Here is a 51,937-nt window from a genome sequence, read left to right on the forward strand (position 1 = left end):
ACAGAGCCTTGAATGCTGACTGCGAGCCAGATCTAATCACCCAACATCAGTGCCGACCTAACTAATGCACTTGTGGCTGAATGGAAGCAAGTCCCGGCAGCAATGTTCCTAGTGGAAAGTCTTCCCAGAAGAGTGGAGGCTGTTATAGCAGCAAAGGGAGGACCAACTCTATATTAATGCCCTTGATTTGGGAATTAGATGTTTGACGAGCAGGTGTCCACATACTTTTTGTCATGTAGCGTAAAAAGGAAAAGTCAGCTCACTGTTTTGCTCTTATCGAATTTGATAATTTAATAAAGCTTTGGCGATTAAGATTTATTCCAAGCTGTCTCACCAACCAAACACAGCCTTTTTGGACGGTCTTACTTGATTACATTGAGCAGGACAAAAAGAAAACAGCCTTCATTGAGAGGGGAGGCTATGCTTTCTTTTTAATAAAAGAAAATGGGGAAAAAAACATTAGTGTTTTATGTTTCTAAATATTAAGTATACAGGCACCAAATCACATCTTGTTCCATGCGCATATGGGAAATGTGCGGCACGGCTGGATAGGCTGCGTTTCCGCTGTCAAAATTCATGCCATAACCAACTGTGTTACCGCTAAAACCAGATTTTGGTTGGTCTTAAATAGGTCTGGATAATGCCAGTGGCCAGTTTTTACATGACGACCTAACGTGCGTTTGACACTAGTGCTGCCTTAACGCTAGCCGAAAATAGCGTCTCACATGTTCCGTACAAAGGCATTAGTTTAAGTACTTGAGTCAATGGTATGCTATGTCAATTACAGTACATTTCAAAATGTGTTTGGGCTGTCTTAATACAATTGATGTGTTCTTGAGTGTTTTGTTTTAGTAGATTAGTAGCATGTAATTTAACTTATGTTATGACATTGAAATAAATACCATACGACAAACGACCTTAGATTGGTTTGCAACAAATTGTTTAATAGTCATACTGCAAAAAAGTTTATTCATAGTGTGTTATAATCTTACTGGGATACAGTTTTGTTTAAAAAAAGCAGAAGTTGCTAGACTACATTTGTCATACTTACAGTAGTGAATGCATACATTTTCATACTCCCCACCCCCCCATACTAGTCCCCCGTGAGAATCGAACCCACAACCCTGGCATTGCAACCGCCATGCTCTATCTACCGAGCTTCACAGGACTGCACTGGGACTATAACAACTTATTAACCTTTGGGTATTACAACAGTCACATTCGTTTTGTCAACTCTGCTGTTGACAAAACGTAGTCAAAATGTCTGAAAACATTATCACCTAAATGTCTGACAAACATCTAGTCACAATTAAGTTAAAAACCACAGCAACCGAGAAAAATCAACTTGAACAATAAACACAAGGAGAAAATCATATGACAAAAGTTAATTCTGTAAATAGAAAACCAGCTGTTTGGTCCATTATTGAAGATTAGCAGTAATAAACAGAAGAAATAACCACATTTAAAAATAGACATATAATCCCACAGTGTGTCAAAGCATCTACACTGCCTGACTGCTGTGATAATAAGTATAATTTAGGTCCGGATTTAGGAGACCCCATCAAGGCTCAAGTGCAAACAGTGCACAGTTGGAATAAAGGAGATATTAGTGTGATTCATCGGGATGACAGTGTATTCAGTAGATTTTCAGCACGAGGCCTTACTTTGGTCCCCATTACAGTGCAGTATAGGCCTACAAATCCAGTACTTGCAACTTCAAGTATTAGTTTCAAATATAATTCCCTCCCCCAATAGTTTTATGTGACTGTCCACTCTTGGAAAGTAGGTGTCATCATGAAAATGTTGTTTTAGTACTGGGAGGAAAGTCACTACTTTTTGTTTATCAAATACATTGATATAAATTTAACACATTTATTTGTATTAAAATACAAAAGGTAATAGCTGTATTCATAGTAATAAAATATCAAGGGCAGGAGTGCTTTACAGATTGGAAACAAAGGCTAAGAAGCCATTAGATAATACACATTTGTGTTGGTACTTGATGTGGCTTTGGATAGATAGGCCTACTGTTTGTCATGCTCTCCTCATCAGGTAATGTAATGTGGCCTCTGGGCCAGTGAGGGGCAGTAGAGTGCCAATCCTGGTCTGGGAGGTTGTTTCAGGCTCTGGTCTAGCAGGTCCGCTCATGATCACTGCTCTCAGACAGGTTGTTGCTGGGGGTTTCTTGGGCACTGGCGTGGGCGGCTGAAGACAACACCTCCTCAAAACTCCCTCCACCTCCTTGGCTTCCTACCTTGGTCTGCTCCAAATCCAAAACAACCCCAAATGCATAGGCACGCAAACGCACACACACAAAACAACATTTTAATATAGGCTATTGTCGAGAATCTGTTTGAACTTTCAGCAGGGTTGTTAGAAACACCAGAGATTACGACATCAGGCTCAAATGCGCACATTCAAAGTGGAGCAATTGTTCTCCTGACGGTAGTGTTTAACCTCAATTAGCTGAGCTGTAAAAATAGCTAAAAGTTTTCCTGAGCTAAAGGAAGTGAGGTTTAACAAGAAAGACCTCCATAATGTTTACTCCCTGATATTGAGTTTACTTAGGCCGGGTTTCAATCCGATTGTTTTGTCCGCAATCGTGCCATTTAAAGGTCAATTCAGATTGAGCCGAGACATACAGCGTTTACTGTTAATGTGTTCCTCTGCAAACCCGGGAACATTGGCTTTAATACGCGCATTGCGGACAAAGCACGCTTGGATTGAATCCCGGCCTGACTTCAACATTACGTAAATCTCTGTCACTGCTTTGACAGCAACATGTGTTATATCTCACATTACCTTTATGTTGGAAACGGTGCTTTCAACCTTCTCCTCAAAGGACTTGAAACTGGGAGAGTTCCTAATGGGATGAAAAGCAGTTCAGTTTCATGCAATACTATTACTTTAGTATACAACATGTATGTTTATATCTATCTGAGCCACCATACTGTACCTGTACTTTTGTGTACACTTATTAAAGCTTCCTGTATTTACAAGTGCTCTGCTAAAGCGGTCTGTATTTACAAGTGCTCTCCAAAAGCGGTCTGTATTTACAAGTGCTCTCCTAAAGCGGTCTGTATTTACAAGTGCTCTGCTAAAGCGGTCTGTATTTACAGTGCTCTGCTAAAGCGGTCTGTAATAACAGTGCTCTGCTAACGCTGTCTGTAATAACAGTGCTCTGCTAAAGCTGTCTGTATTTACAGTGCTTTGCTAAAGCGGTCTGTATTTACAGTGCTTTGCTAAAGCGGTCTGTATTTACAGTGCTTTGCTAAAGCGGTCTGTATTTACAGTGCTCTATTAAAGCATTCTGTATTTACAGTGCTCTATTAAAGCATTCTGTATTTACAGTGCTCTATTAAAGCATTCTGTATTTACAGTGCTCTATTAAAGCATTCTGTATTTACAGTGCTCTATTAAAGCATTCTGTATTTACAGTGCTCTATTAAAGCATTCTGTATTTACAGTGCTCTATTAAAGCATTCTGTATTTACAGTGCTCTATTAAAGCATTCTGTATTTACAGTGCTCTATTAAAGCATTCTGTATTTACAGTGCTCTATTAAAGCATTCTGTATTTACAGTGCTCTATTAAAGCATTCTGTATTTACAGTGCTCTATTAAAGCATTCTGTATTTACAGTGCTCTATTAAAGCGTTCTGTATTTACAGTGCTCTATTAAAGCATTCTGTATTTACAGTGCTCTATTAAAGCATTCTGTATTTACAGTGCTCTGCTAAAGCGGTCTGTATTTACAGTGCTCTGCTAAAGCGGTCTGTATTTACAGTGCTCTGCTAAAGCGGTCTGTATTTACAGTGCTCTGCTAAAGCGGTCTGTATTTACAGTGCTCTGCTAGCGGTCTGTATTTACAGTGCTCTGCTAAAGCGGTCTGTATTTACAGTGCTCTGCTAAAGCGGTCTGTATTTACAGTGCTCTGCTAAATTTACAGTGCGGTCTGTATTTACAGTGCTCTGCTAAAGCGGTCTGTATTTACAGTGCTCTGCTAAAGCGGTCTGTATTTACAGTGCTCTGCTAAAGCGGTCTGTATTTACAGTGCTCTGCTAAAGCGGTCTGTATTTACAGTGCTCTGCTAAAGCGGTCTGTATTTACAGTGCTCTGCTAAAGCGGTCTGTATTTACAGTGCTCTGCTAAAGCGGTCTGTATTTACAGTGCTCTGCTAAAGCGGTCTGTATTTACAGTGCTCTGCTAAAGCGGTCTGTATTTACAGTGCTCTGCTAAAGCGGTCTGTATTTACAGTGCTCTGCTAAAGCGGTCTGTATTTACAGTGCTCTGCTAAAGCGGTCTGTATTTACAGTGCTCTGTTAACAAAACACTGGGAGAAGTCCTGTATGCTCATCAGTGTTATAGAAAGGTCACTTTTTCTAGTGTTACGATTCCACACATTTATCTTTGGATAAACAGGTCAGATAGCTAGAAATGCATGAATCTTCTCCTGATGATTGCAGCAGGATATGCCAATGTTACAATGCAAGCCTGCTTCACCTATAAATTCTGAACCAATACCAATTCTACTCACAATGCTTACAAACGCTCAGCCTTAAGACAACGAGAATGGGTGGGTGGCTAAGGACTGGGATCTAGTGGAGGGTTAAGTCTATCACTACACACAAAGTAGGCTACACACAATTACCTCATAACAGGCATGCTCATTGAGTGGCGGATAGAGTAGCTGTCCCAAGAGAGCATGGCCCAGGTAAGAGAGGAGTTAAATCATTAACATGAATTTACAGACAGCAGAAAGCACACACGCAATCACACATGTACGCACTCACACACACACAGCAAGCACTCCCTCTAGTCTACAGTAATTCAGCAGGGCAACTTTCTAGGCATTTCTATAATGTAGATTTATCCATCATCTGATTGCCTTAAAAAAAATATAGAGATATTTTAGAGGAATCTAATGGCTTATATTGTAATATGATACATGTTCTTAGACAACTTTGTCATATCGTATCGATGACTCATTCATGTGTATATGACTAACAAATTCTACAGAGAACTAGCAATGCTACATCCACAGAAGGTACAAAAGAGAAAGACAAATGATCTAAAAACTGTAACTATACTGAGCCGCCCACAAGTAAAACATGCTATGGTCAACAACAGTCAAAGTCATGCATGCCTACTGGTCAGTGTGCTACAGATCTGAAGAGTTCACTATGAGGTTTGCGTGTATACACATTCACACTAGGTTATGATGTGACTGCACTGGAACTAACTGTGTTTCTGACTAATCAAATCAAGGGATCCCTGGAATTGATCCCATTCAGTTGGTAGTCATCTTCTTACCATTAGATCTTAAATCCCACTCATATTTACATAAGCAATGGCCTTTGTCCATCTTCTGACTAGTTTCAGTGCAGTCACTGCTAACACGCATATCTGACTCTAAATCAGAGGTATAATACAACCAATAACACCAAAACACAATTTCTTACCCAAGTGAATTTGATCTTTGGATGCATAGAAAAGGATGAAGAAACAAAGACATTTAAGACATTTGTCTTGACATTATCGAGTGTCCTACCAACACTTTACATTAGGCTACTTCATTTTGGAATCACGACAGAGTTTCATTGAACTTCTATTCAAGAAAAGACTAATTCAAAGATCCAGCGCGGGCACACACTTCAAACACACAGTTAACCAATCATTAAATCATCAAAGCTCTGGTTATCATGCCATATACTGTATATACTGTATCCTTACATTACTGTATACACTATGCATTAGAATGCAAACAACCTACTGTCTGTAAGTGTAAGGGAGTCACTCAAGTAAAGTCCACAGCAAACTTCACCCCCAGGCAACATACTGTACCTTGCTCTCCATGGTTCCTCATAGCTAAATGTTTGGTTTAGCATATTTCAACCAATGCAAGTCAGCCAGGGCACACCTTTTTTACTTCACTGGGTAACATAGTGAACAGGGTTCACGAAAATAACGTGTTCTACTGTATTTTCAATTCACACGAATAGTCCACACAGGGACAAACTCATTTGCATGCACACACACATGCACACTAGGTGGCATACCTTCTGGGATACATTAACTCAAGGCCAAACATGCTGCAATACACAAAGGAATATCTATTTGTCTCTCTGGATCATTGTTCAACGTGATTTTATACATAATGTTGGTTGGTTAATACACTTTTATAAACCTGCGGTGGTGAGTCTTTTGTTATTATCATGCAATAATGATGACGACATTAAAATAACAAAACAAAGACTCTGACACGTCTACAATACACACTAAATGACATGGACAGACATAACAGTAAATCACAGTTTTTCTTTGTCATGGCTAGTCTGAGTATTGTATTACTAGTGAACCCGGGGCCAGCTGTCTATGATATGATAGCTCCCGAGTGGCTGAGTGTGCCCCTGCAAAGCCAGCATACAGGCCAGCAATGGATTTCCATTGTGCCACCCTGCCCAGTCAGAACTCTGGGTCTTCAAGGCAGAGAGTGGTCAGCAGACACCCAGAGGGTTACTGACCCCCCCCCCACTCCAGGCCCGCATCCAATCTGGCCTGCAGAAAGCTGCTTACTCTGGGCTTATGCAACATAAACATGCCCCCTGCAACAGACTGTCTGGGTCAACCCCAACAACAATTAGGAATGGGCACACGACAGACTGGCTGCAGAAAAGTGGAGATGAGGGTGGTCATTCTGACTGGAGGCCACCTTGTATTCTGTCTCAATAGCTGTAGGCTAAAAGATGTAGTCATAGTGTAAGGCTTCAGTTGATTGGATATGAAAGATGTTGATGTTGTTGTGTGGTTGCTATAGGCACCAGTGACACCGTACCTCATATCCCCAAACTTCCTGCTGATGGCTGTTCCCAATGTGGTGAAAGCTGCTGACGTTTTCTGCCCTGCCGTGCTCAACGTCTCCGACGTCTTTTTGTACCTGGACAAATGAAAAGACAAGACAGTGATGATCAAAAACAGACAGGACACCACAGGACAGCCACACCGGTTATCTTCTTGTCCCTTTCCGGAGCACTGTTCACTCCACACACACAGATTAGTTTCATAGTCAGAGCCGGAGCCAGGGTGCAACTGATACTCCAGCTCAGTATCACAATCAGTCAGGGATTCATACATCTATAAAAACAAGATGAGGGGAGCATGGCACAGATAACAAAGACTCAGTGTTTCCCCATGTTTTAACTCCCATTGATGCTGCAAAATCTCTGGGAAACAGAGGAGCGCATCACTTTGATTATTTGTACAGCTTATACCACTGTTAGGGCACTGGCCTACAAAGAGAAGCCATTGATTTTCCTCTTTATTTTCTAGTTCTAAAAGCCTGCTTGTCTGCAGAGTGCCTGGCTTCCAACCTCTCACATCCCCAGCCCCTAGAGCCCGATTACCTCTCAGTGCATTACACACAGACTGCATGGAAACCTAAGAAACTCCTGCACTTCCCTGAGCACCAGCCCATGCCATCACCTTATTGGATTTGAGTCCTTCTATTTCAAGACAAAGAGCTTACTGCATTTGTAAGATGCATTAAGTGCAATGCGTTAATCTGGCTAACGCTTTTGCTGTGGGAGGTAATTCTGAGAAGAATGTGGTCCGCCAGCTCACTTAGGTACTGAGTCTAACTAGTGTGGCGCCTGAAGTGAAAAAGACTAGAGAGAGAGAGGAGAGGGAAAAGAAGAGAGAAGAAGCCCGAGAGAGAAAGAGAAATATTGTCACCTAACATCAACTGATGCCAACAACAAACCACACTGACAATAGATACAGCTCGGCCGTTATGACGGAGTTGCTCACCTCCTTTACACTTGGCCCTGTTGCCTTGGTTTTGCATTGGTGTCGAGACTGGAGATTGAGGAAGTGTGTCGTGGCATTTACACAGTGGAGGCCCATTCTTCTCCTCTCCCTCCAGCCAATGATCTCTCAGCACCACCAGATCTGCTTGACCCTAGCGGTTTGCAGTTCCCCCTCACCATGGTAACGGTGATTGGAGAAGGGTGCTCTGCCCATTTGAGCACCTAGTTAAAGCGTGACTCTGGTAACTGAATAGCTAGGGACATACAAGGCCAGTCTGCAGACGCAGGCAGAGACGGAGGACTGAAATCTAGGCCTATTGTATAGCTGTTCACTGAAAATGGCTATATATACACACAGTACTGACCTATATGAGCCTGAAGCTGCTGCTTGTTTTTACTGGCTTGCCCCCGTGGATAGATGTGTCCTGGGCCAGGCAGCCAGCACTGTGCTGCTTTAGATGTCACATCACCATTAGGCCGCTTGCTCCCTGTCATTATCTGCCTCAATGAGCCCGATCAGACCGGATCCATACATTCATCACCCTGTGACGCCCATAAAGACAATCTCTGGTGACAGGAGCAAAACATCTAGAGGGCGCGAGTGCTATTTCTCGCTTTCCTTCCCAAATGCCAAACGTAGGCACTGTCTCTGAGACAGCCTTTGGATGGCAACAATAGGAGTCTAGTTGAGATTCCCCCTCCCCCTGGCATTATGCACGCCGGCGTGTAACATATTTGATACCTCCCACTCAAGCGTAATTACACACAGCGAACGATGTTGGGTACTCACGCAGTGGAAGTCTGCATGTCATACCAGCTCCTGTTGAAGTTCTGTTTGAGCTCACTGAGTGGTGTTATCCCCAGTTTGGCTTTGAGGTCTGAGTGGTGTTTCTCTTTGGAGGCCAACACTTGCCTCAGGGTGGAGATTTCTTCCTCTAACTGGAGGCATAAACATAGAAAGAGAGAGAAATAAAGACATGAGAGATATAGAGTTAGAGAGTGATGCTAATTTCCCCTCGGGCTTAAGTATTCCAAATGAATTATCCATAAAGCAAATAATGTAACACATGGACAAAATGTGTTATATCCCACTCCTTATCAGCAAATAAAGTATATTTCTTGGATGAAGCTTACTATACTACAAATGGCTATAAAAGGCCATTTCAGCTACATATACGTGTTGGTAATATAACTATAATAATAATTATAATAATATGGTGGTAAATTGAGGGAACTGAAGTACAGAACACTGGCTCTTCCTTAAAACACAGCATAGTGTATTTGGCCTGAGGTCAACACCAGGGGAAACAACAGTGATGAAGAGTAACAACTGTAAACCCAAATCCTAATTGATGCCGACTCATATTATGCAAAAAAGCTCTGCTGCAAGAGCTGCCAAGATTTACATAACTCATAATGCCCTCTACTTCCGCTCCTATTTCCAGTTAATATATCTCTCTCCCATGGTCCAACACAGTTTCCCTATGTGAGAGAGATCAGTGTACCAACTTCTTAACCATCTCTCCCCTCTAAGGTTGAACAGAATGTGTCCATCTCCAAGACAGCGCTTCCTGAATCCAACTCGATCAAAATGCCAAGCTAAACATTGAAAAACAGAGCGGTGAAAAGTGCTGACGAGAGGGACTACCTTAGTGAGTTCACTCAATATTTCCTCCCTCTCCTCATCGGTCACAGTGTTGTAGAGGTCCACTTCTGACACCATTTCTTCATCTACTTCTGTTAGAGGCTCTGGGTCCAGCAAACCTGAGGAGAGATAGACGATTAAACACAAAACAACCCCCAAAAGTCTGAAGTGTTCTTACTTACAGTACCACTCAGTCAAGGGTTATTCTTTATATTGTAGAATAATAGTGAAGAAATCAAAACTATGAAATAACACATATGGAATCATGTAGTAACCATTCTCTCCACCAGCTTCATGAGGTAGTCACCTGGAATGCATTTAAATTAACGGGTGTGCCATGTTAAAAGTTAGTTTGAGGATTTTATTTCCTAATTAATGCATTTGAGCCAATCAGTTGTGCTGTGACAAGGAAGGGGTGGTATACAGAAGATAGGACTATTTGGTAAAAGACCAAGTCAATATTATGTCAAGAACAGCTCAAATAAGCAAAGAGAAACAAACGACAGTCCATCATTACTTGAAGACACCTTTTAAAGTTTCTTCAAGTGTAGTCGCAAAAACCATCAAGCGCTCTGATGAAACTGGCTCTCATGTGGACCACCACAGGAAAGGAAGACCCAGAGTTACCTCTGCTGCAGAGGATAAGTTCATTAGAGTTACCAGCCTCAGACATTGCAGCCCAAATAAATGCTTCAGAGTTCAAGTAACAGACACATCTCAACATCAACTGCTCAGAGGAGACTGTGTGAATCAGGCCTTCATGGTTGAATTCCTGCAAAAAAAACAATACTAAAAGGACACCAATAAGAAGGAGACTTGCTTGGGTCAAGAAACACGAGCAAAGGACATTAGACCGGTGGAAATATGTCCTTTGGTCTGATGAGTCCAAATTTGAGATATTTGGTTCCAACCGCCGTGTATTTGTGAGACGCAGAGTAGGTCAAAGGATGATCTCCGCATGTGTGGTTCCCACCGTGAAGCATGGAGGAGGTGTGATGGTGCTTTGCTGGTGACTGTCTGTGATTTATTTAGAATTCAAGGCACACTTAACCAGCATGGCTACCACAGCATTCTGCAGCGATACACCACCCCATTTGTTTTTTAACAAGACAATGACCCAACACACCTCCAGGCTGGGTAAGGGCTATTTGACCAAGAAGGAGAGTAATGGCGTGCTGCATCAGATGACCTGGCCTCCACAATCACCTGACCTCAACCCAACTGTGATGGTTTGGGATGAGTTGGACCGCAGAGTGAAGGAAAAGCAGCCAACAAGTGCTCAGCATATGTTTGAACTCCTTAAAGACTGTTGGAAAAGCATTCCAGGTGAAGCTGGTTGAAAGAATACCAAGAGTGTGCAAATCTGGCATCAAAGCAAAGGGTGGCTACATTGAAGAATCTCAAATATAAAATATATTTAGATTTGTTTAACCCTTTTTTGGTTATTACATGATTCCATGTGTGTTATTTCATAGTTTTGATGTCTTCACTATTATTCTACAATTTAGAAAATAATAAAAATAAAGAAAAAAAAACCTTGAATGAGTAGGTGTGTCCAAATCTTTGACTGGTACTGTACATATACACTGAGTGTACGAACATTTTCTTAATATAGAGTTGCACCCCCTTTTGCCCCCAGAAAAAAACTCCATTTGTCAGGCATGGTCTCGAAAAGTCTCCACAGGGATGTTGGCCCATGTTGACTCCATTGCTGCCAACAGTTGTGTTAAGTAGACTGGATGTCATTTGGGTGGTGAACCATTCTTAATACACACGGGAAACTTTTAAGTGTGAAAAACCCAGCAGCTCTGCAGTTATTGACACACTCAAAACCGGTGCACCTGGCACCTTCTACAATACCCCATTAAAAGGCACTTAAATATTTTGTCTTGCCCATTCACCCTCTGAATGGCACACATACACAATCCATGTCTCAAAGCTTACAAATCCTTTAACTTGTCTCCTCCCCTTCATCGACACTGATTGAAGTGGATTTACCAGGTGACATCAATAAAGGATTATACCTTCCCCCTGGTCAGTCTGTCATGGAAAGAGGAGGTGTTCCTAATGTTTTGTACACTCACTGTATTAGTGGAGAGACAATCACATAAAGTATGTTTTTGCAAATAACAGAAGAAACTCAGGCACCCATTCAAATAGTCTACCTCGAAGAGATGATTCAGGCTACGGCAAGACATAACCCCCAATCTGTTGCCATCGTAACACGACCACAGTACGGACAGATTTAACCTGAACGCCACCCTCCATCACTGTGACAATGGCAATATTCCCACATGTTTAACAACCACCTTTAGAGACACCGACTGTAATTATCTACACTCGAGCTTCCATTTCCAATCCTCTGTTTATTTTTATGCATGTATAGCTAAGATATATTCTGGGTAGTTTAAAGAAAAGTCATGCTTATCCCCTTCCATAAGACCACCAGTTGTCTGCGAGAGTAACCGTCCTGTATGTTGTCTCTACTTAAAACATTCATTAATCAATGTGTATGACTAAATAGGAGCACAAACCTATTGCTTATTGTTTTTTTTATTACATCGTTTTCTTTTATTGTATGATTTTATATATAAAAAATATATTCAGGGGGAATATCTATTGCTTATGGAACCTAATGGTGATCTAATTACATGACAATATGTGTGTGTGTATGCGTTTGTGTGTGCGTGCGTTTCCAGTTACAATACAAGCTAAAACAGACAAGCAACTTCCTGGTATGTGAAGCACTGAGTGTCTGATCAATATCTGACTGATGAAGTAATGGCCAAAGCCCCGGCATGGTGTACCCTCAGCTGATTAAATCAGCCATTAATAAAGTGAATTCGAACTCAAATTGGGAGTATAGCTTTACCCAATTTCTGCCAAATTTTGTGTAACTTCAAATGTCTGTCCCTACAACCATTATAACCTTATAACTGCATAATATAATATTACAGTAAAGAGACTCTGGCTTTAAAATTCTACACTAGGCTACAGTAATACAACTGGGTGAAATGCTCTGAGCTTATGATACTATTTCAATCACCAGCAACATAAAGCCAGGACATAATAACATATTATAAACTTGGTGGTTCGAGCCCTGAATGCTGATTGGCTAACACCCGTGGTATATTAGACCGTAATAAACAGGTATAACAAAACATTTACACCCCCCCCACCCCCCATTATTGCTTAAATATAACATGACATCTAAACCTAAGAGATGTTACTGAGCAGGGACCAGCGTCCTAAGATGACCGTAGGTAGGGGATGTTTTTGTCAAGACAAAGAGGACAACAAACAAGCAGGAGTCACATCTTTGAGGCCTGGTCTCTCATTACATCAGCAGATGATTGGAGTGGCGTGGCACAGAGCTTGTGATGCAGTTTGGCCACATAACCCAATCACTTTCTCATCAGAAGCCTTTGGAGAGGATCCCTTCGCTTGGAGCCCCACCATGTACACAGTATACATTCTAGCACTCTTCATCACTCTCTTCTCTATTGGCATCTTGCCAGGCCTCAGTGACTCTAATAGTAGACGTATTTTAATAATAATAATGATAATAATAATAATAGCCTGGACTTGTCTTTTCCTACATGCACTGTGTTGATAGCTATTTTATTGAGGAAAAATGTACTTACTACAATTGTGATATGTGGTTGTCTCACCTGGCTATCTTAAGATGAATGGACTAATTGTAAGTCACTCTGGATAGGAGCGTCTGCTAAATGACTCAAATGTAAAAGTTAATTACTCTACGACTTTATCCTATTTCTCTAGAATGGGACAAGTGCAGTTTGAACAACTGTTTCTATGTTTTCACTGTGATGGGTTAAGAGTGCATTGCCTAGCAACTTCCCATGCAGACGAGCAAGCCCAATCATCATCATTGATTGAATCCTTGTGTTGTCCTTAAGACACTTCAATCCTTCAACACCGGGCTGACTCATTTTAAATGAGCAAACAATCCCCGTCTTTACCTTTCGAGGACCACAGACAGTATACACACACTCGTACAAAAGTGATGTTGTTTGTGTTGCCAATGTGAGGTTCCATCCATCAGCATTGTTCCTGGGGCACTGAAAGAGGTCCCTATGATACATTAACATTGGCTCAGGTTCATTAAAAAATCTATATGGTAATCAATATCAAAGAGCATTAACAGGAAACCATGCAGGCTTGACTGGGGCGGCAGGGTAGCCTCGTGGTTAGAGCGTTGGACTAGTAAGGTTGCAAGTTCAAATCCCCGAGCTGACAAGGTACAAATCTGTTGTTCTGCCCCTGAACAGGCAGTTAACCCACTATTCCTAGGCAGTCATTGAAAATAAGAATTTGTTCTTAACTGGCTTGCCTCATTAAATAAAGTTAATTTTTTATTAAGAGTGGGTTGATGGGCTCGTGACTTTCCTTTTTGACAACATGTCACCTGAACATCATATTATTGGTACACCGATGACTCTAAACCTCACCCCGGCCCTGCACCTCCCACGCCTCAGTCTGATTCAATTAACCATCACATACATGGCTGAGAGAGAGAGAGAGACTCTGGCCAAGGAATAAACACAGAACCACACCACAATCAGTAGGGGTTCAGTAACACTACATTAACTCTCAAAAGGACACCCATCCTCGTTTTCTCTCTCTGATTTGGGAATCTATTTCAGATAATCTGAGGCCCAATCCAAATAATGGCATGGTCACATTCCGAGTCCGGGTCAGCTGGTCTGGGTTGTCTGAAGGCATTTGCCGAGTCTCGCCCACGACGTTGTCCTGAAAGTAGGAGCACCGCGGCTCAGTGACTGTGGCGTGACAACTCATCCGCACCCAATTCACACTCATCATACTCAGCAGCACAGGGGCCAGAGCTGGAGAAATACACTCTTTTTCACATGCTAGGTTCTCAAAGGCATCATTGTTTTTACTCTACAACCCTTATCCACAGACACAGTCGTTAGCAGTGACGGCTAGCCTAGGGTTGTTCACACAAAATCAGTCATCTGCGTGGAGACCTGAGAGTAACCTAAATGCGAACTGAGAGGCCTGCCTCGCACACTGTGGCTGCTCTAGCCGTGCTAAAGTCTCTGTCATCCAAGATAAACTTTCTGGCTATAAGTGATGACATCACAGTGGGTGTCTCTCAGAAGAAAAGCAGGTTGTCTTCCATTTTGATGACACATTTACTGATCCTCTCTCGCCTTGTACATAGTAGCACTCATCTCATTATGGACTATCATCACCCCTCCAACTCAACGATGTTCAATGAGTTGACTCATGCAGTAAAATGACCTGCATTCTGTACTGACTGAGGAAGCAAATCCTATAAGCTTAACAAAGTGTGTCAGACTCAGCAGGCAGCAAACACAACTGGAAATGTTACTGGAAATTATCCCCAGTCCCCTTACCAATAACGAGATCGCTCATAACCATGGTAAATAAAATGTAGCATTTAGTAAATAAACAGATTAAGTTATCTGGAAATTAGTTCCCATTTTTGCTTCCATTTTAGGCCGTCATCTTGGCCTGTTACGTCATTTCTGGCCTGGCTGTAGTAATCAGTGGGATTTTCCCCTCGGATTATCCAACTAGATTTACCAAAGTCCTTCACCTCAGCCACGGCAGAATTAAGCAGTGCGATATCTAGCGAAGTCAAAGATCCCATTTCAGATAGTCCTTTGACTGCAACTTCATCAAATGTTTGCTCTCAAACGCATCGTTGGAATAAACACTGTCAGGGGTGTTTTTGTCCAATTTGTGGAGGGGCCAAAAAGTGTGGTGAAAATGAGTCAATCATTCATTCATCCATTCCCTCACAATAAAGAGATATATTTAAAACATGAATCAGGGATACTGTAATACTTCCACATCACGTGAACATTTCTGTGAAGGGCAGTCAGCTAAACAGAGAAGCAAGCATACCTGTCCTGAGATGTCCTTGTCCTCGCTCTTCATTTGGTAGCAGAAACAAGGGGGAAAGATTACATTCCTTTAATGAAATTAGTAATAATTGATAAAAATAGATAGGCCTATGCTACTTTGTCCGGGGAAGTCACAAGTTCTAAAAATATACTCTATGCCTATAACATGTTCATACCAAGAGAAGAAATGCTGTAAAACAAATGTCCCAAAACATTTCTATCACATACGCAGATGAAAAAAAGTTCAAAATCAGAGGCGTTTCATGCTTTGCCTGATGAAGTTGACCGTTGTTAGGCAATTCATTTACAGATCCTTTGAGGTTCTATGCGTACAGGGAACATTTAGTAATTGGAAACACCACAAGACCTAAAACATTCAGCTCAAACACAGCATGCAACTGATTGCAAGAGAACTGGAGGATTCTAAAATGGGAGTCTGTCCATCTACGGAGCCAAGAAACATATCAAGAGGACATTGGCCTATTTTCTGGTTCAATTATGCAGCATCAAGACAAATTAATGGATATAAATCCTAATCATTCTATTTATTGGCACATGCTATTACAATCCTGAAAGTATAAAAAATATGCAATTGATGCTGCACAGGTTTACTGGTCCAACGTGGGCCAGAAATACTACAGCTACTGTAATACTACCAATAACAGGGGAAGTAGTCTAGTCTACAGATCAAAGGCCTGTCACCTTCAGGTTGCAGATGCACCACAAACCCACTGGGCATAACCCACTCATCTGAATATGAGGTCTTACCCCATTCCCCTTCACCATCGCTCAGTACACTAGAGTCGCTCAGTACACTAGAGTACAACTCTGATGACGATGCATTTGATGTCCATTAGGCAATGAATGGGGTGAAATACAAAATAGTGAGTTACACATAAACACAGGAGCGCGCACACACACGCACACACGCACACACGCACACAATTGGTGTATAGTGTAGGTTACAGTGTTCATTCAGGCTGACTGTAACCTGATAACCTGAGGTTGATAAAAAAAACAATGCGTATACCTTGTTTGAACCAGAAAGTTGATTATAATAGCCAGTGTTCAACTGATAATCTAGTGTGCACAAGTTAAGACAGCCATCTTGCTATTTGGATAATAGGGCCAACTACAAAGAAAGGCTCTTCAATGCAGAATATCTATGGTCACAAGATTTCAATTATTTGGTCAGGTGGTCACGGTGGGAAGGGAAAATAAGTGGCCTTGAGCCAGTCATGGTTTGCAAAATATATTTTAACCTAACAGAAGGACAGAGCAATACTACATCCAAATGAACATGATGTTTTATTACCATGTTACACATAGAGCTCGCCACCTTGTAGTCCTAAAACCGGAAAATATGTTAACTCTGGTTCTTTCAGCCATTCCTATGGAGAAAATGAACCGGGGAAAGAATAGGGTTGTGGGATAAATGTAGAAAATAAGGTCTGAGGTTAACACAGGCTTAGGAGATCTTATATGTTTTGTTCTATGATATAACAATATCTGTCAGTTAAAATTATCTTTGTGAATTAGTAAGACTTTATGTGCTTTATTAAATGACATAAATGCTTCAAAAATTTAAAAATAAAAAAAGTGAAGAAAAATGAAGACCATCTCATTGAAAAGAAACGTATAAGATCTCCTAAACCTGTGTTTACCACAGACCTTATTTTCGGCGTTTATCCCAAAACAGCATTCATTTCCCCCATAGGCTTTGTCCAACGAACATTGGCAGGGGGTTTAGTGCCTACAAAAAGATGGCATTACTAATGCTCTCTATTGGACAGAAATGAAACGTTTAACCACGTGCTCCATTAAGTAGATGCGTCATGTGATAACTGGTCGAAAATGGCTACTCTATTGATACAATTTTGTCTTTTGAGGTAGAATTTATTAAAAGTTTACACTTAATTTCACCTACCAAGACTATCATCACATATTAAAGTTAAACTGTTTAATAAGGTTATTTATATATTTTTAAAAATTCCGATTAAGGCTATCAACTATGAATTCAGTAACAACAGTTTTCGTTCATACTGTAAATAACAAATAGGCTAAATACACAATTGAATACATGCAACAACAAAAATCCATAATGTGTAACATATTATTATACATTTTTCAAGAGCTTGAACGCTCACTCACCCTGTTGTCTGGTCTCCATTCGAAGCAGTGTGATGCAGTTGGCTTACTTGAAGTAAATATGAATTGTTCTTCTGAAACAACGCTTTAACGTAGATACAGCAGCTCACTGCTGCACTGTCAGACGCCAATGTTTACGCCAGTTCCTTCACTGTCAATTACGGCACCGCCTCCATTGGCGGGGCTTCCAACATACACCAATGGCGGTGTGCTCAATTACTGAAACAGCGTTGTGACGTCTTCAGAGTTCAAATACTATTTCGTGTCGAACTAGGCACATGATTTAGACTGATGATGCCAAATATGCAATATATTGAACTATATTTCTTGACAGAAAAACTCAAATGTAATCTTAAAATACTGTCAGTTTCATGTACACTTAAATACATGATTGCCCAATGTTTCCGGTGAAGTGAAAGTGTAATATATCCAAGTTACTTATTTAGGCTAGTTTGGGTAGTTTCATTACAGAATGCAACGACGCCACCTGCTGATACTTTGTGATTCTAGGCTTTGAGAATATCTGACCAATTTACACCCTCGTCTGTCAGAGCAGGGTAAATACATCTCCTGTAGTAAATTAGTTACATGAGATGATAGACATGAATTTTGATTAAACAGATTCAACAATTACTTTGCCATTTCCTGGTCGCCAAAATGTTAATAGTTTGCCTAATTTCAGTTTATGTGACAAAACAAGCAAGTGTTGAGAATCATTGTACCATCTAAATCGCTGTGAAATATATTTTCAATGACCAAAAATATTGTATTTTATTTATTTACAATTATGGCCAGGTAAAAATGTATCAGTAGACATTTAATTTATACTTTTCAAAATTATGCTGAATATATTCACTTTCTAAGAAGCAAAACATTTGATAGAAGATAAGACTCTCAAGATATCAGTCTTTCAGATGCAATGCACCATTCATCTTCAACTGGAACTCTTGATCATTCATTCTTTTTTTTCATACATTTTTACAATACAGCCAATTTGGACTTTGGCCCGCTAATTTCCTGCAATTCTACATGTTTTGCCATGACTTATGCCAGGTTCAGATGATATCTGAGTGAGAGTAACTAACTAAATCAATGGGGGCACCCTAGGTGTCAGGACCCCTGGGCACGTGCCTTGATTACTATAAGGTTTAGATAGCTGGCTAGACTAACTTACCTAGCAATCTATAAAATGTTTGCTGACATAGGCTAATTGAGTGACTGTCAGTGACTGGCATAGCTGCTGATACACTACCACATTCTGAAATTGCAAGTTGTGTATTTTATGATCTACACTACATGACCAAAAGTATGTGGACACCTGCTCGTTGAACATCTCATTCCAAAATCATGGGCATTAATATGGAGTTGGTCCCCCTTTGATGCTATAACAGCCTCCACTCTCCTGAGAAGGTTTTCCACTAGATGTTGGAACATTGATGTGGGGACATGCTTCCATTAAGCCACAACAGGATTAGTGAGGCTGGGCACTGATTAGGCCTGCCTCGCAGTTGGAGATCCAATTCTTCCCAAAGGTGTTCCATGGGGTTGAGGTCAGGGCTTTGTGCAGGCCAGTCAAGTTATTCCACACCGATCTCGAAAACAATTTCTGTATGGACCTCACTTTGTGCACGGGGGCATTGTCATGCTGTAACAGGAAATGGCCTTCCCCAAAATTGAAAGAACAGAATTGTCTATAATGTCATTGAACGCTGTCACATTAATATTTCACTGCATTGGAACTAAGGGGCCTAGTCCGAACCATGAAAAATATTCCCAGACCATTATTCCTCCTCCACCAAATTTTACAGTTGGCACTATTCATAAGGGCAGGTAGCTTTCTCCTGGCATCCGTCAAACCCAGATTTGTCCATCGGACTACCAGATGGTGAAGCCTGATTCATCACTCCAGAGAACGCGTTTCAGCTGCTCCAGAGTCCAATGGCAGTGAACTTCACACCACTCCAGCCGATGCTTGGGATTGAGCATGGCGATTTTAGGCTTATGTGTGGCTGCTTGGCCATGGAAATCCATTTAATGAAGCTCCCCCGACGAACAGTTATTGTGCTGACATTGCTTCCTGGAACTCGGTAGTGAGTGTTGCAACCAAGGACAGGCGATTTTTACTCGCTACACACTTCAGCACTTGGCAGTCCCATTCTGTGAGCTTATATGACCTACCACTTTGTGGCTGAGCCGTTGTTGCTCCTAGACATGTCCACTTCACAGTAACAGCCCTTACAGTTGACCGGGGCAGCTCTAGCAGGCCAGAAATTTGACGAACTGACTTTCTGAACAGTGGCATCCTATGACGGTGCCACATTCAAAGTCACTGAGCTCTTCAGTAAGGCCATTCTACTGCCATTTTTGTCTATGGAGATTGCATGGCTGTGTGCTCGATTTTATACACCTGTCAGCAATGGGTGTGGCTAAAATTGCTGAATCCACTAAATTGAAGGGATGTCCACATACTTTTGTATATACTGTATAGTGTATCTACAAAGTTGAGACCCCGACTTACTTCCAAAACAAACAAAAAAGCTGATTATGCCGCTTATGCCTAGAAACAGCACTGAACACATCTCCCTCAAAGCAGCAGCTGCTCTTTTCAGCTCTGATGTGTTTTTGAAAAACCTTGCATTTTGAAGCTGTAATCTTTCCGTGAAAGTAATTTCAAACGGATTTTAAAGATTAAATGTTTCCCTGTCTTATCAAAACACCATATGAAATTCTGTAATTCACTGGGAGTTTTAATATGGGTGTGCTTTATTTCATGCTGTACCAGGAATCAGTGTGGTATGTACTAGTACTGGTAGCTGAGCTCCCCTCTGCAGCTCTGCCAAGTCTTATTCTGTCTTAGGTCTGTCAACAGGATGTCTGTGTTAGCTAGTATGAAGACAGAGGAGCACAGCCCCACACCATGAGGAAACAGTCCCACAGGCAGACATCAAGGCCACATTACAGAATGAAACAGGAGGCAGGATATTCAATTGACTGAATGGAATTTTCATTATGATTAACAATTATTCAGATTGGTTTATTATTGTGACATGAGGCCCTTGCATCGGGCAGAACAGCAACAAAAGCCTATATTACTACTGTATGTAATATTGCTAAAGCATAACCACTAACTACAGGCAATTCTCATTAAATGTGTTGTATATTTCATAGTTTTTTCAGCTCTGCTGAGCCTGTGTTGTTGAATTTGTTTGATATGGAGTGCTGTATATTTACACAGCTGTTCACAGCATTCTAATCACACACAATAAATCAGATGATCCCGATTGGAAGGAAGGAACCAGCTGGGAGCTACAGAGCTTGGCTGTTTGAAGGCCCTGTTATAACTACTTCCCCATCCCCCAGGAATCCTCCTCTTGACCTGTGGGTCCATAACCAGCTAGAAGTCATGACTCACTTTCTCAGTGGCCACCACAGCTGCAAGGTCAGCTGATCCCAGAGCTATGTATTGCTGAGTAAGCACTGGCCCCGGTTAGGTCACATGACGGTTGGGGAGCTGCATGTGCATCCCAAATGCCACCCTATATACTGTAGTGGTCGACTATAGGCCCTGGTCAAAAGTGGTGCACTATAAAGGGAATAGGGTGCCATTTGGGACTTCTCCTGTGTCTGTCCATCCAGGGAAGATAGAGTGGACAGGACAGATAACAAAACAGCTTGGCCGGGCTGGTGTGGTGTAGGCTACTCTCAGAGGGGGCAAGCACTAACGGAAATTAAAGGTGATAATGTTTCTGTAAAAACAACTTCTGAATAGGACATCTTTGTGGATGGATGGAATGGGGTTTGGTCAGGGAGGGAAGGGCCAGAGATCTTTTAAAAACTATACATCACAGTTGGTAAGTGCAAGACAGTGTTTTTTGTTGAGCCATCAATTGGTTTACCTGGCTTAATACAGAAAGAAGGTGGATTATTATAACTCTTTTCTTTAGGAGGTAGATCAGCTTTAATATTGCATATCTATAGATCGTAGCTTCCATCAATGTAATTGTCTGCATCGTGTCCAATTCCCCAAGGTTCATTTGTTGATTGTATTGCCTTTGACGTGATCCAATAAAAACAATTGTTCACACAAAAAAAGGACATGTGTTTTTGGCGTTTTAACCATCACTTTTTAATGACTCCACAATTACATCTGACACAAACAGCTAAACGTGAATGACATGAACTGTGAAGATAGTGGTGCAGCAGCACAGAAGAACCACAAACAAAAGTAGAATACAAATCTGTGCATTTGATTTTCATAAACCAACCAATACATGAAAAACGACTATTGGTGTTGTTGTAGCTTTAAACTACTAGATAATTGACATGTACAATGGGTAGATCAGGAGAAATTTACCATTTCAGTTGTGCAAGCTACAGACGTTTTTGGAGCAGAGATGAGACCGTCAAGCCTATATCAATGATCTTTGTAAAGGCACCAGTCATATTGTTATGGTAACCAGGCCACAATGGCACGAATAGGGGCTTCAGCCAGCCGATAAGCCCCCTGGCGAGTTCAGACGTCAGAGGTGGATCCTCCACCTACCCAATCCGATGTCAGATTAAAATGTAACATGTATACACTAAAAGTGGCATCAAACAATGGCATCTTAATATACAGTTGGAGTTGGAAGTTTACATACGCCTTTACATACATTTAAACTCAGTGTTTCACACTTCCTGACATTTAATCCTAGTAAAAATGCCCCGTCTTAGGTCAGTTAGGATCACCACTTTATTTTAAGAATGTGAAATGTCCGAATAATAGTAGAGAGAATCATTAAATTCAGCTTTTATTTCTTTCATCACATTCCCAGTAGGTCAGAAGTTGACATATATTCAATTAGTATTTGGTAGCATTGCTGTTAAATTGTTTAACTTGGGTCAAACGTTTCGGGTAGCCTTCCACAAGCTTCCCACAATAAATTTATTGTGGGTGAATATTGTCCCATTCCTCCTGACAGAGCTGGTGTAACTGAGTCAGGTTTGTAGGCCTCGTTGCTCGCACATGCTTTTTCAGTTCTGCCCACAAATTTTATAGAGGATTGAGGTCAGGGCTTTGTGATGGCCACTCCAATACCTTGACTTTGTTGTCCTTAAGCCATTTTGCCACAACTTTGGAAGTATGTTTGGGGTCATTGTCCATTTGGAAGAACCAAGCTTCAACTTCCTGACTGATGTCTTGAGATTTTGCTTCAATATATCCACATAATTTTCCAACCTCATGATGCCATCTATTTTGTGAAGTGCACCAGTCCCTCCTGCAGCAAAGCACCCCCACAACATGATGCTGCCACACCCATGCTTCACGGTTGGGATGGTGTTCTTCAGCTTGCAAGCCTCCCCCTTTTTCCTCCAAACATAACGATGGTCATTATGGCCAAACAGTTCTATTTTTGTTTCATCAGACCAGAGGACATTTCTCCAAAAAGTATGATCTTTGTCCCCATGTGCAGTTGTAACCCTATTCTGGCTTTTTTATGGCGGTTTTGGAGCAGTGGTTTCTTCCTTGCTGAGCGGCCATTCAGGTTATGTCAATATAGGACTCGTTTTACTGTGGATATAGATATTTTTGTACCTGTTTCCTCCAGCATCTTCACAAGGTCCTTTGCTGTTGTTCTGGGGTTGATTTGCACTTTTCGCACCAAAGTATGTTCATCTCTAGAGACAGAACGCGTCAATGTCAATTAGCCTATCAGAAGTTTCTAAAGTCGTGACATCATTTTCTGGAATTTTCCAAGCTATATAAAGGCACAGTCAACTTAGTGTATGTAAACTTCTGACCCACTGGAATTGTGATACTGTGAAGTATAAGTGAAATAATCTGTCTGTAAACAATTGTTGGAAAAATTACTTGTGACATTCACGAAGTAGATGTCCTAACCAACTTGCCAAAACTATAGTTTGTATAGCAATTTGTGGAGTGGTTGAAAAATGAGTTTTAATGACTCCAGCCTAAGTGTATGTAAACTTCCGACTTCAACTGTATTATCCAGGTGATGACTTGGTGAGAAAAATTGTCAAAATTATATCTGGCGTCAGGTAAGATACATCTTTAAAACCATGTAAAAACAAACAATATGTGTGACAGGTTTTGATCACAGAGTACAGTGGCAGCTACAGGAGCATGCAGGGAAAGACAGCCGTGGAGAATGGTAACTGAATGCTCCCTGAGATCAATTACAAAAGCCTAATAAGAGTTCAAATTCTGTCCATGACGTTTGACATTGTGGTAACTGAAGTCCACACGGTAAGTAGTGACCGAGCATTCATCGATCTCATCATCATCATCATCATCATCATCATCATCATAGTCTGTGTCATTAATAACACAATAATAATCAATGCAGAGCTGAATGTCTGATATATACAGCGCCCACAGTGAGAAGGTTGGGGATTTGGGGGGATAGGGGGTGAAGATGTTGGACAGGCCCAATGTTGCCAAGTTACATCTTTTTAAGATTCATAAAATCCACCATTCCCCTGGCACAGCTCCAGGTCTATTGTGTGGCTTTCAAAAGGGTACTTACATCAAAGGCCACTTTTTTTAAAGTCTAAGAGATACTTGATTGTCATCTGTGTTACAAACACGACTGTTTTTCCTGTGATGATGTTGTGCACAAATTGACTTGGTGTTAGGTTAATTACCATTCCCTATTGTAATCAGTGTTTTATATTAAAATGGAGAATGGACGATAGTTAATTATTAATGATGTCAAGACACCGGGATTACAAGCCACACATTTGATGTGAACAAAAACCCCTGACATGACTAGTATGAACTTCATGGACACATTCATATACAAATAGCATGTACGACACTTTAACTAGATTTAAATAATGGAAGACTATGGGAAAGTGGTTGTTGCAAGCAATCTAGTGAGTTTGAAAGTGAGTTCCTTAAATAGGCTCCTCAAGGTAAATAACAAAACCATGACTTCTGGATCATTTACGGTTCTTACGGTCTGTCTGTCCATTGGTCCGCCCTCCACAGATATGTTTTAAATGTGTTTTTAGATCTATTCTCACAGAAAACATCTGATTTTGACCATTGAAGGAGGCAGAAAATGTATCCAATGTACATTTTCAAAACATATAAATATATTGCGGCACATGAAGCACTTTTCGGTTATTGTCTGTGAACACTCAAGACTTCTCCCATTCGTTAAATTGGACCACATTTGTCTGGATCATTTAGGACAATGGAACACTTAGTTAAACAGAGATAGGGTAAAAACCCTACTTTGCAAGTATGGATGAGATTATTGATAAATGATTACTAGGCATCAAACAGAAGTTATTTCAACAGTGCTGTCCCCATTGTTTTCTACAATGAAAAAGACTTAAATGCATTTAGTTGACGATGCAAATACCAGTGTGTGTGTGTGTGTGTGTGTGTGTGTGTATGTGTGTGTGTGGGCACAGCACTCCGAGGTTGGCAGGGGCGGAAGCGGCTGAATGGAGCCGGAATCTCACTTACAGGAAACCGTTAGGGATTGGTCCTTAACAATGAGAAATCAATTGTTTGATGTGATGTAACTATCTATGTATGCACCACAATACAATCCCTGATATTTGCAGGTTCTCAGGGTACGCAAAAGGCATTCTACTGTACGCGTAACCAATAGAATGGTGCTAAACTCACCCACACACCTTGAGGGACTCTTTCCCATTCTATCCAATGTGTTTTTGTTTCACTATCCATGCTATATGAGCCCAGACAAAAAAACAAAACCAAACAACAGTACTAAAAACCATTCAATAAATAACCTCAAACTTTTCTAAAAGAAATTGAGTGGCTTCTTGATACCAGAGGCTGTACCTGCCTGTCAGTTGGCCTTTCCTCAGCAATCCTGGTCACTAGTGGGAGGGAACAGTAGTAGACTGCTCTGCGTGCTCTGTGAGCCTTCAGATCCACAGGCTGGAGGAGGAGCCACAGACAGTTTTGTGGCGGACATAAAGCAGAGAGAGGAGCCCACTCTAAAGCATGGTTCTTCTCAGGCTGGGGGTAGAAACTAGTGGGGCGTGTTGGAAGGACCCCTCCCCCAACCCTGTGTCCACTCGCTGGGCCACACCTCTGGAGCAGGGTCCTGACCACACTGTCATGGTCCTCAGCTCAGAGCCAGCGGCCTGTCCCCTGGGTGCGCTTCCGTCTCTTCTTACAGATGTAGTAGATAGGGAAGGCCACAAGGCCTGAGAAGAGAGCGGAGCAGAGCAGGAGAGAACAGGCAGGTTAATATATAGAGCGAGCAGTAAACTCAGTGAAATGACTGACAGTTAATGCATGCAAATGATGTGACAATTCCCACAAGGAAGTGGCCTTTTATTGTCCCCAGCACAAGATGCACCTGTGTAATTATAATGCTGTGAAGGGGGGGCAGGTAGTCTGGCGGGTAGGAGTGTTGGGACAGTAACCCGAAAGGTAGCCGGTATCAAATCCCCAAGCTGACAAGGTAAAAATCTGTCGCTCTGCCCTGAGCAAGGAAGTTAAACCACTGTTCCCGGGCGCCGCTGAAGTTGTGGATGTTGATTAAGGCAGCCCTCCGCACCTCTCTGATTCAGAGGAGTTGGGTTAAATGCGGAAGACACATTTCATTGCATTCAGTTGTACAACGAAAAAAGGTATCCCCTTTTCCCTTTAATCCACTTCTTGATATGCCACACCTGTCAGGTGGATGGATTATCTTGGCAAAGGTATGCTCACTAACAAGGATGTAAACTAATTTGTGCACAACATTTGAGGGAAATAAGCTTTTTGGGCGTATGGAACATTTCTGGGATCTTTTATTTCAGCTCCTGAAACATGGGACCAACACTTTACATTTGATATTTTTGTTCAGTGTACAATATTTTTTTATCTGGAAGCTTTCTATTTTGATATTGCTACTATGCAAGTAACCATTTCACTGTACCATTTACACCTTCTGTATCCTGTGCATGTGACAAATAAACGTATATTTTATTTTATATAATGTGTGTTTACCAGAGATGGTAATGTGAAGAACAACATGACCTGCACCAAAGTCAGACTAGGATAGGCAAAAGGACTAGATAAAGTTTATTTTCACCTGGAGTTTTTGAAATCTTTGGTTGTTTACTACACCACCTTACTCACTCTGTTTAGCACATGGCCTCACATGAGAATCCTTAAAGAGATGGGTGGGGCTAAGGCTTAAGAGGGTGTGAACGATGCTGAATGGGTGTAGACAAAGGGGAGCTCTCCAGTAGGTGTAGCAAAACATTCCAGGACCAATTTCTCAAAGGTGGGATAACAAGTTCATCAACTTTCAAAGCAGAATTACTTTCCCATTGTTCCTCAACTGTACTGTGTGATATAGCTTAGAGTGTTGACTTTTATCCAACGTAAATAACGACATTTCAAATTTTGCCGGATTAACAAGTGACTGTCAACAGCTTTATATCAGCGTGTCATCCTCCCACCGCCCAGTGTCGCAGAGCTATCTGAACAAGCAGACACTTAGCCGCTTCTATCTGTTTACACCAAGACACAGGTGGCCCTCGCCAGCACACCACAGCCACTGAACAAGCCGAGTCACACTACATGTACCTACCTGACCCAAGAGAAAGTAACACATTATAGATTATATCTAAAGCACCACTGGTTATCTAATGTGTCAAGTTCTCTTGAGGATTAGAACAGGATGTAACAGTGCTTACCTACGACCAGGGATAAAGCTCCAACCACCATCACCAGGACTATGACAACAGGGGCCACCACCACTTTACTTACTGGAATTGCAGGAAGACAGAAGAGACAACACAGATGTTCATAACGGGTCAGGACAAGTACACACATGAAAATGCATGGGGAGGACAGGGGAGTTTGGAATAGCAGCCTCGTAGACAGCACATCAACATTTTCAACAGGCTATCAAACATAGGTTGAAATAGGATCCTGCACAATTACGGGGGGGGGGGGGCGGAGGGGGTCTTCCTAATAAAAACAAAGATAGCTGTTTGTAGTATTGCGCTTGCATATGGGGGAAACATTGTCATGGCTGTGAAAACAATAGAATGTGAGTTGTGTGAGCAGTGCCTTAATAGAAGGTGGAGAGGGGTGTTGGAGCCCCTCTGAAGGCCACATTAGCCCACAGTCAACTGTGTGTCAGATGTTTCCATTGGCAACCTGCAGCCTCTGACTAACTTTAGCTAACCCCACTCGGGGAGCAACAGCTGAGGGCCCGCATGTCACTACACGCCACACTGCCTGAGCCCCTGGGGATACGACAGACACTGAGTTGCAGTCAGAACACCTCTTAGAAAACTACTGCATCTCTCGGGAGAGCTGTTTACTATTCAGAGACGGCAGGCAGGGTCACAGAGACACGCGTAACCTCAGATAAGGACGTTCTGCTGATAAGGGTCATGCAAACCTCTGTGGTTGCTACTATAGTACCCCGGTATTGTTCTGACTTCAGAGCCGTGACAACAATGCAAACTTTTAGCAGAGGCAGTAATTGTATAGCGAAAACGGGTTTATGGAAGAGTTATATCAGCAGCAACAAGCTAGTACATGGCGTTTTGATCGTCTTCATTATTGTGTGAATTATTCATAAGCAGCGGGATTTGATTAAGAGGATGAAAGGCCACCCACATGGTAATTGAAGTTTCCTCGTCGCCCCCGCCTGCCTATCTATCTCTCTGAGTCTGATCACAGAGACAAAGGAGGAAAGTCACGGGAAGTGTCATAACTACATTCAGCAGTCAGGCATAAGGCCAAAAAATTACAATTGCTAATCAGAGCATCTTTTTAAATCAGCACTAGAGGGTCTATATTTTCTATATGCCAGATTTTCAGAGGCTACTGATTGCTTGATCACCTAATAATAATAACCATAAAAGGTCATGGTTAATAACTTAGTGAATCCCAATGTGTCCCTTCTATGAAGGCTTTAAGGGCCTCTGGGGCCCGGGCTGAGGCTGGGTAGACTCACCACACACGGACCCCCGGACCAGCCGGCGGAGGTGGGGCTTCTCAGGAAGGTAGCGGTACTTGCAGCCGAACACGCTGAGGTTGGACGTGTGATCCCCGAAGAATCGCAGGTGGCGGTACTTCTCCCCACAGCGATAGCAGAAATTGGTGCTGCACTGGGTGCAGTTCATGTGATCGCAGCCCTCCGTCCTCTGGATGTGGATCTGGGGAGCGTGACATCATCGGGGAGTGACATATGACTTCATGAATGCTCCATCTATAAAACCTTTAGAAGTCGTTGTTCGTCTCAAGTGAGATCCTAACTTCTGCACAAATTAATAACTCTTGAGAATATGTAGCAATTACGAGACTATCAGTTAGTTCATCGAATATCTTTTCAGAATATAAAACACAGGCTGTAGCCTATACTTCAATCTGTGTGGTGGAAAAATAATGAAACATTTTGTCCTGATATCTGAGCCTCACTCAACCCCTCACCCTGACTCATGCCGACTGACAGTACATTGAGAGGAGAGTGCTGCCATGGACAGACAGCCAGCTCGCAGCCTACACATCAGTGATGGATCCCAACACCTTGAAGAATCAGCAGTCCTGTGTTGTGTTTGCTGTTGTTGCTCTCCAAAAGCCCCATCACTGTTCATGAAACAAAGAGCTGATGTGGCCCACTAAATCTAATTTGGTATGGACTTTCTGCCCTCAGGCTCAGTCTTATGACTTCCTGGAATGCTTCATTTCTAGCCATCGTTACAAGTAGACTAGGGAGACAAAGACAACAACAATATCTCTATGTCTCTCTCTTTCCTAACCCTGTGTCTGAAGCTCTGAGAGAGATAGAGAGAGAGAGAGAGAGAACATGCACTGAGGACACTGTCATGGCTGGAGAACACCTGAAAAGCACATCTCTAATCACCTAATGTAGACATAAAGGGCTGGAGAACTGTCGGTCCTCTCTTGAGATTCTTTAAACACAATTAGCAGGTTTTTCTGAGATACAGGGCTTGCTGTGTTTGCTCACTTTAAACACCATCTTCCTAGTCAAGTGAACACCCTTTAAGGACCATCGTTTTGCTGCAAAATTGTCGACCTAAATCTCCCTCAAGGAGCAAGGTTTGCCATTTTTGTAAATTCTCCTGGCCTTGTCACTCACTTTGCAGCGGGGGCACTTCTGGGCGTTCCTCTGGCCGTGCTCGATGATGCTGGCCCAGTGACGCAGCAGCTTGTCCCCCTTCCTGTAGTCCCGGCACTTCAAACCGTCGTGCCATGGGGCTTGGCACTTGAAACACCACACAAACTGACACTTGGTGCACTGGATCTGCAGAGGGCATAGACATGTGATCGGCTAGATGCACGGCATACAGTGCATAGATGTGCCTGTCTGCACAGACTAAATCCTCCATCATTAATTATGCACAATGATGCACTTTGTCAATGATTTAAGGAACCCAAGCGTTTCCCAAAGCAGTACACAAGGTCAGATTATATGCATTCTTCAGAAAGACATGTTATTTAGATATTTTCTTATTATTACTCTATAATATCAGGGTTCGTGCTAGAAACAGCAGAGGCCCTGTACTCACCTTTTACTTGGGCTCAGTCCTTCTGTATAATATCTGATCTCAGAACAGTATAGTCCCTCTCTCTCACCTTGTATTTGTGGTCTGCCTTGCTGGGGGTGCGTCCTTTCAGCGAGGTGAACTGGCTGCACTGGGGACAAGGTTTGGTGCTGGAGTCGACCCGGCTCAACTCCAGGAAGTACTTGTATTTAGCCACTTCCTCGCTGCCCAGGTGGGACACCACCAGGCTCTCCTCCAGGTAACCACTGCACTCCGTGATGGGGCACACGATGTCCGCTCTGCCCACCCTGACCTGGGGCAGACATAGACATTACACAGATCAATGAAGAGAGACGTGGTTCATGATCTACACTAAACAATGCTGTATGACAAATTAGGATCGTCTACCGAATGGACAGTGGTCATACGTTACATGAAAACACATTGCCATTGGCCTTAGATCCGGTTATCAAATATTGTCAATACATGAAGCTACTGGATTGTGTAATGTGTTATGAAGATGAAGGGTAGACAAAGCAATACAATTACATACATTACAGCAGCGTTGCGGTTCTTGACACACTCGAACCGGTGCACCTGGCACCCACTACAATACCCTGTTCAAAGGCACTTACATTCATTCACCCTCTGAATGATACACAATCCATGTCTCAAGGCTTCAAAATCCTTCTTTACAATCGGTCTCCTTCCCTTCAATCTACACCGACTGGAGTGGATTTAACAGGTGACATCTATAAGGGATCATAGCTTTCACCTGGTCAGTCTGTCATGGAAAGCGCAGGTGTACCGAATGTTTTATACACACATTGTACATGGCCTGGCAGGTACTGTAGGCTAACTGACATAAGGCAAAGTTAATTGTTACCATAATACCCTTATAATAGAAGTACTGTGTGTGTGAGTGTGTGAATGGGGGGGGGGGGGTCTTTCTCAATGCTCTCATTCCTCTGTGACCTCCACTGGTTCCCAGAGGCAGGAGTAGAGCAGGGAGCGAGGAGAGATTTCTGCTATCAATAAGTTCTCATTCCGCCCACATTGTTCACGTTGACGTGGTGTCAGACTGGGACTTCCTGGGTGAAGCTGGAAGGCTTCCATGAATAACAGTAGTGGCCTACTACTACAGCTGTAGAAAACAACAGAGGAAGAAGGGCCCTAGTACAAGGTCTCAGTGAGAGTCTTAGCCCCCACCCCACTACCACCGAAGGCATGGTACAGACAGAAGGGCAGGCCAGGTCCAGGCCTCCCAGAGGATTAGTACACAGTATTGCTGCTCTGATCTAACTAATCCTCTGCTGGCTAGGCCTGTAGTACATACAGTAGACTAAGCAGATGCTAGAGCAGGGGGTCAGCAACAGGTGGGCCAAAACTGACACACAAGTTTTAAAAACAATGTTTTTTTTAAATGTTTGTCAAAATACACTGTAAAATCACCAGGAATCCAGCGAAAAATTAGCTTAATTTAGGAAATCTGTTCCCAAGTATTCCCACAAATATATATATATTTTAAAAAATGTGATCATGTCTCAATGTAAACAAGTTAGGAAAATATTGTTATTTTCAAATCTCTTTTTGGCCTTATTTGTGGTCAATTTGTAGTGTACAAATTATTATAATTATGCTCCAAGCCCCCCCCCCCCTCGACGGTCTGTTCTGACAAAAACCGGTCCACGGCTGAATTCAGTTGCCTACCCCTGGACTAGAGAGTGACACAGCATACCTCTGGGGTAATGCCCAGCAGACTGAGCAGGCTCCTAACACTATGACAGTCTGACCTCTGGTCCTATGGGCTGTTACTGGCCCTGAACTCAGCTCAGTTCCTCAGGGCCAGGCTGTCTACTCTGTTCTGCTCTGGGGTTGCTAAGTGCACCGCAGCAGCAGCTCAGCCATTGTTGCCCAATGAGCTCACATGAGAGGTTGGTGGTCAGAACTAGGTAGGCCTAAAGTGAGAACAAAACACAGACTGTTCTTTAGAGATAGCTGATCGAAAACTCTCCAAGAAAGAGGAGTCACAGTGCAACTGAGATGATAATCTGGTGAAACAGTGGGATATCAATAATACACTGTTCTTTCCCGGAACTATGAAGTCAGCCAACTCCTGTGGAGTGGGGACCTTCATTTGACTTTAGTCCAGCTGACTGGTCTGGACAAAATGACCTGTATTAGCTAAAAATGTAATACGTGTATTTATTCATTACAGGCTTGGTTCCTCTAATAATATGTCTGGCCTAATGTAACTAACCCTGTATGGGCACCAGCATGATATACATATCTTCTAGGGCTGAGAATTACCAGGGACCTCACGATACGATATTATAATGATACTTAGGTGCTGATACAATATGTATTGTGATTCGATACTAATGTCTGTCATGGAAATAAAACTTCTGAAAACATGTTGGCTCACTATTTTAAAAAGAAGATGGGAAACGAGCTATAGGATAAAACATACTGGAGTTTTGACCGACTAGCGCTAGCTGACGCTACCTACAGTAGTGTTTTTTGTTTTACAAATCAATACCTTGAGCCAAAGTTAATATAATATTGTTGAAAAATCATATTGAAAAATGTGACTGTATCAATATTTTCCCCCCATCACTAATAACTACTGTGTGTGTAAATAAAAGTGAATATGTGGGAAGTTTGTGTTGTGACTTGCATTGGGAATTCCCAGCTATTGGCTAAACCTGCACAGACAAGGAAGGTCACAGGCTTAGGACGAGCTAGGCTGTGATGCTGATGAGACGAGACAGTCAGTAAGAGAGTCGCCACCTGTGAAGGTAGTGCCCAGTGACTAGGGTGTCCCCTGGGCGACCCTGGAGCCCAACACTACACCCATCAACCAGGCCACAGGACAGTGACCCTGTCAGCCAACACGGCAGGGACACTAGAGCAGTGACAAGGTGTGAAAAATATATAGGCCTATTACATCTACCTTCCCCTCCAAGAGCAGTGTGCCCCTGGATTTCACCAGGGCAAACCATTAGTGGTCTAGTGCTGTTTTTTAAAGTTTTTATTTGATTTAACCTTTATTAAACTAGGCAAGTCAGTTAAGAACAAAGTATATTTTACAATGACGGCCTACCCCGGCCAAAAAGCCTAATTTAAATGGCTAAATTCTTCAAATACAGTTGAAGTCGGAAGTTTACATACACCTTAGCCAAATACATCTAAACTCAGTTTTTCACAATTCCTGACATTTAATCGTTGTAAAAATTCCCTGTCTTAGGTCAGTTGGGATCATCACTTCATTTTAAGAATGTGAAATGTCAGAATAATAGTAGATAGAATGATTATTTCAGGTTTTATTTATTTAATCGCATTCCCAGCATTGCCTTTAAATTGTTTAACTTTGGTCAAACGTTTCCGGTACCCTTCCACAAGCTTCCCACAATTTTGGCCCATTGGCTGGTGTAACTGAGTCAGGTTTGTAGGCCTCCTTGCTCACACACGCTATTTTAGTTCTGCCCACAAATTTTCTATGGGGTTGAGGTCAGGGCTTTGTGATGGCCACTCCAATACCTTGACTTTGTTGTCCTTAAGCCATTTTGCCACAACTTTGGAAGTATGCTTGGGGTCGTTGTCCATTTGGAAGACCCATTTGCGACCAAGCTTTAACTTCCTGACTGATGTCTTGAGATGTTTCTTCAATATATCCACATAATATTTCTACCTCACGATGCCATCTATTTTGTGAAGTGCACCAGTCCCTCCTGCATCAAAGCCCCACAACCCCGTGCTTCACGGTTGGAATGCTGTTCTTCGGCTTGCAAGCCTCCCCCTTTCCTTCCAAACATAACAATGGTCATTATGGCCAAACAGTTCTATTTTTGTTTCATCAGACCAGAGGACATTTCTCCAAAAGTACGATCTTTGTCCCACTGTGCAATTGCAAACCCTAGTCTGGCTTTTATATGGCGGTTTTGGAGCAGTGGCTTCTTCCTTGCTGAGCAGCCTTTCAAGTTATGTCGATATAGGACTTGTTTTACTGTGGATATAGATACTTTTGTACCGGTTTCCTCCAGCATCTTCACAAGGTCCTTTGCTGTTGTTCTAGGATTGATTTGCACTTTTCGCCCGAAAGTACGTTAATCTCTAGGAGACAGAACGCGTCTCCTTCCTGAGCGATATGACGGCTGATTGGTCCCATGGTGTTTATGCTTGCGTACTATTGTTTGTACAGATGAACGTGTTACCTTCAGGTGTTTGGAAATTGATCCCAAGGATGAATCAGACTTGTGGAGGTCTACAATTTTTTTCTGAGGTCTTGGCTGATTTCTTTTGATTTTCCCATGATGTCAAGGAAAGAGGCACTGAGTTTGAGGTTAGGCCTTGAAATACATTGACAGGTACACCTCCAATTGACTCAAATTATGTCAATTAGCCTATCAGACTATTCTAAAGCCATGACATCTTTTTCTGGAGTTTCCCAATCTGTTTAAAGGCACAGTCAACTTAGTGTCTGTAAACTTCTGACCCACTGGAATTGTGATACAGGGAATTATGAGTGAAATAATCTGTCTGTAAACAATTGTTGGAAAAATTACTTGTGTCATGCACAAAGTAGATATCCTAACCGACTTGATAAAATGAAAGTTTGTTAATAAGACATTTGTGGAGTGACTCCAAACTAAGTGCATGTAAACTTCCAACTTCCCCTGTAATAGAGCCAGATGCGTGTCCTTAGTTCATCGCTGGGCCAATTGTGCACCGCCCTATAAGACTCCCAATCACGACCGGTTGTGATACAGCCTGGATGCCTCTAGCACTGAGATGCAGTGTCTTAGACCGTTGCGCCACTCGGGAGCCTAGTAAAGCTGCCCTGCTGCTTCAGAGCCAAACACATGTGAGCAGAGGAGAAACTGTAGTCCACCACAGTCTAGCAGGGATAATAATGAGCGATCTCCGGGAGTGCGTTTCCATCCCTTTATTAGGCCTAATTTTAGCCCTGATTTCACTAATGACCAGAGGTGCAGATGAACTTTATTAGGCTTCTGTCCTCAGGCGACCCCCCGGGCTAGAGGTCTCTTCCTCACTGTCCATTGCTCACACACACACACACACACACACACACACACACACACACACACACACACACACACACACACACACACACACACACACACACACACACACACACACACACACACACACACACACACACACACACACACACACACACACACACACACACACACACACACACACACACCTGTCCATGGTGTTCAGCCTGAGCCGGTGGAACCAGCTTTGGTAGAGGAGTGGCACAAGATAAGACTGGTAGCAACGTGACAATGGGCAGCAATAATATATGCCATTTAGCAGACGCTTTTATCCAAAGCAACTTACAGTCATGTGTGCATACATTCTACGTATGGGTGGTCCCGGGGATCGAACCCACTACCCTGGCGTTACAAGCGCCATGCTCTACCAACTGAGCTACAGAATGAATACTACCTAGGGTGGCCCCTTCTATACTTCCTTATGCTATGTCACACTTCAGCTATGCTCATGAAACGATTTGCGATGCTGACGTGAATCTATAGATACTCAAACGTTCAGCGTCGGTTTGATCACAGCTTTGGAGAATCAGTCACGTCCCTACCAGTATGTTAGGGAGACTATTACGTAATCATGCAGAAAGACAAGCGAATAACAATGTGTCTTGCAGCATCTGCAATACTTTGATATGTACTGAGAGGAAAGTCTTCATATTCTCTGACAGGGATGACAAACCAGTGGTATGCCAAGCTCATGTATGTAACGCCTCTGAGCCAATGTGAGGGACAGGATTGAGACACGTGGCATCACACCGGATCTAGAGGGCAGGATAACGTCCTTCCTGGATCCTGGCAGAAGGTCAGAACATTGCAATCGTCAAATACTGACCGGCACACAACTACTTATCAGCCTCTTCTCATTGAGATTCATTGAGGCATGTTTATTTAACACAATTATGCAGACTAAGCCTGATAGGGATTTCCTCTACAGTATAAAGATGGCGAGCCAATAACAACGAGTCCCTTAATCAAAGGAAATAGGAAGTAATAATATGTTGTAATCAACCAAAAGGGGAAAAAACGAGTCGGAAGTAGACAATACATGGCTCGGCTGTGACAGGGCTCAGAAAGCAAGGAGGAACTGAGGATACGCTTGTGGCTCGATTGTATGAAGAATTAGCCATTTCAATTAGGCTTTTTAAAATGCAGTGCCTTTTTACACCCAAGACATGGTGAGGAGATTGAACTATTTGTATTTCCATCCCTTTGATCTGGCAGCATCACATGAATTGAGAGCAATTTCATGGTATCCAATTGGTAGTTACAGTCTTGTCTCATCGCTGCAACACCCGTACGGACTCGGGAGAGGTGAGGGTCGAGAGCCATGCGTCCTCCGAAACATGACCCAACCAAGCCGCACTGCTTCTTGACACAACGCCCGCTTAACGCGGAAGCCAGCCGCACCAATGTGTCAGAGGAAACCATGTACACCTGGCGACCGTGTCAGCGTGCACTGCGCGGACTGCCCGGACTGGACTCGAACCGAGAATCTCTAGTGGCACAGCTAGCACTGTGATGCAGTACCTTAGACCACTGCACCACTTGGGAGGCCCCTCACACAGCCTATTATAATCAGACTATAAGACATACAGGCTTTTATCATCAGACCAGACGTCACCCTAACAGGAATACGAATACAGATATTAAAAGCAATGACAGTTTTAATCATTGCAGGCAAAGCAGCTATCAGAACTCCTCCAAAGGGAGAAGAACATACACTGTAGGACTCAAGAGCTGGTAGGCGTGTACTTCAAGCCCACATCGGTTGAGACAGAAAACTTTGACCAATTATTGGACAAGTTTTGGAGAGCAACTAGGCCTAAACTGTAGGATAGGATCCATAGAACTCACACAAAGCAAGGAATGCCTAAAACTCTTTGAATCATAGAATGTACTGTCCACAGGTCACTGGAAACGCTTAGAAACCAGTGCACAAGTCTGAGAGCATTTGAGCCTAAGAGAGCCAACAGCAAATCCTCTAAATCAAGGTTTAATGCACTGAAAAGCAATAGGCATGACAGACACTGCCACTTTATGAAGCAAGCAGTTGAAGTTACTGTGTTTAACGTGTTAATGTACTGTAACAGACATTACACTTTGTTTGGCGCAGGAGAACCATTTCAACAGGCAGGTTTTACAGGTTAGCACTAGCAGATTCATAACTGCCAAAGCCAAGCCAAAGAACGCAAGACAAACCCTAACAGTAGAACAAAGGGCCCTGTCATTCCCCAATTACATCCATTAGACACAACAATGTCCACACAGTGCCTAATCAATTGGGCACATTTTGAATTATACAGCTATTATAGCATAATAATATCACTGTGAGCAGTAGCAGCAGCAAACCACATAAACTATGGTTGGACAGAATGACTGTGCTGCTGCCCCTGAAACCCTCAGCCTGCTCATTACAGCCTGGAAACAATTGAATTTGCCAATTCATCCCTAAAGAAGCCCATGTGAACATGGAGGAATTCCACGGTAACGGAATTACTCTTTGACCCAGTTTTTTTTCTTCTCTCAATTAAAATGTATGCCAAACAAAAAAACACGAATTTCTATGTTTAACAAACCATACAACTCCATGCACACGGGACTACTTTGAACAATTTCCACTGAAAAATGTACAGAGGCTAATTTGGTGGAAGAACTGTGCAGATGTACACTTTAGTAACGGAATTACTGTAAAATCTCTTTAAGGTTTGTTATGTGACCACGTTTTCCAAAAACTCTGTTACAGTGCCTTTAGAAAGTATTCATACCACTTGGACTTTTTGTTAATTTTGTTGAATTACAACCTGAATTAAAAATGTATTACTTTTTTCCCTCATCCATCTACACACAATATCCCATAATGACAAAGGGAAAACATGTTTTGATACATTTTTGCAAATGTATTGAACATGAAATACAGAAATAACTCATTTACCTAAGTATTCACACCCCTGACTCAATACATGCGAGAATCACCTTTGGCAGCAATTATAGCTGTGAGTCTTTCTGGATAAGTCTCTAAGAGCTTTGCACACCTGGATTGTACAATATTTTGCATTATTGTTATTTTTTTAATCTTCAAGCTCTGTCAAGTTGGCTGTTGATCATTGCTAGACAGCCTTTTTCTTGCCATAGATTTTCACGACGATTTAAGTCAAAACTGTAAGTAAGCAACTCAGGAACATTCAATGTTGTCTTGGTAAGCAACTCCACTATATATTTGGTCTTTTGATTTAGGTTATTGTCCTGCTGAAAGGTGAATGTCTCCCAGTGTCTTTTGGAAAGTAGACTGAACCAGGTTTTCCTCTAGGATTTGGCCTGTGCTTAGTTCTATTCCATTTATTTTTATCCTAAAAAGCTCCCTAGTCCTTGTCGATGACAAGCATACCCATAACATGATGCAGCCACTGCCATTCTTGAAAATTTGAAGAGTGGTACTCAGTGATATGTTTGGGGCAAATCCAACACAACACAACACTTTGTATTCAGGACATAATTTATTTGCCACATTTTTTGCAGTTTTACTTTAGAGCCTTATTGCATACAGGATGCACATTTTGGAATATATTTTATTCTGTACAGGCATCCTTCTTTTCACTCTGTCATTTAGGTTAGTATTAGTATTGTGGAGTATGTTGTTGATCCATCCTCAGTTTTCTCCTATCACAGCAATTAACTGTTGTGAACCATTGGCTTCATGGTGAAATCCATGAGCAGTTTCCTTCCACTCCGGCAACTGAGTTCGGAAGGACGCCTGTATCTTTCTAGTGACTGGGTGTATTGATACACCATCCAAAGTGTAATTAATAACTTCATCATGCTCAAAGGGATATGCATTGTCTGCTTTCTAGTATTTTTACCCATCTACCAATAAGTGCCTTTCTTTGCGAGGCAGTGTAAAAACTCCCTGGTCTTTGCGATTGAATCTGTGTCTGAAATTCACTGCTTGACTGAGGGACCTTACTGATAATTACATGTGTGGGGTACGAAGAAGTGGTAGTCATTCAATGATCATGTTAAACACTATTATTGCACACAGAGTGAGTCCATGACACTTATTATGTGACTTGTTGGTGAAATTCTTACCCATGAACTTCCTTGCCATAACAAAGGGGTTGAATACTTATTGACCCAAGACGATTCCGCTTTCACTTTGAATTAATTAGTAAACATTTCTAAAACATAATCCCACTTTGACATTGTAGGGTATTGCGTGTTCTAGGCCAATGACACAACATCTCAATTTAATCCATTTTAAAATTCAACCTGTAAAACAACAAAATGTGGAAAAAGTCAAGGGGTGTTGAATAATTTAATGAAGGTACTGTAAATATCTGCTCCGAATTAAGATTGAAAGATGTCTGCAGAAAGAATTGGGTGTCAGCTATGACATACTTGAGTTTACCTTGAGTTTGAACAAAATGTATTTTGGATATTGAACTACAGTAAGTGAAATGGATTTACACCCGGTAACGGAATTACAGTTTGGACATCACAGCACAGCAAAGCAGAGCACAGAATAGTACAGTAAAGTAGAGTATAGTTCAGTATAGTAGAGTACAACATAGTGTTCTCTACTCTACTTTTCCTTCATGTACTCTATTGTACTGCTGTGCTCTGCTCACTGTACTGTACTGTGCTGTACTCAGTAATGTATTGTACTGTCCAAACTTGTGAAACATGGTAGGTTCAGAGAAAGGCAGAGAGAGAGAGAGAGACAGAGAGGGGTTGTCCAGACGAAGACACTTGGTTTGACTGCCAGACAAAAGAAAGAAAACAGTTATGAGCTGAACATAACAGTATGCAAGTGGAAGGGACAACAGTAGCAGGTTACCCCACTGTGGTTTGTGACTATTATCATTTCCCATTGAGGCTAATTTAGTTGCAGTATTTCTGTTACCGACGTGGTAACAGAAACAAGTTTTAATCTCTTAATAATTCATAAACAAATTTCATATCAGTGAAATCACTATAACTAATTGGTAGGTCTACTATTACTTTTTACTTCTGTGAACTTCATTATCCTCCCTCCTCATGAGGGAGAGAAATGAGAAAATATCTTAAAAGGTGCTACACCTAGAATTTCTCCCCTACAGTATGTGGAAGCTAGGTGAATTGCAATAGCACTAGGCTGCATTAAAAATAAATCTCCCCCGTAACATGGGGGAGACTCGTGCTTGAGCCTTGTTATTGAAAATATATTTCACAGAGATTTAGAAGGCACAATGATTCCCTACCATATTAAGTGTTTGCTTTCTCAAATACACAAAAACTGAACGAACAGTGTAGAATTTTTTCAACATTGGCCGTTTTACCCGATTTCCACCAGATAACCACAAAGTCAAAACAGCTTTCCCATTTTGACAACAGATGCCGCACCAGCAGGAGAAATCAATAGGCGAATATCACAGCTAATCACAACACTTGCGGGTAAGTAATACTGTGAAACACTATCCTCCCACTACTAGTGCAGAAATACTGTATCATGAACATTTTCTGAAATTACAATGCAAAAATTTGGTAACAGAATTCAAGGCACAAGGCAACATTTCTTAAACTTACAGAAGGTAAACAATTTCTCCAAAACTAAATATAAGTGTTGATATTAGTTGGTAGGGTCTTTACGTCAACATCATTGTGTTTTGATGTATTTCTGATACCTTTTAAGACATTTTCTGGAAGACGTTTTCTAAAATCCCCTTTTCCTTCTGTTTATCCAAAAATCGAAGCCTTTGCTTATGTCAACATTTTCTTATGGAAAATGGTTGAAAAATGTATCTATGCTTTCATTTCCCCCAAAATATAGACTCTCAGCTTTCATTTGACACCCAATTTGATATGCTCCTATGAACTTCATATGTTGGCGCTGATGGGTCTTTTACATGGAAATGCTCTTGTGCTGTATCAGTCCCTATCCTGACCTTGATGAGTCAAGGACTAAATTGGATTTGAGTCAAGGAACAGTCCGCAATCTGATGCTACATAGACGACAATAACAAGATCCGTCTTGGTGCCCAACTGACATCGTCTTCAGAGAGAACAAACAGCGGCACACAGCCTCTCGTGGAAGAGCAACGGGATTTCATTAGGTGCTACAGGGACAGAGCTCTGTGATTAGGCCAGCGTTTTCCAAGCTAGGGGTCGCAGCCACATGTGGGGTCACCTGATTTGAAACCCTGACAAAAAAAATAAATAATAATAATCACACTTTGTTCATAGAACCAGGGTTACGGCAGTAACCTCCAGTAGCCGCTAGAGGTCTGCTTTCTTCCTACAAATGAGGCTGTATCTTTTGAACGGTTGAAGCTACAAAATATTAGGTCCCTATTACTGAAAGATAAGACACTCTGGGATGTGTACGTGTGTCCTGTTTCACTCTACAATGCCAACAAGCACAGGACCCATTAGAACAGAGAGTACTAGATCACCCAGCACAACGTGTAGTTTTGATTTACATTGAACAAAAATATAAATGCAACATGTAAAGTGCTGGTGGTCCCTTACCTCATGAGCTGAAATAAAAGATCCCAGATATTTTTTCCATATACACAAAAAAACGTATTTCCCTCATATTGTGTGCACAAATGTATTTACATCCCTTTTAGAGAGCATTTCTCCTTTGCCAAGATAATCCATCAACCTGACAGGTGTGGCATATCAAGAAGCCGATTCAACAGCATGATCATTACACAGGTGCACCTTGTGCTGGGGACAATCAAAGGCCACTCTAAAATGTGCGGTTGTGTCACACAACACAATGCCACAGATGTCTAAAGTGTTGAGAGAGTGTGCAATCGGCATTCTGACTGCAGGAACGTCCTCCAGAGCAGTTCCCCGAGAACTGAATGTTAATTTCTCTACCATAAGCCACCTCCAATGTCATTTCAGAGAATTTGGCAGTACGCCCAACTGGCCTCACGACCATAACCTGTCATGCAGGTGAAAGAGGACCCAAACGCGACTTAACAGAAACAGAGTTTATTAAAGTCCAAAACGGAATAACAGAAATCCTCTAGACTTGTAGAGGGGAAACAACTGGAGAAGCGGCCACAGACTGCAGGTCGCTTCGGGTAGGCGCAGGCCGTAGTCGACTGAGACACCTGCTCACACGCAGCATCTGATGAAGGCACAAAACACGACAGGACAGGGTGATACACAATCACGGCAAAAAACACGACAGGACAGGGCGAAACGCAATCACAGCATGGTGAATACAATACAAGGAACCGACGGGACAGGAACGGATCACAAAGGAATAAATAGGGAATCTAATCAGGGGAAAGGATCGGGAACAGGTGTGGGAAGACTAAATGATGATTAGGGAATAGGAACAGCTGGGAGCAGGAACGGAACGACAGAGAGAAGAGAGAGCGAGAGAGTGAGAGAGGGAGGGGAGAGAGAGGGATAGAAGGAGGGAAAGAACCAAACAAGACCAGCAGAGGGAAACGAATAGCATGGGGAGCACAGGGACAAGACATGACAATAAATGACAAACATGACAGTACCCCCCCACTCACCGAGCGCCTCCTGGCGCACTCGAGGAGGAATCCTGGCGGCAACGGAGGAAATCATCGATGAGCGAACGGTCCAGCACGTCCCGAGACGGAACCCAACTCCTCTCCTCAGGACCGTAACCCTCCCAATCCACTAGGTATTGTGACCCCGTCCCCGAGAACGCATGTCCATAATCTTATGTACCTTGTAAATAGGTGCGCTCTCGACAAGGACGGGAGGGGGAGGGAAGACGAACGGGGTGCGAAGAAAGGGCTTAACACAGGAGACATGGAAGACAGGATGGACGCGACGAAGATGTCGCGGAAGAAGCAGTCGCACAGCGACAGGATTGACGACCTGGGAGACACGGAACGGACCAATGAACCGCGGAGTCAACTTACGAGAAGCTGTCGTAAGAGGAAGGTTGCGAGTGGAAAGCCACACTCTCTGGCCGCAACAATACCTTGGACTCTTAATCCTGCGTTTATTGGCGGCTCTCACCGTCTGTGCCCTGTAACGGCAAAGTGCAGACCTCACCCTCCTCCAGGTGCGCTCACAACGTTGGACAAACGCTTGAGCGGAGGGAACGCTGGACTCGGCAAGCTGGGATGAGAACAGAGGAGGCTGGTAACCCAGACTACTCTGAAACGGAGATAACCCGGTAGCAGACGAAGGAAGTGAATTGTGAGCGTATTCTGCCCAGGGAGCTGTTCTGCCCAAGACGCAGGGTTTCTGAAAGAAAGGCTGCGTAGTATGCGACCAATCGTCTGATTGGCCCTCTCTGCTTGACCGTTAGACTGGGGATGAAACCCGGAAGAGAGACTGACGGACGCACCAATCAAACGACAGAACTCCCTCCAAAACTGTGACGTGAATTGCGGGCCTCTGTCTGAAACGGCGTCTAACGGGAGGCCATGAATTCTGAATACATTCTCAATAATGATTTGTGCCGTCTCCTTAGCGGAAGGAAGTTTAGCGAGGGGAATGAAATGTGCCGCCTTAGAGAACCTATCGACAACCGTCAGAATCACAGTCTTCCCCGCAGACAAAGGCAGACCGGTAATGAAGTCTAAGGCAATGTGAGACCATGGTCGAGAAGGAATGGGAGCGGTCTGAGACGACCGGCAGGAGGAGAGTTACCCGACTTAGTCTGCGCGCAGTCCGAACAAGCAGCCACGAAACGGCGCGTGTCACGCTCCTGAGTCGGCCACCAAAAGCGCTGGCGAATAGACGCAAGAGTGCCTCGAACACCGGGATGACCAGCTAACTTGGCAGAGTGAGCCCACTGAAGAACAGCCAGACGAGTGGAAACAGGAACGAAAAGGAGGTTACTAGGACAAGCGCGCGGCGACGCAGTGTCGTGAGTGCTTGCTTAACCTGTCTTTCAATTCCCCAGACTGTTAACCCGACAACACGCCCATAAGGAAGAATCCCCTCGGGATCAGTAGAAGCCACAGAAGAACTAAACAGACGGGATAAGGCATCAGGCTTGGTGTTCTTGCTACCCGGACGGTAAGAAATCACAAACTCGAAACGAGCGAAAAACAACGCCCAACGAGCTTGACGGGCATTAAGTCGTTTGGCAGAACGGATGTACTCAAGGTTCTTATGGTCTGTCCAAACGACAAAAGGAACGGTCGCCCCCTCCAACCACTGTCGCCATTCGCCTAGGGCTAAGCGGTTACCCACATCATAGTTGCGCTCAGATGGCGACAGGCGATGAGAAAAATAAGCGCAAGGATGAACCTTATCGTCAGACTGGAAGCGCTGGGATAGGATGGCTCCCACGCCTACCTCTGAAGCGCCAACCTCGACAATGAATTGTCTAGTGACGTCAGGAGTAACGAGGATAGGAGCGGACGTAAAACGTTCTTTTAGAAGATCAAAAGCTCCCTGGGCGGAACCGGACCACTTAAAACACGTCTTGACAGAAGTAAGAGCTGTGAGAGGGGCAGCAACTTGACCGAAATTACGAATGAAACGCCGATAGAAATTAGCGAAACCTAAAAAGCGCTGCAACTCGACACGTGACCTTGGAACGGGCCAATCACTGACAGCTTGGACCTTAGCGGAATCCATCTGAATGCCTTCAGCGGAAATAACGGAACCGAGAAAAGTAACGGAGGAGACATGAAAAGAGCACTTCTCAGCCTTTACGTAGAGACAATTCTCTAAAAGGCGCTGTAGAACACGTCGAACGTGCTGAACATGAATCTCGAGTGACGGAGAAAAAATCAGGATATCGTCAAGATAGACAAAAACAAAAATGTTCAGCATGTCTCTCAGAACATCATTAACTAATGCCTGAAAAACAGCTGGCGCATTGGCGAGACCGAACGGCAGAACCCGGTACTCAAAATGCCCTAACGGAGTGTTAAACGCCGTTTTCCACTCGTCCCCCTCCCTGATGCGCACTGAAGGTCCAACTTAGTAAAGCACCTGGCTCCCTGCAGAATCTCGAAGGCTGATGACATAAGGGGAAGCGGATAACGATTCTTAACCGTTATGTCATTCAGCCTCGATAATCCACGCAGGGGCGCAGAGTACCGTCCTTCTTTTTAACAAAAAAGAACCCCGCCCCGGCCGGAGAAGAAGAAGGCACTATGGTACCGGCGTCAAGAGACACAGACAAATAATCCTCGAGAGCCTTACGTTCGGGAGCCGACAGAGAGTATAGTCTACCTCGAGGAGGAGTGGTCCCCGGAAGGAGATCAATACTACAATCATACGACCGGTGAGGAGGAAGGGAGTTGGCTCGGGACCGACTGAAGACCGTGCGCAGATCATGATATTCCTCCGGCACTCCTGTCAAATCGCCAGGTTCCTCCTGAGAAGTAGGGACAGAAGAAACGGGAGGGATGGCAGACATTAAACACTTCACATGACAAGAAACGTTCCAGGATAGGATAGAATTACTAGACCAATTAATAGAAGGATTATGACATACAAGCCAGGGATGACCCAAAACAACAGGTGTAAACGGTGAACGGAAAATCAAAAAGAAATAGTCTCACTGTGGTTACCAGATACTGTGAGAGTTACAGGTAGTGTCTCAAATTTGATACTGGGAAGATGACTACCATCTAAGGCAAACATGGGCGTAGGCCTGTCTAACGGTCTGAAAGGAATGTTATGTTTCCGAGCCCATGCTTCGTCCATGAAACAACCCTCAGCCCCAGAGTCAATCAAAGCACTGCATGTAGCACCCGAACCGGTCCAGCGTAGATGGACCGACATAGTAGTACAAGATCTAGATGAAGGGACCTGAGTAGTAGCGCTCACCAGTAGCCCTCCGCTTACTGATGGGCTCTGGCCTCTTACTGGACATGAATTAACAAAATGTCCAGCAACTCCGCAATAGAGGCACAGGCGGTTGGTGATCCTCCGTTCCCTCTCCTTATTCGAGATGCGAATCCCTCCCAGCTGCATGGGCTCAGTCTCAAAGCCAGAGGAGGGAGATGGTTGCGATGCGGAGCAGGGAAACACCGTTGATGTGAGCTCTCTTCCACGAGCCCGGTGACGAAGATCTACCCGTCGTTCTATGCGGATGGCGAGAGCAATCAAAGAGTCCACATCTGAAGGAACCTCCCGGGAGAGAATCTCATCCTTAACCACTGCGTGGAGTCCCTCCAGAAAACGAGCGAGCAGCGCCGGCTCGTTCCACTCACTAGAGGCAGCAAGAGTGCGAAACTCAATGGAATAATCCGTTATGGACCGTTCACCTTGGCATAAGGAAGCCAGGGCCCTAGAAGCCTCCCCACCAAAAACTGAACGGTCAAAAACCCGAATCATCTCCTCTTTAAAGTTCTGGAATTTGTTAGAGCAATCAGCCCTTGCCTCCCAGATAGCTGTGCCCCATTCTCGAGCCCGGCCAGTAAGGAGTGAAATGACGTAAGCAACCCGAGCTCTCTCTCTAGAGTATGTGTGGGGTTGGAGAGAGAACACAATCTCACACTGCGTGAGAAAGGAGCGGCACTCAGTGGGCTGCCCGGAGTAGCTAGGTGGGTTATTAACCCTAGGTTCTGGAGGCTCGGCAGGCCAGGGAGTAACAGGTGGCACGAGAAGACTCTGGAACTGTCCAGAGAGGTCGGAAACCTGAGCGGCCAGGTTCTCCACGGCATGGCGAGCAGCAGACAATTCCTGCTCGTGTCTGCCGAGCATGGCTCCTTGGATCTCGACGGCAGTGTAACGAGCGTCTGAAGTCGCTGGGTCCATTCCTTGGTCGGTTCCTTCTGTCATGCAGGTGAAAGAGGACCCAAACGCGACTTAACAGAAACAGAGTTTATTAAAGTCCAAAACGGAATAACAGAAATCCTCTAGACTTGTAGAGGGGAAACAACTGGAGAAGCGGCCACAGACTGCAGGTCGCTTCGGGTAGGCGCAGGCCGTAGTCGACTGAGACACCTGCTCACACGCAGCATCTGATGAAGGCACAAAACACGACAGGACAGGGTGATACACAATCACGGCAAAAACACGACAGGACAGGGCGAAACGCAATCACAGCATGGTGAATACAATACAAGGAACCGACGGGACAGGAACGGATCACAAAGGAATAAATAGGGAATCTAATCAGGGGAAAGGATCGGGAACAGGTGTGGGAAGACTAAATGATGATTAGGGGAATAGGAACAGCTGGGAGCAGGAACGGAACGACAGAGAGAAGAGAGAGCGAGAGAGTGAGAGAGGGAGGGGGAGAGAGAGGGATAGAAGGAGGGAAAGAACCAAACAAGACCAGCAGAGGGAAACGAATAGCATGGGGAGCACAGGGACAAGACATGACAATAAATGACAAACATGACATAACCACGCCAGCACAGAACCTCCACATCCGGTTTCTTACCCTGCGGGATCGTCTGAGACCAGCCACCCAGACAGCTGATGAAACTGAGGAGTATTTCTGTCTGTATTAAAGCCCTTTTGTGGGGAAAAACTCATTCTGCTTCGCTGGGCCTGGTTCCCCAGGGGGTGGCCTCAGACCACTGGGTGGACTATGCCCTCCCAGGCCCACCCATGGCTGTCATGTGAAATCCATAAACGATAGCGTAATGAATGTATTTTTGAGGTACTGATTTCCTTATATGAACTGTAAGTTAGTAAAATTGTGGAAATGTTTACATGTTGCGTTTGTGATTTTTTTGTTGTATGCATTTGGTTGAGTTGTCAACTAACAAATTCAATGTGAAATCAACAACAAATGTCACCATGTCATTGGATTTATGTTGAAATTTGGGCTACGCTAATGACTCTTTGAAAATCCAATCAGTTTTTGCACATTGATTCAACGTCATCACAGATGTTTGGGGTGGAAATTAAGTCTTTGCCCAATGGGCAGGCACTAAATCAGACTGTGGAAAATGAACATATTTTCTACACAGAAGATCATACAACATTATTGCCTGATTATCTTCTGAACTTCCCAATACCTTTCGGATGCATTCCAGTCACTTCAAACCATACTTTCAGATTGAAATACGGTCAAAAGTACTGTCAGACTGATTTGTAATAGACTCTCATAGCCACAATTGTATTAGTAAACACTGGCCGTTGATCACATCACTTCAATTATTATCATTATTATGTTTTTTACTTCGCGGGGTTGTGAAAAACGCTGGGGAACCCCTGGATTAGGCTATCAATTACAGCCACACATTACAATCTCTACCCCTACCTCCGCTGCTGCCATCAGCTGTGAGGATAGACAGCACACCCACAGCACTCAGCCAACAAATCCATTTTGCAGGCAGTCAGTCAGTGCCTTCACTGATGTTGCAATTTTTTTTGTCAATTTCTTTACTTGTTTTTTCTACATCCTCCATATCTGTGCAAACCACCCACAGACACCACACACAAGTTTTCTGTGTTAGCCGTCCATAGAAACTTTGTATACCATAGTCATCCCACACAGTCATCCCATACTTTATTCAAGGATAGACAGGGACACGGATACATTCTCTGGGGAATGCCTAACATATCCCTTCACTTTACACTCAGTAGCACATAGTTGGGCCTAGTTATCCTGTTGAATTCCATAGCACAGCACTGTCGCAGATTGTTCCTTACATGAGGAGTCAGTAGGTTCAGCAAGCAGGAAGCACATGGCTTCCCTAAACAAGGAAAACAATGGCTGAGGCAGGCAGCACAGTTACAACACAATGGGATATTCCTTCCATCCCTTCTCCCCAAGCAGCCCAGCAAAATACTGACACATAGGCATAACACTAATTCTAAGATGGAAACTTGTTAAACGTGTTAATTTATCACTATTACTAACCTACCTCCCAATTACTTGTCTCTCTTCCAGGCTGCAGCGGAGACAGACTATTTTGACTGGGTCTACCTCAGGTAGTTGAGCACATGGTGTACAGTGTAATACTAGACCCCAGCACTCTCCCAGATGACTGCCCCAGCAGGTGTTCCTCCTCGTGGTAACTAGTCTGAGCACATGGACCAACGCTCCCATTGGGTATACAGTACGACACAGGCAGCCAAATGTCTACATACCACTACATACTGCACCTGGATAAGCTATTGACATGCCAATGAGCTAGGGAGTGTCTCAAATGATCCCAAAGCTAATCCAATGAGGGTAAACATACATTTGTGTTGTAAAAACCCACAATAATCACAACAGGTAGGCCTCGTTTGAATATGTATAGGCCCAATCTCTTTCTGTGTCACGAGCTACATTTCCATCAAATTGGCGACAGATTTTCATGGGAATATTCTAATTTCCGCACGAAGAGAATATGTGCATTTTTCCCACCAGTGGTGTGTTTCTACCAGACTTTATGCAGCTAAAAAGTGCGTCATGACGTAGTGCACATAAAATGTAATGCTTCCCTTCTGTTTTCATGTACCGAATAAAAATGTAAAGTTTAATGTGTATCTATCGCATTTTCAACTCCACCAATAGTTTTTGTCCACAAAAACTGTTGCGTTAAATAGCAAATGTGCCTCCACTGGTCTTGGCTACTTCGCTCTAGCCAACAGCCCTTGGGCTAAACGGTGTGTGATTTCAATAGGTTTCCTATGGGGGATTGACAGTATAATTTAAAACAACATGTTGTGTGGAACTCCAACCGTCTTTGTGGTAGGATTTGAATGCTGAAATGTTTATTTCCGGACTATTTGAGTACATTTATCAGCCAAAACATGACACCCACCGTGTACTCAAGAGCATGTTGTGTCTCAACCGATGGCGGGAACAACACAAAAACCTCAGATGATGTAAAATAGGGTCAAAGCTACAATATATACAAATACGAAGAAAACAAATCGCCTTTTATGCGTTTTTAGATAACATTAGATTTGATTACATTAAAATGTTTAAAAAATGCATTTAAAAAAAAAAAGTTGTAAAAAATTTCTCCAGAAATTATAAAATGTTGACAACACTAAAGCTTTTAAATTATGTCAATCTCAACCGTTTATCTTTTCCAGTGAGGAAGACATGGGTGTCTCATGGTTATAGTGGGGTATGCAAAATGGGTCACCTTTGAGCACCTCGTTTCTTTAATGTTTTGGCATTCAGGTCCAAAAAATACCTTTCTCTTTGCACCTCTACAATGGACAACTATGTATGGAAGGTTTCGTTTAAATCAAAAGGGTTGCGGATTTATCCTGTGTCTATTGAACGCACGCACGCACGCACACACACACACACACACACATCCACACACACACACACACACGCACACACACACACACACACACACACACACACACACACACACACACACACACACACACACACACACACACACACACACACACACACACACACACACACACTTCATCCAAACGGCTTGACATAGAAAACATGTGACGCTGGAGACAGCCTTCAGTGAACTGTGATGCCAGGTTTATACCTGTGAACTGATGTATCTCTTCAGGCATTCCTCGCAGACAGCCTTCTTGCAACAATGTAGCGGCTTTATGTGCTTGTCGTCCAGACAGATGCGACAGGTCAAGACAATTGATACATTGTAATCCCCGTTGTAAAAGTTGTTCAGAGTTCTAGGATCAATCAGGTTCGATAGGGTGTATGGCTCCGGGACAGAGGGGTGGCCTAGTTCCAAATCGCTCTGCTGCTGCAAATCCGTGGATGGCTCTGTGGCGACGTTTGATGTTGACGGAGTTATCGCCCCATTATATTGGTGTTCTCCGGCATTGTCAGCCGGTTTCCTGTAGTTATCGTTTGCAATACAGTATACCGTACAGTAAACATGTTCCTTCAACTGTACGACATCGTCGTCAGCCCTGCTACTTTCACAAATTTCGTCAGAATCTGTTACATCGACTTCATCCAAATCGGATGACGTTAATCCCTCTGTGTGATCTGCGATTTGCTCTTCTCCACCCTTCGTTTCACTACCACTTGACTTTTCAAGGTCCACACAATCAGTTCGTTCATTTAAAACAATTTCTACCACGGCATCCTCTGGCTCTTTTTGGTCATCTGCTGAATTGTTATTGGAATTCGGGGGGGATCTCGTCGTCCCGAAATTCCTCAAAATATCCACTGCAGTCGGTTTTCTGAAACTGTATCCTTCAACATTTTCTTTACAACTCGTTCTCTCAGGTCTGTGTTTGTGCGTCTCCGATGCCCCGTCTTGTACTCGGATCTTTGTTTCCCAGGCATCTTGAATAAAATCTGTGCCTGATGTCTCAACTTTATCAAACACTTCTGGTGGATTGCAGACTGTCTCTTCGTCATAACTGCTGACAAATCTAGGCATTGTACACTTGTAAACATTGAGAGAAATGTGTTCATCTTCCATTCCCAAGGTATAACTCCCCGACCATGCACACGTTGTCGCTTCCCCTCCAACTCCAGTCCAGACTCTAACAAAACAAAACAAAGCCCAAGTCTGTATTTCTGCTTCCGGGTCTGCGTGTGGGAGAAAATAAATCCGTAACGTGGTAGCTGTTTGACTTCATCCAAACATCCAGCTCTTTGGCTGTGGCAAACGGCAGCGCATTTGTCAATGAAAAATAAGCAAGAAGGTTTCATACATATCCACCTATTACGTTTTGGTTTTATATGACTTTGATAGTGCAGTCTGGGGGATCCTTGTCTGCCCAGAGACAGGCTACCTCCAACCAAGGTACAAACAATCTGTCACTGTATGATCTGTCATTTATACGCAATTGTGCACAAAGGGCGCACCTAATCAATCTATGGACGCACCTGATGCCATAAATCATAAAGGACAACATTTTGATTCCACAAATTGAGGAATACCTCAAAAGTTGGAGAAAATTACGGTATTCCAATAATAATATCCATATTTGGTCAGATTATAATACCTTCTACCATGACACTTGCCAATTCAGGCTACTAGAC

At 43.1% G+C, this 51,937-nt stretch overlaps 2 protein-coding genes across 15 annotated transcripts; both read right to left on the minus strand.

Annotated features, from left to right (window-relative positions):
* Nucleotides 1-923: 923 nt before the first annotated feature.
* On the minus strand, nucleotides 924-17,716 carry LOC123995054 (tumor protein D53 homolog). Of its 14 annotated transcripts, none has more exons than XM_046298324.1 (11): nucleotides 17,519-17,716; nucleotides 16,070-16,195; nucleotides 15,369-15,395; nucleotides 9,453-9,568; nucleotides 8,595-8,743; nucleotides 6,835-6,936; nucleotides 5,462-5,476; nucleotides 4,873-4,887; nucleotides 4,651-4,689; nucleotides 2,803-2,863; nucleotides 924-2,263 (listed from the first exon to the last, which is right to left on the minus strand). In XM_046298324.1, exons 1-11 carry the CDS (start codon nucleotides 17,535-17,537, stop codon nucleotides 2,132-2,134), a joined length of 801 nt encoding a protein of 266 aa, XP_046154280.1. In that variant the 5' UTR covers nucleotides 17,538-17,716; the 3' UTR covers nucleotides 924-2,131. The 14 variants fall into 14 exon arrangements, with proteins under 14 accessions (XP_046154280.1, XP_046154281.1, XP_046154286.1 ...); XM_046298325.1 differs by having other exon boundaries at nucleotides 924-2,260; nucleotides 17,519-17,714; XM_046298330.1 differs by having other exon boundaries at nucleotides 16,136-16,195; nucleotides 17,519-17,712.
* Nucleotides 17,717-23,378: 5,662 nt separating this feature from the next.
* LOC123995055 (E3 ubiquitin-protein ligase RNF217-like) lies at nucleotides 23,379-51,444 on the minus strand. Its single transcript, XM_046298339.1, has 6 exons — nucleotides 50,460-51,444; nucleotides 30,111-30,332; nucleotides 29,614-29,778; nucleotides 28,468-28,669; nucleotides 27,191-27,262; nucleotides 23,379-25,705 (listed from the first exon to the last, which is right to left on the minus strand). The coding sequence occupies exons 1-6, from the start codon at nucleotides 51,369-51,371 to the stop codon at nucleotides 25,629-25,631; spliced, it is 1,650 nt and encodes a 549-aa protein (XP_046154295.1). The 5' UTR covers nucleotides 51,372-51,444; the 3' UTR covers nucleotides 23,379-25,628.
* Nucleotides 51,445-51,937: the final 493 nt, after the last annotated feature.

The sequence above is a fragment of the Oncorhynchus gorbuscha genome, linkage group LG14 (assembly GCF_021184085.1).
Source record: "Oncorhynchus gorbuscha isolate QuinsamMale2020 ecotype Even-year linkage group LG14, OgorEven_v1.0, whole genome shotgun sequence".
Classification (NCBI taxonomy): domain Eukaryota; kingdom Metazoa; phylum Chordata; class Actinopteri; order Salmoniformes; family Salmonidae; genus Oncorhynchus; species Oncorhynchus gorbuscha.

Coding starts and splice junctions, on each gene's coding strand:
- LOC123995054 (XM_046298324.1), bottom strand. Junction 9,569..15,368: donor ACAAGGACATCTCAGGACAG/GTATGCTTGCTT, acceptor ATCTCTCCTCAG/GTTTGCTGGACCCAGAGCCT. Junction 2,864..4,650: donor ATGAGCATGCCTGTTATGAG/GTAATTGTGTGT, acceptor TCATCCCATTAG/GAACTCTCCCAGTTTCAAGT.
- LOC123995055 (XM_046298339.1), bottom strand. CDS start 51,371: ATGGAAGATGAACACATTTCTCTCAATGTTTACAAGTGTACAATGCCT. Junction 30,333..50,459: donor AGAGATACATCAGTTCACAG/GTATAAACCTGG, acceptor TGTCTGCCCCAG/GTCAGGGTGGGCAGAGCGGA. Junction 27,263..28,467: donor GGTCCGGGGGTCCGTGTGTG/GTGAGTCTACCC, acceptor CTGCAATTCCAG/TAAGTAAAGTGGTGGTGGCC.